The sequence below is a fragment of the Ipomoea triloba genome, chromosome 4 (genome assembly GCF_003576645.1).
Source record: "Ipomoea triloba cultivar NCNSP0323 chromosome 4, ASM357664v1".
Lineage (NCBI taxonomy): Eukaryota > Viridiplantae > Streptophyta > Magnoliopsida > Solanales > Convolvulaceae > Ipomoea > Ipomoea triloba.
In genome coordinates this window covers 22,363,515-22,427,164 of record NC_044919.1, presented here as the reverse complement: position 1 = coordinate 22,427,164, position 63,650 = coordinate 22,363,515, and the positions used below count along the sequence as shown (strand labels likewise).

Here is a 63,650-nt window from a genome sequence, read left to right as displayed (position 1 = left end):
TTTTTTTTTTTTTTTTTTTTTTTTCTTCTTCTATTATTGTTGTTGTTTAATGGTATGAACAAGGTTGTAAAAATCGCTAGGCGCCCGATTTTTCTTATGTACATTATAAGGGGATTAAGAGCTTTTGAGAGTAAGGAGTACAGAGTCAACTACTCAAAGGCCACATGCTAGAAGAGGAGTCTGAACTCTGTTCTTAGTATCAACTACAAATGCGATAAAGTGAGAATGGAGGGGGAGAGGAGCAGAACGTCGCCAGAGCTCATCCTGTCGCCGCTGCTGCTTGGTTGAGGAGAGACCGAGAGAGGCAGAGGTTCAAGGTCGACGGCAATCAGCATCTGGCAAGTAGAGGTTCTGGGTTGCATGCTCCCTTCTTGGTAGTACACGATAGGATGAGCTCCAGCGAGCAGAGATTCTGGGCGAGCAGCTTTTGGGCTCCAATGGCGACGGCGAGCAGCATCTGCGCTCCATTCTGGGTGGTAGGCGACGACGAACAGATCTGGGCTTCGCTCTTTGTGGTATGCGACGGCGAACAGATCTGAGCTCCGTTCTTGGTGGTTGGCGACGGCGAGTAGATCTGAGCTCTGTTCTTGGTTGTAGATTGGCGACGGCGAGTAAATCTGGACTCCGAAGTGGTAGGCAACGGCGAGCAAATTTGATTATACGGCTGGCTATGCGATTATCTGAGCTTCGTTCTTATTTGAGATTTTTTTTTTTGGATTATACGGCCGCCTAGGTGGTCTAGGCGGCGCCTAGACCTCCTAGGCGGCCGGCTGCGGAGGAGGCCGATTCCGGCCTTCCTCGACGCGGCCGGGCGCCGCCTAGCGCCTATGCGCCGATTAATCGGCGCTTAGGCGCGATTTTTGCAACCTTGGGTATGAATACCACATAATTTATATTTTTATCATTAATTATTTCACTCATATTCTTTGTTTGTTTCAATTTTAATTTGCATTTCTTCAATTGACCACGACAAATAAAGTTTACTAGTAGTACGTTAACATGTTGTGATGTTCAATATAAATAACCAATTTAACATACCTTTGGGTAAATTAGGATCCAAGATGTTTCGAAACAATCAATTAGGGTGTGTTTGGTACCCCGTAAAATGACTTCTGGAAAATATTTTCCGAGTTTTCTGTGTTTGGCAACATCCGAAAAATGTGGTCAAGTGTTTTCCGTTGACCAAGGAAAATCAGTTCATTTTTCTGGAAAATGACTTACGAAATTTTTTTCCATAAGTCATTTTACGGAATCGCCAGAATAACTGTTTCGCATGTTTTCGACCAAAACCAAACCATATCACCCATGCCATGGACCAAGGAGGTGGGGAAACTGCCGAAAACCTTTGCTACATTTTTTTTTTATTTTTAATTTTTATATTTTTATAAATTATATTTTTTTATTAAATACCATTATTTTAATAACTATTATAATTTTTTATATTTTAAATAAAACAATTACAATGTTTAATTATATAATTCTATCCATTTTTTAGAAAATGAACCAAACACACAAAGACAGTTTTCCATAATACATCCAAACACTGGAAATGAAACTGTTTTCTGGAAAATGACTCATTTTCCAAAAGTCATTTTCCTGCTTTCCAAACGGACCCTTAATAATACATTACAATAAAAATGTACAAAGACAACTATTTTTTGCAACAATGTTGTCATTTATGTAGAAGTAGCGGTATTTGCGAACAGAACATTCGGCAAACTACTCGTGTTCGTATTCGGTAAACGTTCAGTTAATAAACGAACATAGTATGAACATGTGTAAGCTCGTTTGATAAGAGATCGTGAACAAGCTCGTTTGATAAGAGATCGTGAACAAGCTCGTTTGATAAGAGATTGTGAACAAGCTCGTTTGTGTTAGCTAATCCCGTATGTGTCACCAATAAGAAAATTTGTAAAAGGAACTAATCTCGGTACATAAGAATAATTAGACATCCCGTATTTACTACATCATATACAAATACATAAAATCATTTTCTAACTTCAACTCCTTAAAACCTTTATTCTAACTTATTACGTTAGCTGATTGTATTAGCTATTTACTGTTAACTGGTTGCCTGTAAAATGACCGATAAATATATTATTATTATTATTATTATTATTATTATTATTATTATTAGGTAAAACAGTGCTTTTGGCCCCTCAATTGTTTTAGTTTTAGACATTTAGTCCATCTCAATTGGTTTGAACAAATTTGATCCTTTAATTGTTCATAATAGATCACATTTGATCCCTTGATGTTATATAATTATTTTTTTTTTAATAATTTCTTTTCATGAAGGTTATATTTGTCCATTCTCTTTAACAATTCAACTTTCTTCTCTATCTTCTTAGTGAGTTGTCAAGAAGCCATAGCTTGGGTAAATGATTATGAGTTTATAATGCTAAAATTATATGAGTCTAAGCTCGAAACATGGAGAATGCTTCGGCCATGAGCAACAAAAAAAAGGAATTTGCACAAGAAAATGGTATACAGATAATAGATGCACTATTTGAAATAAAATGAATTTCGCCAGCTGAAGTAAATGCACTCATGCCAACCAAATTTTTTTTCGTTGCCTCACTCTTCATTGGCGCCACCGCTTCCGCTGCCGTCGCATCGCTTCTCGCCTCTGGCATCTATTCTGTTGAACATATAAAGACAGTGGGTACAAACATAAGAACTGGAATTGGGATACCTCCAAGGCACAAGATAACTAGATTACTAAACATTAGAAGAGTTGATAATTTCTGTAGTCATTATGAGGACCAATTTTTGTATAATTAGGGATAAAAAGAAATGGGGTCAACAATTCTTTCATCAAATTATAAAACAGCTATGCCTAAATCTATGATTGCTACTAGGATTGACAATGGAAAGGGAAAACTTAAGTGTGAGAAACAATAGATCCTTCTCCCTCAACTGCATTAGTAATGGGTTGCGCTCTTGGCTTTCTCAAACAATCTTCTTCATAGTTCTAGCAAAACCAGTTAAGAAGAATGAGAAGAAAGTTGAATTGTTGAAAGGAATGGACAAATATAACCTTCATGAAAAGAAATTATTAAAAAAAATAATTATACAACATCAAGGGATCAAATGTGATCTATTATGAACAACTAAAGGATCAAATTTGTTCAAATCAATTGAGAGGGACTAAATCTCTATAATTAAAACAGTTGAGGGGCCAAAAGTGCCATTTTCCCTTATTATTATTATTATTATTATTATTATTATTATTATTATTTTGTAAAGTTTAATATAATTTATAATTTATAATAATAATAGTCATCATCATAAATTATTTTTAATTATGAACATATAAATTTTATAATAATTTTATTTTGAAGTTGTTGTTGTTGTTGTTGTTGTTATTATTATTGATAGAAAACTCCTAGCGTAGGTACGGGTACGGTTGACCGTTTCGACCTCCCCGTATGAAGGGAGCGTCCGATCGAAGTTGAGAACAGTTTGCTCAGAACACCGTTCACGCAAGAAATCATGGACTACCCTTATCCCATCGACCTTCAAGTGCCGGGCAACAAAGAGCATAGTGTCCGAACAGACCCGGAGGACCATGTTAATTACTATTATGGGAATATGTTGATGATGGGGGTGTCAGATGTTGTGATGTGTCGTGCCTTCTACTCTACCCTCACGGGAAGAGCTGCGGAGTAGTTTAAATCTTTGGAACCCGGCTCTATATCGGGTTTCCCCGATCTAGCAAGGAAGTTCACCACCCGATTTGTTATGTCAAAAACTGCTAGAAAGCACTTTACGCATTTGGAATTTGCCAAACAGAGAGAATGTGAGCCTTTATCAGCCTTTATGGAAAGATGGAAAAACGCTATGTCGGAGATCGAACCTTTGGACGATCGGACTGCAATCAACTTGTTGTTGGCGTCCCTCCGAGCGGGGCCGCTATACCAAGTGATGGTATATAAAGGCGATTGGGTAGATGAGCCGGTCGGTAGGAAGAGAAAGCTAATAGAACACTGATGTCCTGGATATGCAAGGCTCGCTTTGACTCCTTCAGAGGTCGGTCGGTAGGAGAAGAAAGCCCATAAGGCGTCAATACCCTTGAAACATGCGAGGTCCGCCCCGACTCCTTGGGGGTCGGCCAGAAGAGGAGCTGGCCGATTGAGTGTATAAGGCCGTCGGCTGGTCTTCGACGGACTCCTAAGGATACTCGGTGAAGACGAAGGATCGAGAGAACCAACGAACAATCATGAGAGAACGACTATCATTATGAGCATTTAATGTCTTTTATGAGTTATTATTTGTATCATTGATTAGGAGATTAAGTGTGTAACCGACCAGGTGCGTGAGATATATAGCTATACGGGACCCTTTGAGAGGGAGGGAGATTCGAATGTGAGAGAGAGAGAGGCTAAGCCACTTAAAAGTTCATATCAAATATACTTGTTGTTCTTGTAATTTTCCGGTAGTGTTGGCCCGCCGGCCGATCGCCTGAAGATCGGGAAACCATCACTGGCGCCGTCCGTGGGGATCGAATAAAAGTGCCGCATCTCCGGTGAAGCAATGAGAGAGGCAAGTAAGGCAATCAGTGCGGGGGGACGACCTCGTTCCAACGACCTATGAGAGCAGTTGGGCCGGTCTAATGGCCGCCATTTGCGAGAACAACTAGCTCGACCTAACAATCAAGACTTAAGAGAACAAATATCAGGACATCCCAATGGAGCGCCCTCTGGCGGGGCCGATTTAAGAGAACAGCTGGGACGACAAAACGACCAAGACTTGAGGGAGCGTTTGAGCCGGCAGACCTCCCGGCATACCGGGGAATCCCGTCAAGGTACGATAAGTAACCGACCCCCACCCGGGGAGTTGGAACAAATTGTAGTTCAAGTCATCAATGAGGTTGAAAGACGAAGGCTTGAGAACTTCGGCACAAACAATCAGACCGATCCCGTTCGACCAACGGGAGAAGGGACTGCGAACCATCAAGTTACTGAGCAAGAAGGGCGTCACAGGGAGGATCACCTGGCTCCCCATCGAGAAGACGACAGGCGTCGGGAGGTAGCCCGGTCCGTTATGGATCGTTTAAGTGACCCCAGGGAAATCCGTTACGACCACCGCGCGGAAACCCGGATCGACCGAACGGCAATCGCCAAGAACGTCGAGCTGCGGCGGCTTGGCGGAGGGTACAGGCTGCTATATCGGAAAGTAGCGCGGAATCTCCTGCGGAACCTAAGTACCGCCGAAGTCAAATGGAAGGCTTCAAGCGAAGACTACAAAACCTACAGGATCAATTTGAAGGCAAGGTGAGGCCTTCCGCTGAGAATCTATTAACCTCCTCGCTCTTCGTGGATGAAATTATGGATTATCGGGCTCCCGCGGACCTAAAAATCCCGAAACATGCTACTTTCGATGGGACGGGGGATCCCCGAGAACATCTGGTCAGTTATCAAGCCAAAATGCAAGTCTTAAGGGTGGAAGAGCCACTTATGTGCAAGGCTTTTCTCCCTACTCTCAAGGGACTCGCCCAAAAATGGTTTTTGGCACTGCCAAGCCGTTCCATTCGGTGCTTCAATGATTTGGCCGACCAATTCCTTACTCATTACGCCGTAAACATCAAGCCGCAGCGCAATCTTACCCACCTGAGCGGGATCAGTCAAGATGAGGGAGAAGCTCTGAAGACGTATCTGGCTCGTTGGCAAAAGGAGGTACAAACTATCGAGGGGTTAGATGAGCAAGTGGCTATCACCTTTTTCATGGAGTCGCTCCGAGCGGGCAAACTGTTTATTGATCTTCACAATGATCGCCCAAAGACGTATGTGGAGGCTATCCAAAGAGCCAGTCGTCAGGCAGACACGGAAGAAGCTGTGAGACAAAAACGACAGCGAGAAGCTGCCGGGTCCAGCGCTAAGCGATCACGACCTGAATCCAGGAGTCGAACGGAACCTGAGCGCCCTAGTCGCACTGAGGTACGACGAGGATCTGAGAGGGTGGGGGCTCCGCCCCCTCGCCTTACCGTGGCCCAACCCGTGCATGAGGTAAAAGATACCTTACCTCCCCCTCCGCCTTTGAAACCTGGAGATCAGCCCGAGATCTTGCTTCCGGGAGGGGTCTCGTCGAAATACTGTCGATATCACCGATCGACTACACATACTACGGAGGAATGTTTTTACCTGCGTAAAGAAATAGAGGCCATGATACAGAAGGGTGTTCCACCTCCACCTAATCAATGGAGGCGGCATCCGCGTTCCGATAAAACCGATTCGCGCTCTGATCGAGGAAAACAACCCGCCTCTGAGGAAGAGGAGACTAATTGGAAGCACAAACCTGTTATCAACATGATAGTAGGAGAACCAGAAGGAGGGGATTCATCCGGTTCTCGGAAAGCTTGGGCTCGGCAACTGTATGTGGGGACCATCTACGGTCGGGACGACAGTCTAAAAAAGGTATGTTGAGAACCCATTTTGTTTACCGATGAGGACTTACCCCAAAGCCAACACCCCCATCGGGATGCTTTGGTTATTGCCATGGACGTCCATGGCACGGTAGTCCGAAGAGTCCTAGTGGACACAGGGAGTAGCGTGAACATCTTGTATTTAGAGGTGTTTGAGAGGCTGGGGCTACAAAGTAACAAGCTAAAACCTGTGAAAACACCTTTGGCCGGCTTTACCGGGGACTCAGTCGAGTCAGAGGGATCCATACGTTTGCTGGTTGAAATTGGGACCTTTCCCAACCTTCGAAGTATGGACATGGAATTTGTGGTAGTCGACCTATCCTGCTCTCATAATATGATTCTAGGGCGACCTGGATTAGAAGATCTGGGTGCTCTCATCTCCCTCGAGCATCTTTGTCTGAAATTCCGGATTCCCAATGGGATCGGAGTCGCTCGGTGCAACTAGAAGGCAGCTCGGGATTGTTATTTACAATCCTGCCGAGAGATTGGGAAAAAGGACCTGAGGATTCACGCTATCACTAGTCGGGAGGAACAGTTAAAGAGTTTTGACCGACCCAAGCCAGCGGTGGAACTAGAAGAAATTGAGATCGACCCGTCACGCCCTGAAAGACGGGTGAAGATCAGAGTGGGTTTGGATGAGAAAGTCAAACAAGAAATCATCCAGGAACTGCAAAAACATCAGAAGGTATTCGCGTGGGGCCTTGAAGACATGCCGGGAGTTGACTGGTCGGTCATTTGCCATCGATTGGCCGTCAACCCTAACCACAAACCGGTGATTCAGAAGAAAAGATACCTCTCGGCGGATCGACGAGAATTCGTTAAGAAGGAGGTGGAAACCCTGATGGCTGCGCAGCATATCCGTGAGGTAAAGTACCTGGACTGGCTTGCCAACGTGGTGCTCGTGCCGAAGCCTCCCGCTTGGCGAATGTGCGTGGATTACACAGATCTTAATCAAGCTTGCCCAAAAGATCCTTTCCCTTTACCAAGGATCGATCAGTTGGTGGACGAGACGGCCGGCTATGATTTATTGAGTTTCATGGACGCCTTCCAAGGCTATCATCAAATCTTCATGCACCCCGCTGACGAGGAGAAGACTGCTTTCATTACTCCAGATGGGGTATACTGCTACCGGGTAATGCCTTTTGGGTTAAAAAATACCGGGGCCACCTATACCCGAATGGTAGGACGATTGTTCAGGGACTTACTGGGGAAGTCTATGGCAGCCTATGTAGATGACATGCTTGTGAAAAGCAAAGACGAGAGAACCCATGCAGGGGATTTAGCAGCCACCTTTGCCATAATGGAAAAATACAATCTGCGTTTGAACCCGAAAAAGTGCGCCTTCGCGGTGCGAGGAGGAAAGTTCCTTGGTTACATGGTCACTCGGAAAGGAATCGAGCCTAACCCTGAAAAGGTGAAGGCTATACTTGATATGCAACCTCCTGGGACCTTGAAAGAGTTACAAAGGTTAACTAGACGACTCGCGGCTTTAAACAGGTTCCTGTCCAAATCAGCAGACCGGGCCTTACCTTTTTTCGAAGCTATGAAGAAGAGGGAAGGATTTCGCTGGACGGAAGAATGCCAAAAGTTGTTTGACGAGTTAAAAGATTACCTACAGACTCCGCCACTACTATCTACCCCGAAGGAAGGGGAAGTGTTATTCCTTTATCTGGCCGCTTCTCAAAAAGCTGTCAGTTCTGTGTTAATCCGAGAGGAAGAGCGAGTGCAGCATCTGGTTTATTTGTCATTCGAGCTTTAAAAGCTTCAGAAATTCGCTATACCCCCTTGGAAAAGGTGGTGTACGCTCTGGTGATCACAGCCCGGAAGCTGGTACCGTTCGTCCAGGCTCATCCCATCCGAGTCTTAACCGATCAGCCTCTGGCAGGTGTTCTGCGAAACCCCAACTCTTCGGGGAGTTTGGTAAAGTGGGCCGTAGAGCTCACCCAATATGCGATTGAGTATCACCCTCGCCCCTCGGTGAAAGGCCAAGCCTTGGTAGATTTTATAGTAGAATGCACCGCTCAGAGTCCTGAACCCAACGCCAAGGCCCCTGAGGAAGGGGATTGGTGGGAAATGCACGCCGATGGAGCCGTTAGTCAACACCATTGCGGAGGTGGAATCATGTTGACGACTCCTGAAGGTTTCCGCTTATACTATTCATTAACGTACGAGTTCAGAGCCTCGAATAATGAAGCTGAGTATGAGGCCGTGATCGGAGGATTGTGGATGGCCAGAGCCCTTAAAGTTCAGAGGATCCGGATAAAGACTGACTCCCGCTTAGTGGTCGGACAAGTAACCGGAACATGTGAGGCGAAGAATGAAAGACTCGAACGGTATAAAAAAGTCACTGAGGGACTTTTGGGTGAATTTGAAGCTTATGAGTTAGAGCACGTGCCCCGCGCTGAGAACACAGAGGCCGATATTCTGTCCAAAATGGCCTTAGGAGGAATACCGGATCATCTCATCAGAATCTGTCAGAATGAACGAGTCTCGCTACCCAGCATAGAACCAAAAGTCGTTCCAGAAGACGTTTGTATCACAGAGGAACTGGACCCTGAGGAACATCCAGAAGTATTTTGGATGGAGGAAATTCGTAGGTATAAGGAAAAAGGGGACCTCCCTGACGATCCGGCCGAAGCAGCGAAAATCCAGAGACGATCCCCTGCATATGTGTTGATAGACGGTCACATGTACAAGAAGTCCTTCGGAGGACCATTGCTAAGGTGTTTGTTCCCTTCTGAGGCGAACTAAGTTATGGAGGAGGCACATTGAGGAATTTGTTCAGCCCATCAAGGGGCCCATACGCTAGCCCGCAAGATAGTGTTACAAGGATATTATTGGCCCACCATGGTCAAGGACTGTATCAACCGAGTCGCTAGATGTGCGATATGCTAGTCTTTCGCCAAGAAAGACACTCGGCTGGCCTCTTTTTATACTCCGATTACAGTAGCTATTCCCTTTGCCAAATGGGCAATTGATATCGTTGGGCCGTTGCTCCAGGCACCTGGACGGCTGCGATTTTGTGTGGTGGCTGTGGATTATTTCACCAAATGGGTAGAAGCCGAGCCCTTGGCAACTATCACTGAGTTTCAATGCCGCAAGTTCCTTTGGAGGAAGGTCATTTGTCGATTTGGGCTCCTAGAGCACCTAGTTAGTGACAATGGAAGACAGTTCGATTGCTGGCCCTTTAGAGACTTTTGCCAACAATACGGAATACGACACACCAGGGTCTCCGTAGCTTACCCCCAGGTCAATGGTCAAGTCGAGAATGTTAATCGAACCATTGTGGATGGTATCCGAAGAAAGTTAAATGACCTGGGAGGGACCTGGGTTGATGAGTTAGATCGAGTCCTATGGGCGTATCGCACGACTCCTCGGAGAGCAACCGGGGAGACCCCATTCTCTCTGACTTATGGCTTTGAAGCCAAGGTACCCGCCGAGATTACCACCCCAACCCTTCGGGTGTTACAGTACAACGACGATGAAAATGAAGAAAATCTGCAAATAGAGAAAAACTTCCTTGAGGAAAGGAGGGACGCGGCGTATGGACGAATGGCCGAATATCAGCAGTCGGTCAAATGCTATTATGATAAAAGAGTAAAGGAGAAGAAGTTTCAGGAGGGAGATCTGGTCTTAAGAGACCGGGACGCTAGCCAACCTAATCAAGGTGGGAAATTTGCAATCAAATGGGAAGGTCCTTACCGAATCAGAGAGGTCATTCACCCGGGAACATATCGTTTGGAGACCCCGGAAGGGCAGGCTGTGGAAAGGAAATGGAATGCGGTGCACCTGAAGAAATTCTTTCAGTAGAAGGTTAGGCTTTTAAAAGATTGTAATGAAAATCACGAATTTTAATAGAGTGATCACTTTTTGCGACATCTTGTTTTAAGGAAACATATGAGTCTGGCAGTCTGTCTGCCTTTGAGTGAGTTAGGTTGAGATAACCTAGGTCTCATTTCGATCCTCGGATCCTTATGAGTCTGGCAGTCTGTCTGCCTTTGAGTGAGTTAGGTTGAGATAACCTAAGTCTCATTTCGATCCTCGGATCCTTATGAGTCTGGCAGTCTGTCTGCCTTTGAGTGAGTTAGGTTGGGATAACCTAAGTCTCATTTCGATCCTCAGATCCTTATGAGTCTGGTAGTCTGTCTGCCTTTGAGTGAGTTAGGTTGGGATAACCTAAGTCTCATTTCGATCCTCAGATCCTTATGAGTCTGGTAGTCTGTCTGCCTTTGAGTGAGTTAGGTTGGGATAACCTAAGTCTCATTTCGATCCTCAGATCCTTATGAGTCTGGTAGTCTGTCTGCCTTTGAGTGAGTTAGGTTGGGATAACCTAAGTCTCATTTCGATCCTCAGATCCTTATGAGTCTGGTAGTCTGTCTGCCTTTGAGTGAGTTAGGTTGGGATAACCTAAGTCTCATTTCGATCCTCAGATCCTTATGAGTCTGGTAGTCTGTCTGCCTTTGAGTGAGTTAGGTTGGGATAACCTAAGTCTCATTTCGATCCTCAGATCCTTATGAGTCTGGTAGTCTGTCTGCCTTTGAGTGAGTTAGGTTGGGATAACCTAAGTCTCATTTCGATCCTCGGATCCTTATGAGTCTGGCAGTCTGTCTGCCTTTGAGTGAGTTAGGTTGAGATAACCTAAGTCTCATTTCGATCCTCAGATCCTTATGAGTCTGGTAGTCTGTCTGCCTTTGAGTGAGTTAGGTTGAGATAACCTAAGTCTCATTTCGATCCTCGGATCCTTATGAGTCTGGTAGACTATCTGCCCTTGAATAAAATAAGGTTGAGAAAACCTGTCGGATGAGTCCTCGACTGAGGGACTCGGAATATATGAGTTTGGCGGTTGTCTGCCTTTAATAAGGTTGAGAAAACCTGACGGATGAGTCCTCGACTGAGGGACTCGGAATATATGAGTTTGGCGGTTGTCTGCCTTTAATAAGGTTGAGAAAACCTGTCGGATGAGTCCTCGACTGAGGGACTCGGAATATATGAGTTTGGCGGTCGTTAGCCTTTAAGAAGGTTGAGAAAACCTGTTAGATGAGACTTGGCGTACAGCCAGGGCCAGCGAATTGCCGGGTGAAAGTAAAAGTAAAGAAAGACAGAGTAAAGCCAAAACAATCAGACGAAAAGGAAAGGCAATTGTTTGTTCAAAACATAAAAGGCCTAAGGCAGTCAAAAAAGGCCCCTCTACAAAAAGTTCCAATAAAACAAAGTGCAGCGAATATTTTTTAAACCCCCGAGTTACCACCAGCTGTCTCCCCCTCCGTTGAGCCAGTAGGGGGAGGGTCGTTGGTGCTTCCTTGAAGGTGAGAGCGTCGTACTAAGTCACCTTCCGCCGGCTCCTCCTCCTCCGATATGTTGAGCATTGAAGGCACGGGATTGCGATCCATTCCCGCCAGAGCAGTCAAATTGGCAGCAGAATTTAGATATGAGGGATCCATCAGAATTTGCCCGCCACTTGAGTTCTCCGGAGTGACCCTGTCGGTTTCTCTGGCCCCCTGTTGACGTGCGGGGGTAGCAGGAATGCGAGAAGGAAGCTCGGCTAACTGTGCTGGAAGGCCCCATTTTTCTGGGTCGAAAGTCGGATCTCTCTCCAAAAGAACCGGGTAGATGTCACGTTGCATGTCCAAGGACCCCATGTGATAGTCCTCCTCTCCTAGATCCGTCAGATAGGCTCGACCTTCATCAGAACTTAGCCACTCCATGGCCAGCAGCCTTAACCTCGAACGAACGTTGGCCAGCACATCCTCTTCGAAGGCTCGGGAAGACTTATAAGTAGCCACGGCTAAATCCGTAGCGTCAGCACTCTTCTTCTTCTCCGCCTCGAGCTCCGACTCTAGTTGACCTACCCGGAGTGCCGAGTCATCCAGCTCTTTCTCCCGTTTGTGAAGGTCGGCCCTTAGAGTCGGCACTAGCTCCGCATCCGCCAGGAGTGGACTCATTCTCTTCCGCATTTCAGACTGGACAGCAAGAGCCTGCCAAGTGATAAAAAAAAAGGAGAAATGAGGAGTGCAATATGAAATCTATGCGAGAACTTGACATAAGTATAGCTTACCCGATACAAGTAACGGGAAACGCCTTCGAAGACCTTCTCGGAAGGATGACTCTCGTAGTGAGCTGCGTCCTTGGGAAGGATAACATTATCCAGCCACTCATGCACTGGAAAAGCACCTTGAACAATGCCATCATCGGCATCAATTTCAAGACCGACAGCCACTCTTTTGGCTGATGGGGTTGACAGAGAAGGCCCGGCCGGGCGTTTTAGGCCAGAAGTGGAGGCAGGAGGAGGTATGGCCCGACGAGCCTGGCGACCGCGTGGTGGCTCCGCGGAACGAGTGGGGGAGTCGTGAACAACAATCGGGTTGGAGGAGGCAGCGCGGCTCCGAGAGCGTTCCTTCAAAGTAGCATGGCGGCTAGACATTTCGGACGTGAGAGAGGGGGTGTTAGAGTCGCCGGAAAGGGTTTCGTCACCTGCTTCTTCACCTTCTTCCTCTGCTTCTTCCTCCTCCTCAGGATCTACAAAACAGTGTATTAAAAAGGTAAGCTATAAAGAGAGAATTTTAAAAAGGAATGACTCATCACCTGGAAGGGCTGCCCCGGCAAGAAGAAGTCCAGCCGCCTTAAGGGCCTTTAGGCTCGACCATACGCTGACTTGAAGTTCGCCCAAGTCTTTCAAAACTTTCATCCCATCAGTCGTTTTTTGGTCAGGAGGAGGTTTTTTGAGGCATTTGAAAAAAGAGGAGTTCTAGGTCAAGGGGAAGTCAAAAGCCGGATGAGAGGAGGATGGTCGTACAAATAAGAAAAGGGGTTTCCACCCTTTGAGAGAGTCGACCAGTCCGTCAAAAATTTTAGAGCCGCATCGCTGTGAAATTTGGACATAGCCCGGCGAGTTGGACCCGACTCTATTGACCAGGTAGAGTTGTAGGAATAGATTGATCGTTGGATCAATCTCAAGTTTTATGCAAATCGTTTGGAAGCAAGTGAGGAGGCGGTGGGAGTTCGGAACAAGCTGACCAGGAGATAAAGCAAAGAAGCGAAAAAAGAGAGAAGCAAACGGACTCATGGGGACTCGGAACCCGTGACGAATAGACTGGAGATGCACCCTGACGTACCCACCGGGAGGGGGTTCGGACACATGAAGTTCACGAGGGGCATAGATTTCTGCCGCTAGGCCCAATAAATCTTGGGCCTCTTCTAGTTCACGGGCCGAAATTTTAGAATGAAGGCCCGCGGGACGGCCGATGTCCTCTAATTGGCCTGAAGGCCTTTGGAGGTCAGTGGGTAACGCCGCAATGGCCTGAATGGGCTCTGGGTTTAGAGCAGCGGAAGAAGAGGCGCCCTGTGTGTAACACCCCGAAATTTTGTAAGTATTTTTGAGAAAATATTATTATTATTTTCGAAATATTCATGTTTTATTGTTGTCCAAAAGAATTTTTGGAAATTATTATTTATTACAAAATATATATTTTGGAACGTATATGTATATATTTATTTATTTCAAAAATAATCAATAAGAATTGGTTTGACTTGCTGGACAAAACTTTAACTTTTTGTGAGAAGTCTTGGTTTTGAATCTAGGCAACAATTAATTTACTTTCAAAGCCTATTATATTGCTCTTCGTATATAGTTATATAATTTTGTTGCTAAAAATTCTTGAAAGATGAAATGGCTTGGTGGTTTGGGATTTGAGCTTTGGGCTTTGGACAGGAGTTCAACTCTTGTTAGTCGCAGAATGGTTACTGATTTTTGGTTCAGCAGAGAAAAAAGAAAAAAATATAAGAGACCAAGATGGATAAGGAAAATTGAGGAGTGAGACGCCGGAAAAAGAGGAAAGAAAAAGGGAAAAGGGCGTGAATTGGGGGGGTGGTTATAATATTATTAATAGCCTGATTTGATGGAGGTGTTATAATTAATAATAATATAAATAATAATAGTAAACCGTGTGTGTTGTGTGTATGTATTAGGTAGATTAGATATATTTATATTCATAAGGGAGGTGCGTAGCTTTGGAGTTAGGGGGAAAGCTCACAATTTTCATTCTGCTTTTTGGCCGAGAAAAAAAAAGAGAGAGAAGAAAGGGAAAGGAAGAGAAAAGATAGAAGGATTGTCAACTTGTGTTGTGGTTATTAGGTAAGATTTATGTCCATTCAAATTTTATTTACCGTAATTAAATTATTTAATATGTGCTTATGTGATATTATATTACTATTATTATAGAAATTGTTAAATATTTGTGAGAACATATTATTTGTACATTTGATTTATGGTGGGAGTATGATGATTAGTAAGAATCTGTGTAAAAGAATTGTTAGAGATTGAAATATGGGTTTACTGATGATGATGGTGTGAAGATGATTTAAGTAATGAAAATAGTTTGATGAGGATACTCATGGAGATAATGCTTAAGTGATAATGATTAAATAATGTGAGTAAGTGGGTTTGTGGTTTTATGCCTTGCCCTTACCCCTTATGCGTTTTAGACTATGACTGAAACATGATTTTTTTTCTCTTGTGTGGATTGATCGAATCATGGTTGTCTTACATAAATTCTTGAAGCATGTATTACCTTTATAGTACAAGTTATCTCTTGTGGTAGAGATTATGGTATTTGAGAGTATTAATGAACAATTGTACTTAAAATCTTGAATATATACATATATATTAATTCTTGTGTGTATGGATATATAAGTATATATTATATATATAAAGTATATGTGTAGTACGTACGTAGGTTTTATAAAAAAAAATAATAACAGTAAATATATGATTATATGTAAAGAACCTTAACTAAGTACGTATGCTTATGATTATTATTAGTTTATGGGTATATATATATGTATAAGCATTACATTTAATTTCTTATTGAATGTACATAATTTATTACTCGAGTTAGTATTGTCAATTAGTATAAATTTTCTATGTATCACAATTAGTATATGAATATGTTTGATTAGTAAGGTTATGATATGTACGTACGTTATTTTATTAGTAATAACAATACTAATAATAATAACAAAATTTATTATTTTGTTTCATTGTTAAATGCCGTACGAAGTTTTATAAAAAAAATAAAATAATAATAATCATTATTTGTTTTTACTTGAATAAGTGGCGTACGAATTATGTATGCATATGTACATTCCTTACAAATTTAAATTTTACTTATATGTTGTGTGTACATAGGACTCCTCCTTATTATGTAGAACGCATGTTAGTGACAAATGAAAAAAATTGACCAAAATGTAGATTTTGGACTCTTGGTTGCGAAATGAGTTTTATTGAGCTTTTCAAGGAAAAGAATTAGCCTAATTGTATTTTGGAAGAAAACCTCATTTTTGAGAGATTGGATGTACAATGCAAGTAATGATTAATTTTACAAATATTATTTTTCTATCAAATTTATGAACAACCTTTTATGCTAAGTCTTGATTTCAAAACTTATGGAAATATTATGAGGTGTAATCTATATTAAGAACTCAAGTTTGGAATTTTTGATAAATTGATTTTGGTTAATAGATTTTGAGAGCCTAAGGGCTAAATTTTATTACATAAAATATTTTGTAAACTTATGGAAGATATGTGACTTGGAAATTGTGGAGTATTCAATTGTATGCTGGATACTAGGGCTATGCCCAGTTGTGGAGTGGTTAGGGTAATCCTACCACTAGGGTTCATACCCTATTTTGAGGAGTATTCGGTAGGAACAATCCCCGGATACTAGGGCATTTATTGTCCTGTTGATTTGAGGAGTGGTTAGGTTATGCCTTCCACTAGGGTCTACGTACCTTGTTTTGAGGAGTATTCGGTAGGAAAAATCCCCGAATACTAGGACTAGTAACTTCCCGGTGAGGCTTGGAATCCTCACTCGGGGGTGTGCACACTTAAGGTTAGAGTCCTGTTTCCATTAGAAATGGGAAATATGTGGAGTGTTCGGATGTGTGGAAAGCACCGTTCACTAGGGCCTAAGAATAAAGGACCCTGTCCCATTTATGTGTGATTGATGTGCTTCCATATGTATTTTTTTTATAGTGTGCAAGTATGGCACAAAGTTAAATTTTTAAGAAATTTGAGAATATGACTTTTTGAAAAGTATACTATGGTAAATAAAGGATTGAATCCTATTATGAAAATGGAAAAAATGTTGATATTATGGAATTTGATGTGGAGTTAAATAATTATTTATGTGAGTGAATTAGTATTTGAATCCTATTATTTATGAAAATGATAAGTTGTGAATGTATAGTATTTTATGAGGAATTAAATGATTATTTGATTATTATTTATTATGAAATGTTATATGAAATTAGAATCCACGATAAATTGATTGATTTGAGAATTAGTATATTCTAATGGACTAAAAATGATTATGTGGTTGAGTATAAAATATTCTATGGGGTTAATATGGAATTATGTGCTCCAAAGTGCTATGTGCTATGTGAAAAATGATTTACGGGGTGGAGTAAGTCTTACTAGCCGTCGTGCTGACTTTGTTTTCCCCCTTAGTTATTATTGCAGGTGATGATTGCATGATAATTTGGAGCATTGGCATGAGAGTGATTCACGTTAGATTTTTTTTTATAAAGGTTGTAATTAAATCCATAGAATTCATCTTGTATTAGTAATCGGTAGTAAGTTAGTTTAGCCTGTGCGTTTGAGTATGAGATACTTGAACGTGGCATAACGCCCCCTTTTTCCTTTCTTGTTGTAGAAAGCTTCCGCTATTGTAAAAGTTATTTGTAAATAAAAAAAAATTAAATTACCCGTATTTTCTTATGTGGAAAAAGTGGGGTGTTACACTGTGCGCTCAATGAGGTCAAATTGTTGGGGTTTATCGTAACCCCAGTGCGGTTGGGAGTAGAAGACATAATGGAAAGCAAATACAAAGAAACCTACCTGGCAGACTCGGAGGCAAAGAAAGAGAGTTCAAGAGAAGGGACGATAGGGCGGAGGTCTAATTTGCAGGTCGCCGGAAATTGGTCAGAGGGTTGAGCGGAAAATCGAAGTCACGCTGGAGATCCGATAACGCCTTTTGCTTGGGGAAGAAAGTAAAACAGTGAAAAGTAAAAGGGGGACGGTGAATCTCGGTATTTATAGGCAAGGGTGATAAAAGGAGATGATGACACGTGGAGGGTGAGATTTAATGACCTGACATCGAAGAGACGTGAAACGTACGCGGGAAGTTATTTCTTTCGGTAATCACAATCGGCACGAAGTGTAAAAGGTGACGACGTTCAAATAATCCGTAATCCAATAATGGGATTTCAAAGGTTAAACCGGAGGCCCGAAAATGGAGTCGGCACTCGGTCAACTGTGCCTCCCTGAGAAGGGAGTGTGAGAAGAAATCATAAGGTTGGTGTTTTGGTTGGTTCGGAGGCCTGAAAATGGAGTCGGCACTCGGTCCACCGTGCCTCCCTGAAAAGAGAGTGTGAAAAGAAGTCATAAGGAGGGTGTTCTGGTTAGGCCGGAATCCTGAATATGGAGTTGGCACTCGGTCAACCGTGCCTCCCTAAAAAGGGAGTGTGAGAAGAAGTCATAAGGTTGGTGTTTTGGTTGGTCCGGAAGCCTGAAAATGGAGTCGGCACTCGGTCAACCGTGCCTCCCTGAAAAGGGAGTGTGAAAAGAAATCATAAGGATGGTGTTCTGGTTAGGCCGGAGTCCTGAAAACGGAGTCGGCACTTAGTCAACCGTGCCTCCCTGAAAAGGGAGTGTGAAAAGAAGTCATAAGGATGGTGTCCTGGTTAGGCCGGAGTCCTGAAAATGGAGTCGGCACTCGGTCAACCGTGCCTCCCTGAAAAGGGAGTGTGAGAAGAAGTCATAAGGTTGTTGTTTTGGTTGGTCCGGAGGCCTGAAAATGGAGTCGGCACTCGGTCCACCGTGTCTCCCTGAAAAGGGAGTGTGAAAAGAAGTCATAAGGATGGTGTTTTGGTTAGGCCGGAGTCCTGAAAATGGAGTCGGCACTCGGTCAACCGTGCCTCCCTGAAAAGGGAGTGTGAAAAGAAGTCATAAGGATGGTGTTTTGGTTAGGCCGGAGTCCTGAAAATGGAGTCGGCACTCGGTCAACCGTGCCTCCCTGAAAAGGGAGTGTGAGAAGAAGTCATAAGGATGGTGTTTTGGTTGGTCCGGAGTCCTGAAAACGGAGTCGGCACTCAGTCAACCGTGCCTCCCTGAAAAGGGAGTGTGAAAAGAAGTCATAAGGATGGTGTTTTGGTTGGTCCGGAGGCCTGAAAATGGAGTCGGCACTCGGTCAACCGTGCCTCCCTGAAAAGGGAGTGTGAGAAGAAGTCATAAAGTGGTTGTGATAGTTAGTCAAAGAAAGGAGTCAGTGCTCGGCTAATCGTGCCTCCTGGAGAAAAGCGCGAAAGAAAGACATGAAAAGAGTGACGTTATACGCGAAAGAGCCATTTATTCATTAAAGCTTAGCCGAAAATACAAAATAGCCCTATATGGCCTAGCATGCCTACGGTTATGGCTGCATAGAGACTTTCGGTTGGTGGGAGGTCAAGCTGAGGCAGTAGGGGAATCGGCAGAAATCACGGATGGCGTCTGAGAAGGAGGGGACGACGGATCAACCTCAAAAGCAGCTGAGGGAGTAATTGGGAAGACTGTGTCCGGAGTCGCTGGGGAAGCTGGTGGGGTATTCCCTAAGGAATCATCAGCCATGAATTCCGTTAAGAATTCCAAGTAGTCAGAATCGTAGTTGGGGTTAAGTGGAGAGCCTACTTCAATTTCAGGAGGTGGTGGGGCCGCCACTTCCTTTTCCTCATCGGAAGGAATGAGAAGAGGGTCTTCATGGGTGTCCCCCACTTCATGACCGCCGTGCGCAATTTTCCGTTGGCGGAGCATTTCTTGCCGGGCCTGCTCGGCCAAGCGTAGGGAACGTCGTGAAGGAGGACTGGCGGCGTCTTTTTTCTTCATTATGATCAGCAAAGGAGGGTGTGCCCTTTCGAAAAGGGGAAGATATTTATAGCAGAAGGGAACGAGTTAAAGAAACAAGGGCAAAAGGGATAAAGATAAAAAAGGACGGCTGTCAGAATAAGGAAGGTTCTAACACACAGATTCGGTGAAAATCTCTTGGTAATCGAGTAAAATCAGGGATTTTAATTGAAGTTGACAGGAGAAAAGATATGACAGAGATACGGATCCACTTTGTCAGGAGATGTACTTTCCTAGGCTTCGGTTCCTTAAACCAAGGAAAGTGAGGGACTAGATGATGGTATATAAAGGCGACTGGGTAGATGAGCCGGTCGGTAGGAAGAGAAAGCTAATAGAACACTGATGTCCTGGATATGCAAGGCTCGCTTTGACTCCTTCAGAGGTCGGTCGGTAGGAGAAGAAAGCCCATAAGGCGTCAATACCCTTGAAACATGCGAGGTCTGCCCCGACTCCTTGGGGGTCGGTCGGAAGAGGAGCTGGCCGACTGAGTGTATAAGGCCGTCGGCTGGTCTTCGACGGACTCCTAAGGACACTCGGTGAAGACGAAGGATCGAGAGAACCAACGGACAATCATGAGAGAACGGCTATCATTATGAGCATTTAATGTCTTTTATGAGCTATTATTTGTATCATTGATTAGGAGATTAAGTGTGTAACCGACCAGGTGCGTGAGATATATAGCTATACGGGACCCTTTGAGAGGGGGGAGATTCGAATGTGTGAGAGAGAGAGGCTAAGCCACTTAAGAGTTCATATCAAATATACTTGTTCTTGTAATTTTCCGGTAGTGTTGGCCCGCCGGCCGATCGCCTAAAGATCGGGAAACCATCACCAAGATCTTATTGTACGACCTCCAGATACGTACGATGAGGTTGTCAAGTGGATGGGTGACCACGCCACCGCCATGGAATGCCATGTTTTGAAGGGTTTGATAGAAGACTTGTTGAGATCAGGGGAGTTGGCTCAGTTCGCTGAGAAGAAGAAGAAGGGTCGTAGATCATGGAAAAAGTTTTTCAAGAAATCCAACAAAGACATGAAAGATAAAGGGCCAGATCAGGAGTGGGAACCCCGCCAGCAGGTTCGAAACAAGTAATCCACGTGATTTTTGGTGGGCCTGAAGGTGGTGATAACCCCGAAGAACGTCGAGCTTGGTCTCGGTTCGAAGCGGAGCCCTTAGCGAGGATCTCGGTAATAATACACCATTATTCTACACTCTCGCCTCCGTATTTAATAGTATCAATTATTATTATTATTATTATTATTATGCTACCAAAAAGAAAAAAAGAAAAAAGAATTGTGCCAAATTTTCACCCCAATTGTGTATTGTACTTTGTATTATTTATTTAAGTACTATTGACTCTATTATAATGTAGTATATGTCCAGCTATACCGCTGGACCCTCATGAATTTATAGCAATAATAAATTTTGAATTAGTATATAATTATAATAACAATATGTCAATTAGTATTGAATTGATTTTTAATCGAATTGCGTGATTTATAAATTAATTCATTTTATTTTTTAACATGGATATAATTGGGTGGTAATTATTTTAACCCAAAAAAAACATTAAAATTTAGGCGGTAATTTTTTTGGGTTGGCGCCTCTCGCCTAAATCCCTAACATCTACTCCGTATTATTCTTTCACGAATCATTACCCGACCAGAGAAGCTTTTTTGAATTGGATTCCAAAATGTGATGAAAAAAAAACGGCCAAACAAGAAAACACGGGCGTTTGTGAGGTGTTGTAGCAAAAAAGGTAACACTCCTCTTGAAGAGGAGTGTTAGCTTTTATTCATTAGATAATTACTGATGATTACTAATGATTACTCCGATGATTATTCCGTAGCTTTCAATCATTATTAGAATGATCAACTTTTATTTTAAAACATCAATGATTAGTTAGTTATTAATGCTAGCAATGATTAGTTATTAATGGTAGCAATGATTAGTTATTAATGATTAATTGATGATTAGATGGTTAATTGATTGGTTGTATGATTTTTTAATTATTTGGATTGATGATAATAAAATTATTATTTTGTCATACTTGTGCAATAATGACTATTGTGAGTTAAAGATAAGATAATAACGCTAAAACTTGTACGATAAATTTCGATTTTAAATTAATACAATTCAACATATTTAATATACATCTGTAAAATAAAATAAGGCACATGTTTCATCCAAAAATTTAGTGGTGTCCCCTGCAAGTTAAGTTAATGAAGTCTTGTTAAAAACAATAAATTCAATGGTAATATAAATTAGGGAAATTGCATATATGTTTGTACCTGGGATCGTAATGTCGCGAACCAGTTCCACACAATGTCAGGCGGTCGCACCTCGTTGATTGCCGTCGTGGTTGTTCTTGGACTGACTGAGGGAGAAACTCATCCATTGACGGTAATTGCAATTTCCTACCACCTTGATCGGATGATTCTCCTCTGTGAAAGTCCTGTATTGGGTGGCGCGAAGGCATATTGTTGTATGTAGGACATGCTTCATAATTATGCATGTGAGGTAGGGGTTGTTGATAGGATGACCCAGGTTGGGAGGGGTCGTACACTACACTCGCTGGGATCGTATAATTTGGATATTGAAATGAAGATGGAGCGAATGAAACAACCCCATATGGTGAGTACTCCCCAAACTGGGTAGTAGTAGGGGTACCATACGAACTACTAGTAGTATGGGTACCATACGAACTACTAGAAGGGCCCGACTCATCCTCGTCAAAAGAGGAACTCATTGTAACGGACAACAGATTGTCCCTCCTATCACAATCATCCATACCCTCATCCTCATCATCTTCCTCTTCATTAGCTTGACCGGCCCATGCATTTCCCTCAGCCTGGACGCCTGGATGCATAACACGGCCACGACCACGCCTACCGCCTTGTCCCGCACGCCCCCGCCGCTGCTCCCTATTGCGACGACAACCCTGAATCGATTCATCTAGGTTAGGTGCATTGTCAAGCATCTCATCAGGGACATGCTCTATATATGTGAAGGGGGTCGATTGTAACAAGTTGAAAACCTGTCCGGTCATGTTCACAACGGTTTCATTATTTTCACCATCATCAATTGAGCGCCTCCCGGTCATGCATCGTCATCTAATGCAACATTTTACAACAAAAGTAATTTTGTTGCATTACAGTGTGGCAATAGAAGTTTCAGTCGAAAATATGCACTTTTTAACATACATATTATCTTTCTTCTTAACATGTTACTATTGTCTCATTGTTACTAAATAACTAATAATTAATCATTACTAACTAAATATCAATTAATTATTAATAACTATTCATTATTAATATTAATAACTAATTATTTTTTAACATTAAAATGTAATAATCATTTGCTAATAATTGATTAATAATGATTGAAAACCTATCGTAATCATGTAAAGCTAGTAATCATTTGCTAATAATCATGGGGTGATTAATAATGATTGCAATAATAATTAAAACCTAAAATTGCTCTAGATGAGGAGAGTTATGCCCTAACCTACAACTCCAATAGTACACCCATGTTTGCCTTCTTTGCCGGTTTATTTTTTCGATAACATTTTGGAATTCAGTTTAAAAAATAGTCTCCGCGGAGAAAGCACCCTTCTTTCACGAATCAGTTTCATGCCTCCGCCTCCTTCTCTATTCTCTCAATGGTTTCGCCTCATTCCTAGATCTATTCTCTCAATCCCTTATTCCCTTAGAAGTCTAAACTCTGAAGAGTGAAGACCTCTGCTGTGCGACAAGTCGACGATGACGACGGGGGCATAGCAGCTCAGGTGGTCTGACGGGCGACAAAGACAACTAAGAGGGTGAGTATTTTCCGCGTTCTCTCTTGTCAAAATCTACGATACTCGAGTTTGAGCTTTATATTTGTAGGATTTAACCATTTCTGTATTGTGAGGAGTAGAGACCTGATACTCGGGAATAATATGATGGGGGGTAAGTGAAGCAAAACCTCATGGCTGGGATTGTAATTACTTGAAGCAATTTCTTCTGCATATTTTCTTATTTATCTAGAGATCTCGGGCGGATTGAGAGCAGCGGTAGTGCGGCATATGTTGTTCACATTGTACGTGTAACTTTAGTATCCTTTGCTTTCTATTTTAAAATGATGTTTATAAAACACCCAAGTCTGGCTACTGCTTTATTATTGTTGGTAGTTCTAGACTTCTGGTCAGGAGAGATATTTCACAGGAGCATATTGTGACGGTATGAATAAATCATTAATTTCCTATTAACTTGTATGAAATAGACCAAATAATTTAAATTTTCAATGAAACATGACCATTTTAATTTGCTTTCTTCAGTTTTTGTAGGTGTTTCCCACTATCTAAGCTTCTGCCAAGGTACGTAACTTAATTATTTTTTACTTTAAGATTCATAAATTTCAATATATTTTGCAGTTGAACAATTTGGAGCTTGCTACTAATCTTTTATGGTATTAGCTGTGTATGACTATTTTCTTCCTATGAAGTTAAGATGCTTGTGTTGTTTATCACATCAACAAAATGATTTAGTTTCATTCAAAATGTTATATTGCTTCTATCCTCCTTTTTACTTATGCTGACAGCTGATAATTCTTGTACTAGTATGATTTGCCTCCTATATTATGCTTGTTTTGCTTTCAGTATATTACTTTGGTACTTGTATTTTTTTTAAAAAAGAGTCTTAATTAATTAGTTCTGGAATTTTGAATTCTAATCTGAATTATGAGTTTGTCATTCTTGTCTTAATTAATTAATCTTCATTTTATGCCTGTTCAGTGTAGTTTTGAATTCTGATTTGAATTATGAGTTTGCTATTCTTGTTTTAGGTTTGAACCTCCCAATGCAATTGGAACAAGAATTCTTCCTTATATTTACTAATTATAATTTGTTTTTTTTTTTAAATTTTCACAGAAAGAATTTAACAATTAGAGCAAACTAACAAGGAGATTCTAGACCAAAGTAAGAAGATTATGAAGTTGTTACAAGGTATACATAGTGCACATCCTAAGTTGGTACAATTTGTTGCTTCTACCGCCGATAGCAATTAAAGTAGTGATGTTGGGCTAGATAATCTTAATGTGAAAGAGTAATCTCAATAGTTCAATTTTGAGTAGTTATTACTTTTTGAAATGTGAAGTAGCTATTAATTTTTGAAATGTAAAGTAGCTATTACTTTTGGACATGTGAAGCTAGATAATCAATAAATGTAATTAAAATTATTATTTTTTGGTGACTTTACATTGTTATTAAAGTATTATTTGTTTTAAAATTATTATTGCATGGCAGATAATATGCATTAAATTGAAATGTAAATATTTTTAATTTAATACCTTTTTTACCAGTTTTCGTGATTTCCGACCACAATTTGTAAGTGGTCGGAATGGAAAGACCACCACCAAATTGAAGTGGTATGGAATTTCCGACCACCTTCCGACCACGAGGTGGTCGGATATTCTGGACCACCGTTCGTAGTGGTCGGAATTTCCGACGCATGAATTTCCGCATCCCCATTTTGGTCGAAAAGGGTATTTTCGACCACTTTTAGGGTGTTTCATAATATTAATGCTAAACTTAATATTATGAAAATTTTGATTAAAAATAAATTCAGTCAAACCTCGTTAAATGAACTAGACAACCAAAATGGGACGGAGGTAGTACTTTATAACACAAATGAGTACTCAACACTTTAACATTCAAACACAATATTTAATAGCACAAGTATACTACTTTTAAACACAAATGAATACTCAACACTTTAACCATTAAACCTAATACTTTATAGCCTAAAACTAGTACTTTATAACACAAATGAATATTCAACACTTTAACAGTGAAACACAATATTTAATAGCACAAGTATACTACTTCTTAGCAAAATGAATACTCAACACTTAAAGGAAGAAGCAACAGTATACTACATTTTAATAGAGTCAATAGTATTCAAAACAAAAAAAGGAAGAAGCAAAGAGTAATAGGAAGTTACCTACGATGAACAGCAAGAAATTAACCCAATGAAGCAGAGATTAATAGGTAGAGTTGCTAGCGGCGAAATATGTCTGGCTGACAAAATCCGACTTACTGCATGCAAACACAACACTCCTTATTATAATGGAGAGCATCATGAGAGAAATTAAATATAAGAACTGTACAGTAATAGCAGTTACCTGACGGAATGGCGACCGCTGCGAGAAAAGCAAGAAATTAAACAGAATAAATGGAGAGTATAGTTGCCACCGTAATACAGTAATAGCAGTTACCGGCGGCGAAATTACTCTGTAACGCAAAACTCTGAGAGATTAATGGAATGGCGACCGCGAGAAACATAAGAATTGAGTGCGCCGCGAGAAACAGAAGAATTGGAGTGTAATAGCGAAACCATAACAAATTTCTCACATTAAAACTATCAAAAATTCACCTGAGATTGTGAAGAAAATGCACCTTTGTCAAGAGAAAATTTGAAAATTAGTTTAAAAGTAGAGGGGAATCGTCTCTACTGCTTGGACAAGTTCTACGTGAAGAACACAGGAAACGCGAAAATTGGAGCGAAAAATTGATAAAATTAATTAATAAAATTGGGCTAAAATAGCCCATATCTGATTGTTAATTTTTTTTAGCCAAACAGAACTAATCCATAAATTAAATATGACCCAAATTGTGTGACCCGACCCGTCTCACAGATTGAGACCCGTGAGACAGTCTCATACAAGTGTGACCCTTAATTAATTAACTACAAAATATTGCACGTGAAAATGAAATAGGATGATTTTACTTTTATATACAGTATAGATTTTGACTTGTATTTTTTTTTTGATAAATATTTTAGGCATTATATTTTGACTTATTTTATATTTATATTTACACTAATAATAATAATAATAATAATAATAATAATAATAATAATAATAATAATAATAATAATAATAGTAGAAGAGAGAAAGAGCCTAAATTCAACTATTAAACAAGCCTTAATTTTTTTTAGGATCATCCTGATTCTTAAATATGCTTCTAATAAAGCTTTATCATGAAAGCTGATAGCATAATTTATAAACTATGGGATGAGAAGATATATTTGTTTTGAGTAGAAGAGTATATGCCTAAAAGTACAAAATGTATAAATTCATATGTATGCTTTTTGTAATATGCATGCCATTATCAATATATTCAATCAGAAAATGAAGTAGTTGCCACAAATTTATGTTTGTGCCCTATGCTCCTGTGGTAGAACGCCATCATAAAACTAATTTTGGATCATTTTTGCAGTCATTCAGGGGATGACGGGCTGGATCATTCGCCATGAACCATTTTCCTAATGTTATTTATTAGAAAGAAAATTTGTATTTTTCTCCCTTAAGTTATAAGATAATTATAGAATTCGTTCATGAATGTTGGTCATACTCACTTTTCGTCCCTAAGTTATTATTGATGTTGCATTTTTCTTCATTTTGTGCTCAATTTTCGTTCCTGAATTATACTAAAATTGTAAATTTTGTCCCTAATATTTTATTAGTAAAGGGACGAAAAACGCAACGTCAATGATAATTTAAGGACGAAAAGTGAATATGATTAATACTTAGGGAAAATTTATATAATTACCCTATAATTTAGGGATGAAAAATGTAATTTTCCTTAATTAAAAAAAATAAATAAACTAAAATATTGCAGTTTCACATTTTAAAAAAATAAACAAACTAAAAGATTGCAGTTTCACATTTAAAAAAAAAAAACAGTTCCATTGCCGGGAATCAAACTCGGGTCTCTTTTACAGCCAGATATCCTAACCGCTGGACAACAACGGAACGCTAGCATAAATCATCTGTTCAATAATTTTAAATTATAAATATTGTAAAGCTATCGAAGCTAAGTTGCGGTGAACGTGGATCGAACACGTGACCTTCAGATCTTCAGTCTGACGCTCTCCCAACTGAGCTATCCCCGCAACCGTATGTATTTTTACATTTTAAATAAACAACATTATTACGTTCATTATAAACAAACCGATTTCATTTGAAGAACATACAACTAATCAACTACTCATAAAACACTACACCAAGCATCTCTTGTGCTGTGCATGATTCAATGATTGCCTCAAGCCAAACTGCCAACGCCAATCATCCTTTATAACACTTCTATTATTATTATAAAGCCTATAATGTACAAAATTAATAAGAGTAAATAAAATTAGGCTCCTAACGGGAACTAAAAATTGGTGGTGTAATTTTTGATTGAAATGAATTGTTCATATTATTTTGATTTAAGTATTTTTATTAGCTTTCCTACTTTACCCTATATTATACGAAGTATATCATTTATTTTTCCTAAATAACCTTACATTCCGTCAGTGTAAACTTTAGTATTTTGTTAACTATATTATTATTTTTAACTTACTTATTGATTTTCATAAGAAAAGTCTTAAGTTCGAATTCCATCTCAATCAGAATTGGCATAATTGTTGAACTTATACTATGATTTTAGGGGTGCAAGAGCCGAGCTGAGCTCAGTTCGATAAATTTCTGAGCAGCTCGAGCTGAGCTCGAATAGGTCGTTTGACTCGATTGTTCAAGCTCAAGCCGATCTTCTTCGGCTCGAGATGGCTCAAATTGAGCTTGAGCTTGAATTTTACCTATTTGACTTCATGTTTCAATTAATAATAAATATTATTGTATCCATATATAATACATAAATAAAATAGTAATAATGAAGAGAGTATGAGAAAAGAAGCATACTAGGTAAACAAGTATGTGGAGGAAGGATTGAAGTGACAGTGAAAAACAAAAAATATGTATATAACTAAAATTGTTATAATTAAAAATCAATAAAAAAATGTAAATTTTAAATTTTGTATGAGTAAGTTTAAACTATAATAGCACGCATTTCCTTATATGATTGTATAATACATTATATATACACATAATATTTATTAATTTGTATATAGAAAAATTCTATAATATAATTTCATTAATTATAATTTATATTCATAGATTTATAATTAAAATTTTACATTTAAAAATTAAAAAATTAGCATTTAAATTTTGTATGATTAATGTAGTGCGTATGTATGTATTTAAAAAAATTCTAAATATTTATGAACACATATTTTGTTAATTTTATAATTTCATTTCTTTAATTATATTTCATATTTTATTGATTATAATTTAATGAAATTGACAAAAATATTGCCACGGAAGAAATATTGTATTTCTCAATGAAGTTAATTATATTAATTATAATTACCAAATATTGTGGAAATTACCATACTAATTTTATTAGTTATATCAATTATAATATTTTTTTCTATTCTAATATTAAAATATATTACCATAAATTAGCAAAATAATTAATGAAATTGCCACAATTTTGAAATATTGTAGCATAAAATTACCATCATAATTACATGAAAAAAGTGAAAAATTACCAGAATAATTAACATTAATAAATATTAAGAAATTAAATTAAAAAATAATTATATATTAAAGTAAGTATAATTTATTTTGTGTCAATAATATTACACTGAAAAAAGTGAAATAATGCAGGGAGCACGTGAAATTACCACTATGTCCTTCAAAATCACGGTCAACAAACGGTGAGACTAACTGAGGACGAAATTGGGTCAAAATTGGAAAGTTAAAGGATGTAATTGGTTTCAATCAATAGTCGAGGACCAATTTGTGAATTTAGCTATAGTCGAGGGATCATTTTGGGTATTTATTCTAATAAATATTATTATAAATATATTTACAAAGAGCTTTGTATGACTTCACTTCTAAAAGGAGAGGGAATGGATGAGAGAATTCTTCAATAGACACCCAATTCGATGTGTAAGTGCATTTAGAATGGAATCTACTTTATTTAAGCAATTGTGTTAAGACTTGCAATCAAAATATGGATTACAATATACTAAATATATGCCAATTATGGAGAAAGTTGGTATCTTTCTATACACGCTTGCTATGGGTGCTTCAAATAAGGATGTCAGGGAGTGATTTCAACATTCTGGCGAAACAAGTAGTAGAGCATTTCACAATGTTTTCGAAGCAATTTGTAGTAGGAGTAGGGGTTGTAATGGTCTTGCACATGATGCCATTTGTTCAAATGATCCTTTCATTTATACCGCCTCATATTGCTAATGATGCATGATACTTTGATACATGCCATATTTCAAGGTAAAATAGTGATCATTTCTTTTCTTTATTTCTATATTAGTTATACACAAATTGATTTGTTTTATCTAATATCTCATGATGTACATGATTGTATTGGATGTATTGATGCTACTCATATAGTTGCTTGCACCCTAGAGGTTGATCAAATGCGTTATAGAGGAAGAAAATGAATATAATGCCTACATTTCATGTCATGACATCAGTTGGGTGAGAAGGGTCAACACGTGATACATGCATTTTCCTCCATGCAATTAATACACCATCAATGAACATCCATAAGTTGTCACAAGGTATCATATTCCTAATTATTTTAAGTAAATTAAACATTTATTTCTAAAAAACATATTATTTTTTATCTTTTAATAAGAATATATTATTTGGTGGATAAATGATATCTAGATAGACTAGTATATCTGGTACCCTATCTAAAAATAAGGTATCATCAGTCTCAATTTGAAGAAGAGCAACCGACTAATGTTCAAGATGCATTCGATCGTGCACATTCTATTCTTCGTAGTTGTATTGAGACATCATTTGGAGTATTAAAGAAGAGATGGAAGATACTTAGTAAAATGTCGCAATTTAGTGTAGACACCCAAGTTGATGTTATTATGGTCACATTTGCATTGCATAATTACATCAAGAAGAACTCACAAGATGGCATGATGTTTAATATGCTCGAGCAACATCCTGCATATTACATACCATCTAACGAACTTCAAGATTTTAATGGTACTATTACGGATAATGAAAATTTAAGTGAGACAACTAGTGAGATGAAGCATATTTGCAACAATATTGCTACTTTATTATGGGGGCAAATTATTGTGTGGACCATGGTCCACATAGCTGTGTGAACCATGAATATAATGTACATTTTTATTATACTAAAAATCAATGTTGCAAAAATCTCGCCTAAGCGCCGATTAATCCCCGCCTAGGTGCTAGGCACCGGTCGACCGCCTAGTGTATAACCTTAAATGGTGGTCTAGGCGCCTAGCCGGCTAGGCGATCGCCTATGCTCCGCCTAGACCGCCTAAGCACCGCCTAGGCCGCTTAGGCGTTGATCGCCTAGGCCTCTTAGACACCGACTAGGCCGCCTAGTTGGCCGATTAACTATTGTTCTTCTTTTTTTAATGGGTTATTTCACTCAAAACAACATCGTTTTGAACGAAATAACTCTACATTGTATAAACTCTAGATACGTTTTTTTAGATTAATATTTAATATTTTAGTATCTATATATATATATATATATATAAAGAGACAAGTTTTTGGTAAATAAAAAAAATTTTGGTTTCCCGCCCAATGGAAACTACGTCGTTTTGGGCATTTTCATGGGAAACCGAGAACATTAATATTATTGCGGCTGTGTTCTGTATTGAATCATTTGGTTACATTTTAAATTTGAACCTAAGTTATTTATGGATACAACTCTTTGGCTTTCCAATGACAGGCGTGACTCTTCGAATATTGATGTGCATGATAATTACATAACCCTAGGGCTACCAATATATATACAACAAAGATTATCATATCGATATTTACAAGCAAAGCTACAAATCTAATTTCATAAACGCTATGGCTCTGATGTATGTCTTAGTTGAAGAGTTGCAGAAGCACCATACTACAGTTGCAATCAGATTGAGGGCCGTGTGCACCTACAATGTTTTGCACAGTAGAGGAAGAGATCAAATCAAGTCAAGAGAGTGTGTCTTCCATGATGAAGCGGTAATCTGTTCTTTTTTTAATGTCTAAAACATTGTAAATTATAAAAAATGCAGTAGAAACATTCCTAGAATCTTTAGTTAATACACTATTTTTTATTTTTTATTTTTTGTATTTCTAGGGTTCCTACATTCACATGCATATTCCAGGAAAGAGTGTTTCTCCTTTGAATGATTTTGTAGAGGGAAATGTGTATTGTATAAAAAATTTTCTGGTAGTTGCTCATTGGTATTGCTATAAGACATGTCATGGTGAGTACATGATGCAATTTTATTCTGAAACATTGGTCAAAGATTATAAAGGATGTGATTTTCCAAGGAATATGTATCGACTACAACCATTTGAAAGTTTGAACACACTGGATGCAAATGTTTTGGTTGGTAAGTTAGAAAATAGTCAATTTGGTTGGTAGTCAATTTGTTCATGCTAATTTCTATAATGCAATTTTAATACTACTTTTATTTTCCTAGATGTCATTGGCCGTGTAGTTGAAATATACTCTCTATTGGAGAAGATGATTAATGGGAGACCCTCTTGGTTGATAGATTTTCTGATTGAAGATTTGAAGTAAGGTTTCAAAAAAGTTAAATGTTTTATTTTACATATTGAAAATATGCATCAATTTTTAAAAAAGTTTTCATGCAGGGGTAATCAAGTGAAATGCACTGTTTGGGATGACCATGTAGAGAAAGTGAAGCCTTTTTTTAGAAGTGATCTTTTGGATCCAGTGGTTGTTCTAATTCAGATGGGTCGGATTAAGCTGGTCGAAAAGTGTAAGTAATCTTATTTTTACATAACAGTTACCTTGATAGTACTTTTTTGAATGTCTTCCTCAGCTATGGTTGTTGTTTCTTTAAGAGCTTTGGGTTGCTGCAATATCTACCTCATGTTCCTACCTGAGTATCTGAAGTACTGTAAACAGATTATAGTAAATCTGAATATTTGTTTAAACTGATTTTAGTAGATAATAGTTTGTTCCTACTAATAGAAAGCTCTTACCTAAGTTTCTTTGTGAATGTTCTGTTCCTGCAATCACATAACTCATTTCCAGTATTGTACTCATCTGTTCCTACAATACATGAGTATTTCTTAATCTGTATGCTTTTGTAATTTATATTTGTGTAGCTGGAGAAGTAAAAATTTGCAGTTCTTATGATGCTACAAATTTGCTATTCAACCAAAACACTGTGGAGTTTGTGGAATTCAGAGAAAGGTATGATGCAGTTTCTTTAACATATCAATGTTACATATATCTACAAACTGAGTACAACAAATTCATATACGAGTATGATGCAAACAGTAATAGACTAACCGAAATTCTGCATTCAGTCTATGTATGCAGCAGCAAACACCTTTGAAGAGCATTACATCGAATTCTACTTTCAGTTATGGTACTACAAGTGGAGGGGACTTAAGCAGTTCAAAAATGCAAATCACAACATTATCTGAGATCTTTTCTAAAAGAGAGGTATACTTCTTAACAATCCATTTTAGTTCTGTACTTATAAAATAGATTCAATTACAAATCTTTTTTTTTTCATGACAGACTGGTGATTTTTGGGTACCATGCAAGATTATAGGTATTGAGTCTGATCCCAATGATTGGTATTACGACTCTTGCCCTCAACAAAACTATAATAAGAAGTTGGAATTCAAGTCTGGAATGTATGATTGTGGGAAATGTGGTGGTCGGTTTATTAAAGGTAACCAAGATATAAGCTTAAGATTCGTGTAGTTGATGTTAACGGGACAGCCCCACTCCTTTTATGCGACCGTGAAGTTCTTGAGTTGTTGTGTGTAAAGGCAGATGAATTGAAAGCTATGCAGCCATTTGTGAGTTCCCTATTTTTGAACTTAAGATAGATGCCTATATAATATATTAGTGACATGCCTTAACCTCTAATGCTCTTTGTTTTAATGTCTTAGGTAATGACCAAGATTCCTAAAGACATCAGGAATTTAAAAGGGAGAGGTCTGTTATTTAAGCTTGCTGTGAGAAGTGATCAATTCAATAACCTAAATAATGCAGTACCAGTAATGCAAGTCAAACACTTTCCTGAAATGTTTGAAAACTACTATCCTGGGCTAATCAAGCATAACGATGATGAATTTTGTTCCAAGCTACAACTTATAGAGGATGACTCAGACTCAGATGAGGTATTTTTGTAATTTGTTGGTCCCGATAAGGTGGTGAAAAGTCTAGAGGGGGGGGGGTGAATAGACTTTTCAAACAAATTAAAACTTTATAACACTTCAACAACTGAGATTTCAAGTGAATAAATTCAACTTGAAACGTGCAGCGGAATATCGTACGGTAAAGTGCTATAAAATAAAACTGCGTAAAACTGAAGAGATACTTGACATGCAATACGTTGGAATATCTTAGAATAGCTCAAAGAATATGTATGCAAAGATTCAAGCATATGCGGACGTGGGAACACACAAACCCAGATGATATGATCAACACAGTACGTAAAGGGTTAGTGAGTTAAACATGCAAAAATATAAAGTGCAGTAAAGTAAAGAGAGGCAAAGATTTATAGTGGTTCGGAGATGGTGTAATTCTCCTACTCCACTTCTTCCTTCAACTCCAAGGAAGATTTCCACTATCTTCAATCACCCAGATACAATAGTGAAACTCCAAGTGCTACACAAGCACTTCCCGAGTGTTACGCACAAAGCTACACTCAACCACGAGCTCTCCGCACAAAGCTAAGCTCCCGAGCGCTACGCACACAACTACGCTCCCGAACGCTACGCACAAAGCTACGTTCCCGAACGCTATGCACAAAGCTACGTTCCAACCAAGTGTTTCGCACAAAGCTACACTTAGTTCACCCGAGTGTTACGCACCCAGCTACACTCCTTTCTACCCTCAGTAGAGATACAACTGTTGAAAGAAATATAGATTTCTTTTCTAAGACTTGAATTCCTCTCGTGTATAGTTCAATATCTCAGCACTTTGTATTTTTATCACATTCACCGCTCAGTAGCACCACTTGTAATTTTTCACGTTTTGGTTCGTAGTGCTGTACTCCTCGTCTGAGATCTCAACCGTTTTCATCCATTCTTGTCTTCAAGTCTTCTTGGGCTTTTTATAATTCAAAGAATTATTTGCCCGTTATGAACATTCAAATTTTGAACGTTCGCTTGATCTGATTGGTCATTTCAATCTGATCTTGATGGCCATACCTCCTCATTTAATGACCATACCGTTGATCTGATAACTTGCCAATTTGATCTGATAAGATCTCCATTTTGATCTGCTCATTTAATGCCGCTGGTAAGAAAAATTACCTCTGCAAATTGCTCGCCAAAGTCTTCTATTTCGGCTTGATTGATCTTTGAAACTTGTAGCCTCCAATTTCAGACTTGTTGTCTTGATAGCCTGATATTGTGGACTTTGCATTCTCCAGAGCTTGATATTTTTGACTTTGTTGCATTCTTGATTTGATCTTGATCAAGTTGATCTTTCAAAAATATTTACCGGGTGGCTCTTGCTTGAGTATGAACAATAATCTTCAAAAAATCACCACCTTCAAATTTCCTCTGGTTCATGGCATCACGTATTGGACCTTGTAAAATATTTGAGGCATGCAAAAATGACTAAGTGTAAGTTCCACTCTTAGTTGCTCCATAGTGCTTCAAACTAGCTTTCACGCGTAGAAATGGTGTAGTGTTCACACGTATGTAGTCTCACCAAAGTTGCTCTATAAGACCTTGACTTGCTCCATGTTGACTTTGACTAGCTCCAAAGCTTGCTCCATAAAGCCTTGGCTTTGTATGACTAACTCCAAGCTTCCTCTTTAGGCTTTAAAATATAACAAGTAAGATTCAAACGCTGGGCCAGTAGGTAGTATGCTCAAGTTCTTAACCATTACTCCGTTTCAGCTCATTCGATTATATTCATCAAGATAATATATTTGATCCTTCTTTGCATTGTGTAGCGTATGGTGTAAAGATAGTGGATCTTGAACTTCCTTTCGCCTTTGACTTTGATTGACCTTGACTTCCTCCATAGGTTACTCCACAAGTTCCCCCATTGGACTTGACTTGCTCCATAGGTTGCTCCACAAGTTTCCCCTAGACCAAAAATTGACTTTCTTCGTGGAGTTAAGCCGTTCCACTTCTTGCTCTTCAAGGCTTAAAATGTTCTTTGTAGGATTTGAACTCATGCCTTCTAACTTAGATAACCTTAGTCTTGTCCATTGGATCATACACTCTCATATGTATAGTGGAAGCAAATGACTTACAAGACTCATGACAAAATGTATTCTATAAAACAATAATTCGAACCAATCTAAAGTCATGACTTGTCTTTCGGGTCTCATCTCTACACTCTAAAAATAAAATAGGGGATTTCTAAAATTACAAATTTGGCTCATCAAAACTATTACAATTTTATTCCTAACATAATTATTTCAATCAAACACCCTTTTAAGTATCACTAGCACTATGCTTATTTGTTATCCTTTCAGGGTTTTTTTTTTTCAGATGATCCTACAGAAAGTCCAATTGGTACTGCTTCTGGAAAGCAGAATGTAGCTGTGAATGAAACGGAAGCAGTGAAGCGAAGTCTGCTGGATGAATTTTCAAGTACACAAACATCAAAGAAGAAGAAACAAATTGTAGTGAAAGAGGAGAAGAATGAGAAAGAACCTACTGGTGAACAATGAGTAGTTTGGACAATGGTTACTATGGCAGTGTTGAATTTGGATTACAATGGTTTTTGTGTTGTTGATTTTTTGCACAATATTTATCATGGCCCTTGATTTGTAACCCTAATAGTTTTGGGTTAACAATCTGATTTCTACTTTATTTCTGATTTCAGTATGGTCTTAGTTTTCTGATCCTGCCTACAATTACTTGCCTTAATGACTGTGATTTTATCTAAGTAATCAGTAATATACTGCTTATTGTGGATTTTGTAGACAATTTGTGATTTTTCAGGTACTTGATGATTAAAAAGTGCTCGGTTTCCAGTGCAAGGTTTGCGGTTGTAATTGAAGGCAACATTTGAAGTTAAGATGATGCAAAAGGCTGACACAACCAGGCACATCTATAATGAAGTCACATTTACAAAATATCAAGTCACACAGGGCTATTTGAACTATGTAATTTAGGCAGCAATTGTACATAGATATTGTTAGACTTGTGCATAGATTTACACTTTTGTTTTTTTTTACAGTTCTTATCATGTTTTGAAAATGTACTGCAGTAATTTTTAAAGCATGAATAGAAAGAATGCTTATCTGGATAGCCATATTCTTCTCCTTGAAAGCATCACAGTTGAGGACACTTGAATGAAAATACTTCCTTATTCTTAATACTCAGATTATAAAGATTGATACTGCAAAAATATAAGTATAGAAAGTTAGTTACAATTATACTCAAATGCCAGTCAAATGATTGACTGTCACTTTTAAATTTAAAATGCAAGTTGAGTTGTATGTTGTAAGGTAATTAAAGTCAGTCAAGGACACAATTACATTAAGTATCAAGAATGTTCTTATAAATGATTTGTCTTATAGTATGCTACATTAAACGTATTGAAAGTAATTCTATTTAGACAAGTTAGTAAACCAAAAAAAAAAAAAAAAAAAGATCAACAAATACAGTACTAAACAAGCAGTTTTGATTCAACTTATAATTAAGCAATTCTGAGGTTTTTTATTTCTGCAGTGAGTTAGTACAAAATAGGTTTATAAGTGTGATTATCATGTTGTAATGCAACATATTGGTGACCAGCATGGGCAGTTCAATAGTTATTAAGATGTACATGTGGTGTATTTGTAATCATTTTTAGATTAGTATCAAGTCATATTCAATAAATGTTAGGAACTCCGAGCTACTGATTTTAATGATACCAATGAACCGAGGAGACCCCTCATTTCTTTTTGTCTTTTTAGAATAGAACTTTCGGTTCCATAACTCGGTCCTAGGAATTAGACGAATCCTCACTGTCAAAAAGTTACTTGTCATCTCTAAACCTTTCCTCATATAAAAGGTATGAGACCGAAGTGTTGAAGTTTGGAAGACATGAAGACTTGAAGAACCGAAGTGTTGAAGACTTGAAGAACCGAAGACAGAAGATTGAAGATCCAGGCCGAAGAATGGAAGGGCCGAATTCTTGTTACCTAACAATCAAAGGTGATTGGTTCGAGGAGACTGGATGAATGATAAGGTCAATCATTCTCATGAGTAACCAAGGCCAAGACATTCCCTGAAAGTGTCTTATCTATAGCCTTGAAGATGGGTATAATCTGAATGTCAAAATGGATCCTAGGCAACGATCCCGAGAAGCATTTAATGATTGTCACCTTTTTGTGAGACAAAAGACAAATTGTCCTTGCACAAAAGTGAACAAACGGCTAGAAAGGTACTGACACTCTGAAAAGGTCAAATCTTACCCATTGGTTATTTATTACACACTGGATAATAGGTTTGAATTTTGGATTCCCCCAACGGATCTGAAAATTCCCACCTATAAATACCCTTGTCACATCTCATTTGGATAAGGTTGAAAAAGCGAAAACTCTCTAGAAAGCAATACCATTTTCCAGTGTTCAAAAATCTCCAAAAAGCTCAAAGTTTTATTCTAGATTGAAAAGAGATCTTGTGAAGCTCTAGCGTGAAAAATCAAGACCTTCAAGCACAAGAATCTCAAGTTGGGAAACTTTATCAATCATTTTCAACCATCTCTACATGTGAAGTAGAAAGAGGCGGATTAAACTTTGAAGTAGTTGAAAAACCTAATCATACGTGGCTGCCGGGCTTGGTGATCAACGGAGCACGTTGTAGAAGAAGACTTGTACTATTTAAGGAGAAAAATAGTGCAAACCTTCACGAGTTGTGAAGAGGAGTGGAGTAGGCTTAGTTAACAGCCGAACCACTATAAAAATCTCTCTCTCTCTCTCTCTCTCTCTCTCTCTTTTTAATTCCTTTACACACTGCATTCCATATCACACAAAAACCTAACCCATTTTATAAGAAAAACTTTTGATGCAAAGTGAAAACTAAAATTTGGTACAATCTTTATCCGCTGCGTTACTATCTTTGATATTGAAAAGTTTTAAAAATCCTTGTGAGTCTATTCAACCCCCCCTTCTAGACTCACACCTCTACCACCGGGACCAACAATAAAAAATGAGTAATTAGTACACCAAAACTGTTGGATTTCCAATGAAACAATTAATAGCTATTGTCAATCATAATGCCCTGAACCTTTACAATCTATAAAAGCCACTATGATGAAACAATACCAACTTTCAGATAATACACTCTCCACACAGTAGCTTTTTAACATGAAGAAATTGACAAGATCCACAGTTGTAGGAGCGAAAAGGAAAGGTCATTCAGAGAATAAAGGTATGTAACTCAATCTATACAATGTTGTGCATACAGTAATGTGGTTTACAGTTGTAGTTGTTACAAAATATCTAACTAAGTATGTTCTAATTAGCTTAAAGAATACTTAACTTTTTACAGCATAGTTTGATGAGTTGCTTCACCTGCAAAAGATTAAAATTTCTCATTAAGCTTAGGGTTAAATCTGAATGTAGTAAACAGATATAGATTGAAGCTAAACATAGCAAATGAAAGGTACTTATCTTTTTTTCGGGCTATTTGTTTTCTTCCATTAATCTGCATATAGTATTGTGCTCAACAATATGTTAGAACCAAGTAACCAACCTTTAGGTTCTCACTGTAAAGATAATTTTAATACAAACCAACCAAGAGAACCAACCATTAAGTGCAAAACAATAGCTTACATGTCATTAAACCAACAATAACTTACATTCTAAAACCCTAAATCGGTTCAAGGTGGTCAATTAGTAGTTAAACACACTGGATTGCGTCAAGATATTCAATGAATTAGTGAGATTTCCAAAAAATTTAAACAACAGTGAACTTGGAGATTTTAACTGAATTGAGAACTTTGAGAAATTAACTTACCCAGACTTGACGGAGAGTACTATAAATTATACATTTAGGTGTCCAGGTCTGTAATGCAGATCTCAGAAACCCAATATATACAGTTTAGTTTGAGAGACGGTCACCAATCAATGAACAATTTTTATTAAATCAAACTTGATTTCGACTATAACAAACCCTAAATACACAGATTTTAGTGCTACAACTTTGATTTCTAACAGAGTAAACTTACCTTGAACTCCATCGTAGTTAGAATCCACAACGATAGTAGCCATTTTCGTAGGACTAGGGTTTCCCGAATCAAGGATTGCGTCGGCTCTAATCTTTCGAGTAGGAAAGTGTAGGAAAGTTAGAGCTTGACGGAATTAGGAAAGTGTAGATGTAGGTAGGTGAGAGTTGAGATCAGAGAGCAGAGAGTAGAAAATGGTATAGATCGTAGTAGACGGATCTGGAATATGATCCTGTGATCTCGTTTCCATGTTTTTGTTTTTTTATTTTATATATATATATATATATATATATATATATATATAGGTATATAATTATATATACATATTAAATTAATATTATTTGTTGTGTTGTATTAAAAGTTTTGTGGTTACTAAATGGTTATATTAAATCTTTAGTTGGTTAGTTTTTGTAGGTGAGTTTCACAGTGACTCATAATTTGGTTTTGTTAAAATTTTGTTATGTATTTTTGTCGTGATATATCGAAATTTAATTTTCATTTATTTTTGTTATGTAGAAAATGAAAATTCAATACAAGATGAGAATGTCATTACTCCAAAACATAATCGGTTATCTTCAATAGCTACTACAAATCAATTATTTGGAGTTTTTCAATCATCCTTAGTTACCCCGTTGAGCGTATTAACTGAAGGTTAGTACATTATTATCAAATTTTAAAATGTTATCTACCAATGTTAGCAAATTTTTAAATGTTTTAATCTAACATAAAAGACATTATTTTAGGACCGTCAAGGTTGAGCAATATTGTGATTGACAAAAATAGGATACCGTTGCAGGAGATCCTCGTGACACCTAATATGAATCAAGAACAAGGTATTACAATGAATAGTGTTTTTCAAATTTAATTTACTTTTGTCATATATAAAATTATTTTTGTGGTTTTCAATTCATTTGGTTCTCAACTAGATGTTTAGTGTTACATGAAATATTTTTTTTGAATATAGTTGTTATAAGAAGAGAAGAAACACAAAATTGAATAACAAATAGCAGTGGAGTTGTCATACATCCACCTATGAACTCAAGTAAGTACTAGCAAGAAATTACTTATTGTTTTTATTATTAAATATCTTGTAATTTATTTTTTCGTAAGTTTGTTACTTACCTTCTTACAAAATATATGAATTTAGATTCCTCCTTCCAAAGTACAAGTAGTACTATAACCAATGCAATGAGGTCTTCTACAATGGAGTTTAGAAACTTAAACAATGACTTTAACAAAGCCATGGAGGAACACGATTTAACTAATAATGAATCAATTGGTTAGTTCTTAGTTCATTTTCATTACATTTGCAGTTTTGCCACTAATATATTATTAAAATAATTACTAAACAGGCGTTGCTAAAAATTTAGTTTTATATTTTTGTTGTAGTGACTTATGCCGATTTTGGGGATCCTTGTGATTCATGCCAACATTGCGGTGCCCTATTTTGGTACGAAGAGCGTGTAGGTGCACGGAATTGTAACGGATATACTAAATATTCATTATGTTGTACTAATGGTAAAATTAAATTACCACTTGAGAACAAACCTCCACAACAAATTTTGGATCTTTTTTTTTAAGGTCAGTGAGAAAAGAGACCACTTCTTGCAAAATATTCGCTCTTATAACAATATGTTTTGTTTTACATCAATGGGTGGAAGAGTTGATAGAATAGTAAATCAAGGTGGTGGTCCACCTATGTATCGTATGAATGGCCAAAACTTTCACTTAATTGGAAGCTTGCAACCAGTGGATGGTGCTACATCAAAGTTTGCGCAATTGTATATCCATGACACTGAAAATGAAGTTAACAACCGTCTTACATCAATAAGGTAATATTCACCCTTTTCTACTTATTGATAAATATTATTTTCGTTAATGTAAATACTTTTTGTAATATATATCAAATTTTTTTTTGAATTATTTAGGAATGAAATTGTTAGTTCATCAATAGAGATGGAGGTTGTTAATGATATAAAGGCAGCTTTAGACAAGAATAATGTTTTGGTTAAGTCGTTTCGAATGTCCAGAACTGAGGTTCAAAAAAAATCCTAGAACTGAAATAAGGATGAGACTAATAGGAAAGAGGTCCAAAGATGCAAGGACATATAATCTACCTACAGTCTCCGAGGTTGCTGCATTGATAGTTGGCGACTTAGAGGCGGACATGGGTATGCGAGACATTATAGTCGAGTGTAAGTCAGGATTGCTTAAGAGGATTAATGAGCTCAACCCTGCGTACTTACCATTGCAGTATCCTGTATTGTTTCCTTTTGGAGAAGATGGATATAGGGATGATATATAATTTTGTACAAATACTAACGAAGTGAGTGGTAGCAGGCAACGTATATCCCCAAGAGAGTATTTTGCTTTTAAAATACATGAGAGGCGAAGTCAAATTTCAACCTTATTGCATGCAAGGAGACTGTTACAACAATTTTTAGTTGATGGGTACACAATAGTGGAAGCAGGTCGTCTACTATTCATTCGTAACATTCAAAAGGCATTGCGTTGTGAAGTGTACAAAGGTTTGTCTGATGCATTGTTTAGAGGAGATATAGACCCTTCAATGCAAGGTAAGAGAGTTATTTTACCATCCAGTTTTACGGGAGGTGCGAGATATATGATTCAAAATTATCAAGATGCTATGGCTATATGTCGTTGGATAGGGTATCCAAGCTTATTCATTACATTCACATGTAACCCAAAGTGGTCGGAAATCCAACGATATGTTCAACTAAGAGGTTTGAGAGCTGAGGACAAACCAGATATTGTTGCACGAGTTTTCAAGATGAAGCTTGATTCATTAATTAATGAATTCAAGGTTGGGCAATTATTTGGTCAGGTAAAAGCATGTAAGAAAATTGCACACTTAAAATATTTTTATGTTACAAATTATTGTACTATCCTCTTAATTTACAATTTTTTTTGTTATGACAGTGATCTACACAATTGAATTTCAAAAATGGGGATTACCTCATGCTCATATACTGCTTTTTCTTAGTTTGAACACAAGTATTCCATGTCAAACTACAGTTGACTCAATAATCTCCGCCGAAGTCCCGAGCAAAGAATTAGATCCTGAGTACCATCAAGCAGTTGAGGAGTTTATGTTACATGGTCCTTGTGGTGTTGCTAGAAAGACATCTCCATGTATGGTAAATGGACGGTGTTCTAAACATTTTCCCAAAAAAATTGTGGAATACTCAAATTTTGATGCAGATGGTTACCCAATATATAGAAGACAGCATGGTGGAAAAACAATTACCAAGAATGGTATTCAGTTGGATAATAGATATGTGGTACCCCATAACAGATACTTGCTTTTGAGATACAATGCACATATGAATGTGGAGTGGTGCAACCAATCTAGATCTATCAAATACTTATTCAAGTATGTGAACAAGGGAAATGATCGCGTAACTGCTGAATTTTATAAAACAACATCAAATGCAGATGGAGTGCAAGTAGTGGATGAGATCAACATGTACTATGATTGTAGATACGTTTCTGCATCTGATGCTACTTGGCATCTACTAAGTTTTGAGATTCAATGTAGAAACCCGCTAGTTGAGAGGCTTAGTTTCCATTTACCAGATAGCCAAACGGTCTTCTTTCAGGATGATGAAGATGTTGAGACAGTTTTGAACAAAGAAACTTTGGGGCAAAGCATGTTCACACAATGGTTGAACAAAGAAACTTTGGGGCAAAGCATGTTCACACAATGGTTGAACAAAGAAACTTTGGGGCAAAGCATGTTCACACAATGGTTTGAGGCAAACAAAACTTTCCAAAGCATGTTCACACAATGGTTTGAGGCAAACAAAACTTTCCAAGAAATGTTCACACAATGGTTTGAGGCAAACAAAACTTTCCAAGAAGCTAAATTGCTAACCTTTGAGGCAAACAAAACTTTCCAAGAAGCTAAATTGCTAACCTATATTGAGATGCCCAATAAATTTGTGTGGAAGAAAAATATTCGTCAATGGCATCCCCGTAAAAGAGGTTTTTCTATTGGCCGTATCTTTTATGTTCCACCGGGTACTAGGGAATTATATTATCTACGATGTTTGTTGAACATAGTGAGGGGCCCAACAAGCTTTTCTGACATAAGGTCATATAATGGAGTACAGTACAATACTTTTAAGGAGGCATGTTATGCCCAGGGGTTATTACAAGATGATACTGAATATGTTGATGCAATTATGGAAGCTAACTATTTTGCAACTCCCAACTCACTAAGAAAGTTGTTTGTTACTCTATTATTGTCAAATACAATGGCACGTCCAGAAATTGTATGGGAGAAGGTGTGGACACATCTGGCTGATGATGCTCAACATACGCGTAGGAGATTATTACACTTGCAAGGTATTATTATGCAACTAATTAAGGTTTATGTACTCATTTTTTTTTGTATAATTTCTTTTAATGGACTTATCTTTTGGTACAGATATATTTCTAACTGATGAAGAGAAAACGAATTTTGCGCTATGGGAATTGTCAAAGCTTTTATTAGTCTATAACAAGACTTTGAGAGATTTTCCAAACATACCGGTAATTAATGAAGCAAGCCATGTTCATGTGGAAAACTGGTTGTTGTGGGAAGAGTTAGCATATGACCGTGCTAGGGAATATGAAGAGAGTCAACGGCTTAAGGAGAGACTAACAGAACAACAAAAAGAAATATATGATACCATTATCAATGATTTTGATTCCAACAATGGTGGACTGTTTTTTGTTTATGGGTATGGTGGTACAGGAAAGACATTTCTGTTGCGTGTGCTCTCTTCTTCTATTAGAGCAAAAGGCAAAATTGTTATCAATGTGGCATCAAGTGGGATAGCATCTTTACTTCTTCTGGGTGGCAGGACTGCACATTCAAGGTTTTCAATACCAATCTCTGTCAATGAAGATTCTACATGCAATATAAATCAAGGTCAAGGCAGCCAATTAGCCGAACTCATTGTTCATGCAAAACTAATAATTTGGGATGAAGCACCGATGATGCACAAACATTGTTTTGAGGCGTTGGATAAAACAATGAGAGGTTTGTTAAGATTTGTTAACAATGACAGTGAAAACAAGACTTTTTGCGGGAAGACAGTGGTTTTAGGTGGGGACTTTAGGCAAATATTACTAGTGGTGCCAAAAGGTTCAAGACAGGACATTGTTTCTGCAACAATTAATTCTTCATATCTTTGGAGACATTGTAGAGTTACGCGCCTAACAAAAAATTTGAGATTAAGTACAATGGAACCTGGATTAAATCAAGACAAAGTTGAAGAATTTGCGAATTGGCTAATTTCAATAGGTGATGGTAATATTGGGGTAGATATTGATAGTTACGCTGATTTTGATATCCCCACTCAATTGTTATTGAAGTCAAATGGTTATCCTATTTCCTCTATTGTGAAAAGTACCTTCCCCAACTTTACTGGTGCAAGCAGTGATGGAAGTTGTTTTAAGAACAGTGCAATACTAGCACCAACGTTAGAGGTGGTCAATGAAGTCAACCAGTATATGTCTAACTTAACTGAAGGGGAAGGAAAGACATATTTGAGTTCCGACACAACGTGTAAAGGCGATGGTTCCAGTTCAGTTCTTGCTGATGTGCATACACCAGAATTCCTAAATACCATAAGAGCATCTGGCCTTCCAAATCATTCTTTGACTTTAAAAGTGGGGTCTCCTGTAATGTTAATGAGGAACATTGATCATAGTCTTGGTTTATGCAATGGAACTAGGTTGGTGGTAACAAGATTAGGTAATCATGTTGTTGAAGGAAGCATATTAGCAGGTCCTAATGCTGGGACTAAGGTATTAATTGCTAGAATAACTATCACCCCATCGGACCCGAGTACCTTTCAAGTTCAACAGAAGACAATTTCCACTTATGCTGTCATATGCAATGACTATTAACAAGAGTCAAGGGCAGACGCTTTCCAATGTTGGTTTGATACTCAAGAAACCAATTTTTGTGCATGGCCAATTATATGTTGTCGCATCAAGAGTTAGTCAACCAGACGGACTAAAGATTTTAGTATGTGATGAATCAAAACAAGATTGTAATTCTACTACTAATGTAGTTTACAAAGAGGTCTTTAATAATTTATAAATTCTTTCATTATTAATATTGTTTTATCTTTTTTTCGTTTTCGCTAATATTCCATTTTGACTTGATATATTTTCATGTCGTGCATCGCACGAGTCAACTGCTAGTTAACTATTAAAGTATTATATAATTTATAATTATTAATCTTTAAAAAATTAAAAATACTTAAATAATTTTTTTAAAAATAAAAAATAAAATAAAAAATACACGGGCGCCTAGGCGTCCTAGGAGCTCCCTGAGCGCCTAACATTTTTTCAACCATGCTAAAAATACATTATTTTTATACTGAAGGTACATTATTTCATTGTATATATAAAATAATGTACTTTCAGTACTTAAATAATGTACTCTAAAATAATTTACTTTATTTACAAAAATAATGTACTTTTAGTATATTAAAAATGTACTTTTTATTTATGGTTCACACAAATGTGTGGACCATGGTCCATGCAATAATGGTATGGGATACTAGATCCTAAATGTGAAATATATATTTTTTAGACTTTAAATTGCACAATATATATATATATATATAGGCCTGCCTTCCTATCATATTGTAGGCCTAGAGCGTAGCAATAAAAATTGACCCTATATTAAATAAATAAATATTTTTATAACTAAAATTTAAATTAAATAAGAGAAAAATACTAATGTCAAATAACTTGAAATAAGATTTACAAGTTTATAACAATTATGCATACACATACAAATAATACACATCAAAACAATTCTAGATGTATTCCTAAATCCAAATTTAAATAATCAATAACTGCATAAATAAAGAATTATAGTTTATAAAAATGAATAAATAATTTAAAACCAAATTAGCTTATAGAGAATTTCATTATTATTATAATAAAAAGTAAATTAATTTTTAATAAAAATTTATAAAACAAAACTTAAATAATAAGAACATAGCATAAAATCTTAATTATATAGAGAAATAAATCAAAATATTCTAAACCTGATAAAAGATATTCATAATAAAATATGAAACATAATTAATTGGATAAAATAGTTCGACTAAAAAATACATAATAAGTCACACATCTTCTATATTGATCAATTTCAAGTTTATCTAGATTAATTTGAATACGATGAATATGACACATAATAGGACTTCTAAACTACATTGACTAGATAATTCATAACAAAAAATTAAAATATCTTTTAAAATATTTTTCATAACTAAATCACAAAATATATTACATATACATAAACTCATTATAATAAAGTTCACAAAATAACACATTTTAAATAGAAGTAGTAAATCCCTCGAATAGAAATAGATTCAAAATTTGATATGAATCACAAATTAATCTATATTATAAATCTCACTATAATTGTAGGAAGGTAAAAATAAAATTAATATAAGGTGCATGTGAAAAGATTCAATCCCTTAACCTTGAGTATACAAATCATAAATCTTACCAACTCATCTAACCTTCAATTCAAACATGTAAATTTATACTAAATTATTATACGAAACATCTAAAAAGTACAAATAAGTCATCGAACTATTTGGGAATTAGCAATTAAGCCATCAAACTCAAATAAGCTCCAAATAAGCCATTGAACTTAGGAAAACAAAGCAATTAAGCAACTAAACTTGAAAAATTAACAATTAACATTTTTAACAGGTCATTTGCCTATTCCGGCCACCGGCGACGACTTTTCCGATGACCGACGAAAAATTCCAGCGACCGGCAACGACAGAGGTCATCGCCGGTCGCATTTTTCAGCTAGGGCGACCAGGGGCGACCATTTCTGGACGCCTTCTCCTTGGGGAAGGGGACCTCTGGTGATAAAAACTAAAATATAATATTTATTTAATCTTATTTATTTATTTGCACTATTAAAAAAAGCTAAAAGATATTATTTTTTGAATCGTTAACCTAAAAGAATATAAATTTCATATTAGAAATATCCTAATAATGTAGTATATTTTCTTTTCTTAAATCAAACCTTATTTGTTGTAACACAAATTTTAATTTTATATTCTAAAATTATATTGCTTCAATTAGAATATTTATTTTATTACAAGTCGATATACTGTCTATGACAAATTAAAATTTCTCTCTATTTTAAGAATTTAAATGCAAAAATTCAAAATATAATGACAATTAATGTCTCAATCATATATACACGTAATGACAATTATAAATGAAAAAAATAGTATTTTAAAATATCAATGAGAACTTGCAAGAGTTTACATATAATGACAATTAATGTCTCAATCATATATATAGAAGGAAAACTTATGTATTCATACACTATAATTTCATGGTGTAACTCTTTAATTACTTCTGAAAACATCAATAAGTACATTAAGAAGACTTTGGGGGGAGCATTATTAAGATTATAGGTATGGATAGCGAAACTCTCTTATCTGGAAACCCATCGGAAGTCAGGCAACTACCATCAGAAGTTGAAGACATCCTTGAACGCAGTACGAAGAAATCCAAATGGGAGATCATACAATCACAATCCATTGGAGATAACTAGCTATTGGAGTGTGTAACAGAAATGCCTCTCTCACCTTCGGACGGATATCACCCCCAGAATGGTAACCATACACCACAAATCACCTACAAGAAAAACCTGAGAATCTTCTTGCAAGAACCAAGAACAGAGACTGAGTTGCCGGAAGAAGACGTTTCAGATGATGAAGAGATCACTAGAGATGACGACCCAATGTGCCCGAGGATCAGAGTAACAAAAGAGGAGAAAGTAAGATTAAGGCGCCCTTGGAGACGCACCATCATCATTCGACTCCTTGGTAAACAAATTGGTTATAACTTCCTACTACGCCGTTTATAGACAATGTGGAAAATCGAAGGCAGCATAGAACTTAAAGATTTAGAACATGACCATTTGGGAAGTAACCTTACCAATAATGTCCTCAAATGTCTTGAAAGCGGGGAGTTACCCGAAGGTTACAACGATACGCTAATCACCCTCATTCCTAAAGTCACCAACCCGGAATCTGTTAAACAACTCAGACCGATCGACCACTGTAATATCACATACAAAATGGTTTCTAAAACTTTAGTAGCGAGAATGAAGACCATTATGCAGAAACTAGTAGGCTACCACCAATCCAGTTTCATTCCAGGAAGGCAAACATCAGATAACATTCTAATATACCAGGAGGTGCTAAGATACATGCGAACAAAGAGAGGAGCGAAGGGTTGGATGATGCTCAAAATCGATACGGAGAAACCATACGATTGATTATCTTAGAGATTTATAAAAGACACATTAGAGAATATCGGATTTAACCAAGCTTGGATTAAAATCACCATGGCGTGCATTACATCCACATGATTAGATGTTGCTTATAATGGGAGAACTTCAGAAGTCTTCAAACCAACTAGAGGTATTCGCCAAGGTGACCCTATATCCCCGTTAATATTTGTTTTGTGTATTGAACGGCTTAGCCATGCTATCAAAGGCTTGAGATCAACTGGGAAATAGAAGGGCATAAAAATCACAAAGGAAGAGTCATGTCTTACACATCTTTTGTTTGCGGACGATATAATTCTATTAGGAGAAGCCTCGGTCCAGCAGGAAAATACCATTAAGTAGTGCCTTGAAAATTTTTTCAACCACTTTGGGCAATGTATCAATCCACAGAAATCTGTGATCTTGTGAATTGAGTTGTGGATTAATGAGAATAAGCAGGGTATAAATAGTGTACAGGAGGAAGGAAGTTATAACTACTGACTAACCTATAGGAAACTATTTAGCACAACTAACAAATATAAATAATGTCAGCCATAAATAACAAATATAAGTAATGTTAGCCACACATATGTTTAACACGCTCCCGCAAGATTGAGAATCCGTCGGAGACACCAATCTTGGACCGTAGCTGAAGAAATTGATGTCGGCCAAGTGGCTTGGTAAGAAGATCAGCAAGCTGAGCCGAGGAAGAAACATGTTGAACTACTAACGTGCCACTCAAGACCAAGTCCCGGACAAAGAAGTAGTCCAAGGCCAGGTGTTTCATACGGGAATGATACACTAGATTTTTGCAAACGTACGTGGCGCTGAGATTGTCGCAGAACAGTACCGGCCCAATTTTAGCTCTTGTAACAAATTCTTAACCCAGAGAACCTCTACTGCTACATTTGCCAATGCCCGGTACTCAGCCTCAGTAGACAACCTAGAGACAGACTTTTGCCATGTAGACTTCCAAGAGATAAGATTATTGCCCAGGTAGGCGGTAGTAGAACGACCTGTAGTGGTGTAACCTCCCCAATTTGAATCAGAGTATACATGCAACGAAAGCGGTTGACGTGCTCGAAGAAGTAGACCATGACAAACTGTCCCTTTAAGGTAACGCAGTAAACGTTTAGCAGCCTGCCAGTGCAAGTCCGAAGGTGCATGCATGAACTGTGAGAGCCGATTGACCGCAAACACCACATCAGGCCATGTGAGCACTAAATACTGCATTAGACCAAGTAGGCGACGAAATTGGGTAGCATCAGTCGCGGCACTAGACCAATATAGCGGCATCAACTTCTCGGAAATAGCCAGTGGTGTTGAAACATCCTTTGCACCATCCATCTTGAATTGCGTCAATATATCAGTGATATATTGGCTTTGTGACAAAAAAAATTCCATCAACAGTAGTGATAACCTCTACACCCAAAAAATGATGTAAGGTGCCGAGGTCCTTGAGAGCAAATTGTTCTGACAAGGTGCCAACAAAACGATCAAGCCAGACAGAATCATTCCCTGTCAACAAAATATCATCTACATATACTAAAAAATAAACAAGAACACCATGAGCTGAATAAACAAATAGCGAAGCATCTACCAGTGATTTAGTGAACCCACAACACTGCAAGAACAACGAGAGCTCCTGGTACCAAGCTCTAGGGGCTTGCTTAAGGCCATACAAAGCTTTAGTCAACCTGCAAACATGAGTACGGTACAAAGGATCAACATATCCAGGTGGTTGCTCCATATATACCTCCTCATGCAATGTGCCATGGAGGAATGCGTTATTGATATTCAACTGGCACAAACCCCAGCCATTACTCAATGCAATAGTTAGAACTAGGCGAATGGTGACCGGTTTCATAATCGGGCTATAGGTCTCAAAGTAATCCCGGCCAGCAGTCTGCAAGAACTCTTTAGTAACAAGCGTGCCTTGTATCGATCAACCGACCCATCCGATTTACGCTTGACACGGTAAACCCAGTTACAACCAATCGAAACCCCGACTCCGCGAGGTACAAGACGCCATGTTTTGTTGCGGTGCAAGGCATCGAACTCCTCATCCATGGCTTTCCTCCACCTAGCGTCTTTTAGGGCTTGAGCAACGGTAGAAGGCTCTAAAGTGGGAGGTAAGGGATGTGCAGTGGTCTGGTTGACGACATAATCAGAATACCTAGGGTTAGGACGGCGCTGCTTGGTAGAACGACGCAGCCCATCCTGCTGTTGAGAAGTTTCGGTGGTGGTGGCTGGCTAGGAAGACGTAAGAGTAGGCTGAGGTTGAGTAGGGGTGGAATGCCTGTAGAAACAGTAAGTGACGAACTATTCGAAGAAAGTGACAGGTTATGGTTAGGCTGCGGGGAAGCTGACGACGAGGTCTGAGAATCTGCCAGACTGTGCTCACTGGACTGCACAGGCAACGGAGCGGAGTGTGGCAATTGTGGTCTAGCAGATTCTGACAAAGAAGACACAGCCCGCGAACCAACCGGCGTGGACGGCGCTATAGAGGATGAGGCACCTGTATACACGGGCTCCGTAGTAGTAAAGGGTGATTTGAATAGAACTTGTGGCAGGTTAAAAGACTGGAAACTAGTAGACATATCTGACTTGACCTGAAACTCTTTTGAGGGAAACACATTGGGGACAAAACGTACATGCCTTAACAAATAAACACGGTTTGAGACAAAATCAAGGCATTTATATGCTGATTGAGTGTTTGAATACCCAAGAAAAATACATGATCGGGATTTAGGTTCCAGTTTTTTTGTATTATAGGGTCGTAACCACGGAAAGCAAAGACAACCAAAAGGTTGTAACTTATCATAATTCGGCGATTGTTTGAACAAAACATGATACGGAGATTGATTACCTAGCGTTGTTTTTGGGAGCCGATTAATCAGGTAAACAACTGTTTGAAACGCATGAGACCAATAGGAGGACGGCAAAGCGGCAGCATGAAGGAGCGACATGCCAGTTTCGACTATATGTCTATGTCATTGTGCTCAGGAGTGTGTGGTGGAGTAGTGAAATGTGAAATGCCATGAGCATTAAATAGTGGTGCTAGTTTAATGAACTCTCCCCCATTGTCAGAATAAACTGAAACAATTGACATACCGAAATACTTCTCCACTAACCTTTTAAATTGAGGAAATATCACAAAAACATCATATTTCCTTTTTAAAGGATATAGCCAAATTTATCTGGAAAAATGATCAACAAAGATGACATAATAAACAAACCCATCAATAGATGTTTTAGAGGTGCCCCATACATCAGTATAAATCAATTGCAAAGGCCTAGTACTAACAAGAGTGTTTTTGCCTAAGGTAGTTTATGACTTTTGTGCATATTGCACGATTGACAATAGAATTGACGTAAGGACGACACAGAGATAGGAATATTATAGTGTTGCAACACTAGATGTAGCACCTTATTGGACGGATGACCAAGGCGATGGTGCTAGTGCGATACTGGTGATAGACTTGTGGTGTTTATTGAGGGTTGACACGAGAGTGGTCCGTAGTAGACACCATTAATGTTCGCCCCCCGTAGTAGCGACATCCCCGTTTAAAGATCCTTCACAATAAAATGAGAATCAAAAATTTCAACGGACACTTGATTAGTTTTGCACAGTTGAGACACAGACAATAGATTATTATGCAATTGTGGGACACGTAGAACGTTTTGGAGAGTGAGCACGGAAGTGGGAGTGGGAATGGTAGTCTGACCAATATGGGAAATTTTTAAAGAATTACCGTCGCCCAGGCGAATTTCGTCGGGACCCTTGTACTCAGAAAAAGTTTGGAGAGGAGTAACACTCGAGGTGGCATGGTGAGAAGCACCGATGTCAAACAGCCATGGTGAAGACGACCCAATAGTGGAATTGGCTGTAGGTGACTGATAAGGAGGAGGTGCCTGCATGGGAAAACATTATGTTCCTTTAAAAACCGGGCTAACTTACGGCAAACCCGAGTTTCATGGCCAGAAAAATTACAGAACTGGCACACAACTCCACGTCGGCTATTGCCACCTTGCGGCCATTGTTGTCTGTTATTGCCACTATTATTATTATTGCTGCGGAACCTTCGGTTGTTGGTTGTAGCGTGTTGATTGTTCCGTGGAGGAAACGAACTACGTTGGGTAGCATTAGCAGTGGGCAGTATAGACTGGCGGGCATCATCAGCCTCCTTTAATTAACGTTCATGATCTGTGAGAACGTCGGCTAACTCACCCAAGGAAATGGGAGTTTCGCGAATAGGAACAGCAGAAATGATGGGACTGTATTCTTCCCCTAGTTGTGTTAATATGTAAACAACTAGGTCTTCATCAGAGACAGGACATTGAGCCAATGCGATATCATTAGCTATGGACCGCATATCATTCAGATAAGTAGTAACTGACCGAGCACCCCTCGGATTTTTAGTGAGCTTGGCCTTGAGGGAAATAATGCGTCCTCGAGAGGCACTAGCATAACTAGCAACAAGCCGTTTCCAGGCATCACAAGCTGTTGTTGCAGAAGATATAAGGGGTTGGATTGTGTCTTAACAACTCCTTAAAAGAGCATTAGTAATTATTTGATCTTGACGATACCAAGTTAAATGTGCCGGGTTTGGGGTGGTTTGTGCCGTATCGGTAAACTTGGCTGGTTCTTTGACAGAACCGTCAATGTAGCTGAGGAGATTGAAGCCAATCAAAGTAGCTTGAACTTGGCGTCTCCAGACCGGAAAATTTGTGGGGGTGAGTTTGATTGGGAAGTTTGATGGTGTAGTGAGTTGGATCACTTCATTAGACGTCGTAGGAACAGCAACTGTAGATGCCATTAATAGAGAGAGTTGACAAAGGAAAGGGAAAAAAAAAAAGGAAAAGACTTTCTTAGGAGATTGTGGCTCTAGATACCATGTGATGTTGTGAATTGAGTTGTGGATTAATGAGAATAAGCAGGGTATAAATAGTGTACAGGAGGAAGGAAGTTATAACTACTAACTAACCTATAGGAGACTATTTAGCACAACTAACAAATATAAATAATGTCAGCCACACATATGTTTAACAAAATCAACCATTCATTTTTCAAATGATACACAAATGGTCGTCAAAGGGGAAATCTCAAATCTGTTAGGCATACCGATGGCGGAAGATCCAAGAAAGTATCTGGGAGTGCCCGCACTCCAAGGCAGACTTAAAATGGAAACTTTTGAAGGACTAATTTCAAGGATTGAAAGTAGGCTAGTAGGGTGGAAAATGAAAAATCTATTGTTTGCAGGCAGGGGAATATTGGCTCAGTCAATTCTAACGGCTATACCGACGTACACAATGCAAACTACCTTATTACCGATTGGAGTTACAAAAAATATCGAGAGGATGGTGAGGGATTTCATCTGGGGCACGACGGAGAACAACAGGAAATGCAATTTGGTCTCTTGGGACATAGTGACTTCAGGAAAAGACCAAGGTGGTTTAGGTATCCGGAAGATGGAACATATGAACCTAGCTTTCATATCTAAACTACGGTGGAGGTTACTAACAGATGATGAATGCCTATGGGGAAAAGTCATGAGCAAAGTACATGAACTACAGACCAGACCCCTCCACATGGATGCCCAAAGTGAATATGTTAAATGCATGGAAATGGATACTCAAATCTGTACCAACTTTGAATAGGGGCATCAAAAGACTGGTTAAGAATGAAAGGACAACTAGGTTCTAGCTAGACATTTAGATTGGGCACCACCCCCGATCGACGTAATAATGGGCAACTTATCCCTTCCGGAGCGGTATGTGCATGTTGCAGATTACTGGGAACAAGGTTCAGGCTGGAAATGGTCCAAAATTACAAATGTCTTACCCATGGACGTTTGTAATCAAATTGTTGCCATATCAATCTGTGATGAAGAGGATTTAAATTACACGAAAGGTTGGGGTTGGGAAACCTCGGGTTCTTTCTCCATTTTGTCTGCGTATAAGCTCATTTCTGGAGAAACTAACTCACCTAGCCAAAGCCATTGGAGTAACATATGGAAACTTAAAGTGCCAAGTCGAATCCAATCGTTCCTCTGGTTAGCAAGGCATGACCGACTCATGACAAACATAAACAGAATGAAACAAGCACTTACAGAGTGTACATAATGTACTTCATGTGGGTGTGAGTCCAAAACAACTAAACACATCATTCGAGATTGCTAGGAGGCAAGAGTAGTCTAGAGCTTAATCCTCCCGGGGTTTTCACAAACGAGACAACAATCATTCTTAGCATGGTTTGACAATGGAGTAGAAGCCAGCTATAATGGTGTCAAAAACCACATACGTAGCGTTACCTTTGCAATCATGGTATGGTGGCTTAAGAAATGGAGGAACGACAGAGTTTTTCAAAATAAAATTGTAAACACTGGCTACAAAAACTTCTGGATCCAGACGCAAGTAGACAAAGTTTGTAGAGCCTTCAAAAGGGCAAACAAACCGGCGAATATGGCCTTGGACCGAAATTGGAAACTCCTTTGATGGAGCAAACCTACGCCGGGCTAGATAAAGATCAACATCAATGGAAGTGTTAACCCAGAAACTCTATCAGCCGCATGTGGTGGCATTGCCAGAAACGATGAAGGAGAATGGATTAAAGGATTCACATTTAATATTGGGACCTGCTCTCCAGAAACTGCCGAAGCATGGGCATTGTTAAAGGGCATTCAGTTAGCTAAGCTGATTGGCTGCAGACAAACTTGTTTTGAGAGCAATTCGATCACAATTGTAATTAAACAACGTGGCGGATAACATTTTGCAGGCCTGTAAAAGGGAGTTGCAGAGCATTGGGACTTGGCATCTATCATTCGCAGCAAGAGACAAGAATAGAGCTGTAAATTTCCTAGCCAGATCATTGACTGCAAGCCAACGCATGGTTATCCATGACCAACCCGTCAAGGGTATCTCACAAATACTTGAAGATGATTTGCAGGGATTCCTAGTGTAGTACCAATTAGCTTCATAACTGTTTTTATATTGGGTGTTCCCCTTCCTTAATGATCCAAAAAAAAAAAAGACTGGGGTTGTATTTAATTAAGACTTTTATAAACTTTTAATGACTTTTAAAGTTTGGTAGTATTTGATATAGACTTTTAAAGACTCTTTAAAAGTTTACCAGGATTCGATTCAGACATTTAAAGAATCTTTAAAAGTGTACTAGTATAGATTTAGACTTTTGTAGATCGTCTTTAAAAGTCTACTAGTGTTACAAAACTTATTAACTTTTATAGACTCTATTAGAATAGGATTTTCGTAGACTTTTCCTTCACAAATATACATATTTGAAATCCAACCCTCCAACTCTAAACTTTTCAACTTTCTCTACAAACTTTTTTTCTCTATATAAACCAAATAAACTTTTCATCTGTTCTAGCCAAATTTTATAGTACGATTCATAACTTTTATAAATACTCATATACTTTTTACTTTTATCTTTTTATTTTAATATGGTTCACAAAAACTTTTATTGTTGTGAGTAGCAACAAATCTTGTTGCTGTTTGCAGCAAAAAAATTGTCGCAATAGTAAAAAAAATTGTTGCGTTCGCAGTAGATATCATATGTTATGACTAGCAGCAAGCTGCTGTTTCAGTTAGTTGCATAAGAAAAAAAAATGTTGCGACTAGCAGCAAGCTACTGGTGGTCACAACACCAAAAAATTGTGGTGAATAGCAGAAATCTGATATTGGTTGCAGTAAAATTGGATTAAATTTTATTAATAAGATAAATATTTTTAATGTATATTTTTTCATTCTAAATATTTTGATAAAAATATATTATATATTATATATTATATATGTTCTCGTAAGAAAATTATAAATAATATATTAATAGAAGTTATAAAATGTTTTGTATGGGTGTATTCAATTTAGAGTTTTAATGACTTTTGTAGACATGCATTTCAATATGAATTTTTTTAAAAGTTTATAAATGTTTATCCTACAAACTTTTATGGATCTGATGAAAGTCTAAAAAATTATAGGAAAGTACGGCTAGAAAGATTTCATAAAAATCATTTAAAATCTATCATTTTATGACTCTTTGAAAGTCTAATTGAATACACTCCCCCCTTAATTTATTTTAATATGAAAATTGTTCGAATATGATTTTTTATTTTCAATCATAACTATATACAACGATACTCATCTTTACTAATACTTTTATCATAAGTTGAAAATATTATTTTGATAATATTAAAAATAATCAATCTAATTTTATATTAATTAACTTTCATATTTAAAAATTATATTGATTATTGATTTAATTTTAATTTTCATATTGGACATTAGTTTAATTGCGCAATACGTGTAATATATATAACTAGTATTAGCAAATGAATTAACAACATGAAATTGACAATCGTGGGGGAGTTCTAATTCTAAAGCAAGTTAATTAGCTAAGCCCAAAGGTAAATAAAACAATATTTTAATTGTATACCTCACAAAACAAGTTAATTAGCTAATTTAAAACATTAACACTTCACACCTCACAAAATGCACTATTTTAATGGCAGACCTCCACAATTGACAAGTTGACAAGTTTTTATCAAAGCAAACTAGCAAAACAAGTTGACTTGGGCAAAAAGCATATCAACATTCGTGCACGAATAAAAGTCAGATTATACGATGAGGATTTGATAATCTGATAAAACGTGAATAATCCAACGTAACAATACAAGAGTAATAATAAACAACCATAAGTAGAGTCCTAATAGAATACGACTAAATAGACTCCTAACATATACAAAATAAAAGATCTTGACGAACATATCAAACAAAAGGTCGCATGCACCATGCTTTATTAGGTTGCGTTTGAAAACTCAAAAAATAATTAATTTTTGGAAATTATTTTTCAAGCTTTCAGTGTTTGGATGTAATTGAAAAATTCAGTCAATGGAAAACATTTTTCGTTGACAGGAAAAATCTAGTTATTTTGACGGAAAATGACTTCTGCCAAATTTTGGTAGAAGTCATTTTCCACCACACTCAGAACAAGGTTTTTGACGGAAACCATAAGTTTGGTTTCCACGGGAAATCATTTTTAAAATTTTTTTATAAATAATAATATTTTTAATATTATTATAAATATTTTTATAAATATTTTTATATTCTAAATAAAATATTTAAAATGTTTAATTATACAATTCTACTCATTTTCCATAAAATGAACCAAACACATAAAGACAGTTTTCTATTGTGCAACCAAACACAAGAGAAGAAAATATTTTCTACAAAATGACTCATTTTCTAAAAATATATTTTACAGAAGTCATTTTTCTACTATACAAGCGAACCTTAAAGTTTAATAAATGTTAAGTAACCATTGCAAAAAGAAATGTGTGACACATATCCACCACCATCAATATAATATCTAGCTTAAGATGTTTAAAAAAAAAAAAACATAGGCTCTCATCTGGCTTATTTCAAAACATGTATGATCAAGAGGGGAAAATCGCCCCACACAAGGAGTGAGACCGATGCCAAAGTCCAGAATCTTCATGTTTCATGCCCCACACAAGGAGTCCCTAGGGTCACAGGGCGAGGAGAAAACCTCGTTAAAAGAACTATTATGCAATTCATATTTCATGCCCCACACAAGGTCCTTTGTCGGCTAGGGTCACAGAGCGAGGAGAAAACCTCGTTAAAAGAACTATTATGCAATTCATGTTTCATGCCCCACACAAGGAGTGAGACCGATGCCAAAGTCCAGAATCTTTCAAAACCCACTACCCTTAATGCCAACTCCAACCCCCGAGGTACGGATCTCCGTATTTTAGTCCCAGAAGGTTTTTACAGAATTAACACTAAGCAATAGTTCTACCACATCCACCCTTAACATCAAAAACCACTCCCAAGTGTACGGAGCTCCGCATTTTACCACCGGGAGCTTATGGTTAATGTTGCCAAGCAATGGCTCCTTCCCCCCACCACCCTTGGCACCTGGATCAATCTCCCCCGCACAGAGCTCTGTGTTTTGACCGGGAAGGACCTTTATAATCCATTTACCAAGCAATGACTCTCCAATCACTCTCAACCATCCCTTTCCATTCTCATCTTTTCAAGCTCATTCAACTGCACTTCATTTTTCAACACCAAACCTCCTTTATACAAAATATGCATTTTTCAAACAATCATACAGCAACTTAAAGCACTCCCATTTCAGAGTGTATGCAATGTAGAAACATGTCACACGCAATCAAGAAAAAGTTAGGGAGACTAAAGATTTAAATTGGCCAAATAATTAATAAAGCTTATTTGGTAAGAAAATGTAAAATGAAAATTAATTAATATATATTAATTGGTAATATTGTTTCTATATTCACGTATCAATACTATTAATTAATACAAGTAAAATCCTCCCATTCAACTTTCCCAAACAAACTAATTAATATCATTAATTAATTGGTAAAAAATAAAGTTTTATTGGTAACAAAATTTTATTTATCAAATTTTGAGAATAATTAAACCATTGTAATTGTGAGAATAACGGAAACAAATGCTGCGTAATAAATAAGAAAATTGAGTTAATTCCAGCAATGATCCTCCGACTATGTTGATTTTCCAAAATTAGTCCTCGACTTTTAATTTGGACAATTTAAGTCCCTTGACTTTAAAATTCTTTCCAATGTTGGTCCTTTAATCAAATTTTGGTTAAGTTGATGTCAAATGAAGGGGTAAAATTGTCCGTTCACCTATATAGTGTATTATTACTCGTATTTCTCATGTCCTATACGCTATATATATATGAATATAATCAGGTTCATATGAGATTATATGGCTTCGATTGAGACTTGGCTGAGATTATATTCATATATACATCGTATAGGACAGGAGAAATACGAGTAATAATACACTAAATAGGTGAACGGACAATTTTACCCCTTCATTTGACCTCAACTTAACCAAAATTTGATGAAAGGACCAACATTGGAAAGAATTTGAGAGTCAAGGGACCTAAATTGTCCAAATTAAAAGTCGGGGACTAATTTTGGAAAATCAACATAGTCGGAGGACCATTGTCGGAATTAACTCTAAGAAAATTCCTTTAAATTCTGCATAATTTTATATGAAATAATAATTTATTAATTATTGTTTACATAAATAATAATAATTTGAATACTTATCTATACTACTATTAATAAAAATAAAATCATGCTTTATGAAATTTCTGCCAAACCAATAGTAAAGATAAAATGAAAAAAAAAATTATTTTACTAATTGATTGAAAATATAAAAAGATCATAATGGAAAAGGAAACGGGAATTAGCCAAATTGAAAAAAAAAAGGATGTTACTAATAGACTGAAAATTATTTAAAAACTTTAAAACAATTTAAAAAATTTAATTACACTTTCCTTTTGAAAACTTTAAATTATTTAAACTTTAAAAAAAATTAATTAAACATGGGTTGTTAGATTTTTTATAATAATTACAATTAATTCATTCAAATATGGAGGAGGAAGAAAAAACTAATTGTGATATGGTGAAAATAAATATACTTAAGGTATAAAAGTATAATTGCACATATATTAGTGTAATCGACTAATAATTATTATGCTAATTAAGCTAAACATTCGTCGTTGAATTTATTTTTAAAATAAATATAATTAAATTATTTATCATTTTTCCCATATTTATTTTAATAATAAATTAATAATATAATTACATAAGATTTATTATAGTAATAATATAATTATATAAGTCATATTACCTATTGATCTTTTTAAGATAATTGTAGACAAAAAAGTCATATATTAATCAATTAATTTAGTAATACTTTTGCACTAATCTTATAATCAAATAAATGTACACGTTCAATATTAGAATTTTTTTATAATTTCATTTTTATTTTTATTATCTAAATATATAATAAAAAAAAATTTATCCGTGCATTACACGGGTAATTGGACAATAATTTGGTATAATTCAAGCAACGGAAACATAAGAAAAAACATAATCGATCTAACCAATAATTGCGCTATATAATGTTCGGTGTTATAATTTATTAATTACGCTATATAATTATATATTCTTAAAAGATTATAATAAATCCATTTTCGGGCAAAAATCTATATCTATACTATATATAAAAAAAAAAAATCCTCACTTTAAGCTTCCCGCCCAAAACAGTCCTACAATATTTAGGATGCGATTATTTCATATTTTCCTATTTGTTGTACAATTCTACATTACAATTCTTATTGTATCACAATTCTACATTACAATTCCTATATACTACAATTCTATCGTAATAAGACTATAAGACTACTTGTATATAAAAATAAAATCCTCACTTTAAACTTCCAGCTCAAAACAGTCCTACAATATTTAGGATGCGATTATTTCCTATTTTCCTATTCGTTATACAATTCTACATTACAATTTCTATTGTATCACAATTCTACATTACAATTCCTATCATACTACAATTCTATCGTAATAGGACTATAAGACTACTATATATAAAAACAAAATCCTCACTTTAAGCTTCCCGCCGAAAACGGTCCTACAATATTTAGGATGCGATTATTTCCTATTTTCCTATTCGTTGTACAATTCTACATTACAATTTCTATTGTATCACAATTCTACATTACAATTCCTATCATACTACAAGTCTACAATTATATCGTAATAAGACTATAAGACTACTATATATAAAAACAAAATCCTCACTTTAAGCTTCCCGCCGAAAACAGTCCTACAATATTTAGGATGTGATTATTTCTTATTTTCCTATTCGTTGTATAATTCTACATCACCATTCCTATTGCATCACAATTCTACATTACAATTCCTATCATACTACAATTCTATCGTAATAAGATACGACCTTATATAAATCCCTAATTCTATATTGTGAACTTTAAAAGAGAAACGCAGAACACAGTGCAATTATATTCCAGACCTCTCCACTTTCAAATATGCAAATTCTGTTGTTGCGGTCAAGATATTGTTTTATTTAATATTGCTCAATTGTATATTGTTTTATTTAATAGGAATAAAATCATAGTCATGTTTGGTCATATTGCTTTATTTTGTATTTATTGTTATGCATTTTTTATGTTGTTAGTATGTTGTTTTTTTTTTTTTTTGAGTTTTTTCAGCTTTTTGCTTTATTTTTTAAATTTCATGATCTTCCTTAGGGAGCTTTCATCCATTTACAAACACATGTTCAAATTCAAAGATTTTGGATCGTTAAAGGCTCCCGGAGGGGTGGATAGCAATCAGCTAATTGGTAAATTCTTCTTAAACTTTTGTTCTATATTGGATTTGTTCTATATTGCACAAACTAATATTATTAATTAATTGGTAAAAAAATTAATAAAGTTTAATTGGTAACAAAATTTTATTTACCAAATTATGAGAATAATTAAACCATGAATGAAAACAAATTCAGCCTCATAATTTGGTAAACAAAATTTTGTTACTAATTAAACTTTATTAATTTTTTTACCAATTAATTAATAATATTAGTTTGTGCAGTATAGAACAGATCCAATATAGAACAAAAGTTTAAGAAGATTTTACCAATTAGCTGATTGCTATCCACCCCTCCGGGAGCCTTTAACGATCCAAAATCTTTGAATTTAAACATGTGTTTGTAAATGGATGCAAGCTCCCTAAGGAAGATCATGAAATTTAAAAAATCAAGCAAAAAGCTGAAAAAACTCAAAGAAAGAAAAAGAAAAAAAAAGCAGCATACTAATAGCATAAAAAATGCATAACAATAAATACAAAATAAAACAATATGACCAAACATGACTATGATTTTATTCCTATTAAATAAAACAATATACAATTGAGCAATATTAAATAAAACAATATCTTGACCGCAGTAACAGAATTTGCATATTTGAAAGTGGAAGGGTCTGAAATATAATTGCACTGCTTTCTGCGTTTCTCTTTTAAAGTTCACAATATAGGATTAGGGATTTATATAAGGTCGTATCTTATTACGATAGAATTGTAGTATGATAGGAATTGTAATGTAGAATTGTGATGCAATAGGAATTGTGATGTGGAATTGTACAACGAATAGGAAAATAGGAAATAATCGCATCCAGGACTGTTTTCGGCGGAAAGCTTAAAGTGAGGATTTTGTTTTTATATATAGTAGTCTTATAGTCTTATTACAATAGAATTGTAGTATGATAGGAATTGTAATGTAGAATTGTGATATAATAGGAATTGTAATGTAGAATTGTACAACGAATAGGAAAATAGGAAATAATCGCATCCTAAATATTGTAGGACTGTTTTGGGCGGGAAGTTTAAAGTGAAGATTTTGTTTTTATATATAGTATAGATATAGATATAGATATAGATAGTATAGATTTACACCAATAATAATAATTCAAATACTTATTTATACTTCTATATCTATACTACTACAAATAAATATAAAATAATCCTTAGTGAAATTCCCGCCCAAACAATAATAAAGATAAAATGGAAAAGAAAACTGATTTTATTAATTGATCAAAAAACTAAATGCGATACAGTGAACATGAATATACTTAAGTTATAAAAGTATAATTACACATATATTAGTGTAATTGACTATTAATAAGTGCCTAATAATTATTATGATAATTAAACTAAACATTGGTCGTTGAATTTATTTTTAATAATAATTATAATTAAATTATTTTTAATTTTTCTCATATTTATTTTAGTAATAATATAATTACATAAGTCATATTACATATTGATCTTTTAAAGATAATTGTAGACAAACAAGTCATATATTATTCAATTAATTAAGTAATACTTTTGCACTAATCTTATAATCAAATAAATGTACATGTTCCATATTAATTTTTTTAAATAATTTTACCTTTATTTTTATTATCTAAATATATAATAAAAAATTTATTTATGCATCGCA

At 36.8% G+C, this 63,650-nt stretch overlaps 3 protein-coding genes, 1 long non-coding RNA gene and 1 other non-coding gene across 5 annotated transcripts; 4 read left to right on the top strand and 1 right to left on the bottom strand.

Moving 5' to 3' along the window:
- The first annotated feature begins 5,222 nt into the window (after positions 1 to 5,222).
- Positions 5,223 to 6,425, top strand: LOC116015999. Its single transcript, XM_031256167.1, has one exon. The coding sequence runs from the start codon at positions 5,223 to 5,225 to the stop codon at positions 6,423 to 6,425; it is 1,203 nt and encodes a 400-aa protein (XP_031112027.1).
- An 8,036-nt stretch (positions 6,426 to 14,461) lies between these two features.
- On the top strand, positions 14,462 to 17,176 carry LOC116015596. The gene is made up of 2 exons (XR_004097665.1): positions 14,462 to 14,555; positions 16,929 to 17,176. It is a non-coding gene; the product is annotated as an uncharacterized LOC116015596 (long non-coding RNA).
- Positions 17,177 to 27,220: 10,044 nt separating this feature from the next.
- On the bottom strand, positions 27,221 to 27,293 carry TRNAF-GAA. The gene has a single exon. It is a non-coding gene; the product is annotated as a tRNA-Phe (tRNA).
- A 3,805-nt stretch (positions 27,294 to 31,098) lies between these two features.
- Positions 31,099 to 35,921, top strand: LOC116015998. The gene is made up of 11 exons (XM_031256166.1): positions 31,099 to 31,248; positions 31,367 to 31,625; positions 31,716 to 31,812; positions 31,891 to 32,018; positions 32,082 to 32,159; positions 32,371 to 32,458; positions 32,575 to 32,713; positions 32,792 to 32,948; positions 32,999 to 33,078; positions 33,172 to 33,402; positions 35,724 to 35,921. Exons 1-11 carry the CDS (start codon positions 31,099 to 31,101, stop codon positions 35,919 to 35,921), a joined length of 1,605 nt encoding a protein of 534 aa, XP_031112026.1.
- A 5,556-nt stretch (positions 35,922 to 41,477) lies between these two features.
- Positions 41,478 to 45,328, top strand: LOC116015992. The gene is made up of 5 exons (XM_031256159.1): positions 41,478 to 41,580; positions 41,854 to 41,985; positions 42,079 to 42,264; positions 42,350 to 43,777; positions 43,860 to 45,328. The coding sequence occupies exons 1-5, from the start codon at positions 41,478 to 41,480 to the stop codon at positions 45,326 to 45,328; spliced, it is 3,318 nt and encodes a 1,105-aa protein (XP_031112019.1).
- The last annotated feature ends 18,322 nt before the right edge of the window (positions 45,329 to 63,650 follow it).

Coding starts and splice junctions, on each gene's coding strand:
- LOC116015999 (XM_031256167.1), top strand. CDS start 5,223: ATGGAAGGCTTCAAGCGAAGACTACAAAACCTACAGGATCAATTTGAA.
- LOC116015998 (XM_031256166.1), top strand. CDS start 31,099: ATGGCTCTGATGTATGTCTTAGTTGAAGAGTTGCAGAAGCACCATACT. Junction 33,079..33,171: donor TGAAAGCTATGCAGCCATTT/GTGAGTTCCCTA, acceptor TTAATGTCTTAG/GTAATGACCAAGATTCCTAA. Junction 33,403..35,723: donor ATGACTCAGACTCAGATGAG/GTATTTTTGTAA, acceptor TTATCCTTTCAG/GGTTTTTTTTTTTCAGATGA.
- LOC116015992 (XM_031256159.1), top strand. CDS start 41,478: ATGAGACTAATAGGAAAGAGGTCCAAAGATGCAAGGACATATAATCTA. Junction 41,581..41,853: donor CGACTTAGAGGCGGACATGG/GTATGCGAGACA, acceptor AACAATTTTTAG/TTGATGGGTACACAATAGTG. Junction 42,265..42,349: donor ATTTGGTCAGGTAAAAGCAT/GTAAGAAAATTG, acceptor TTGTTATGACAG/TGATCTACACAATTGAATTT.